This window comes from Leptodactylus fuscus, chromosome 1 (assembly GCF_031893055.1).
Source record: "Leptodactylus fuscus isolate aLepFus1 chromosome 1, aLepFus1.hap2, whole genome shotgun sequence".
Lineage (NCBI taxonomy): Eukaryota > Metazoa > Chordata > Amphibia > Anura > Leptodactylidae > Leptodactylus > Leptodactylus fuscus.
The window spans coordinates 271,218,053-271,290,141 of record NC_134265.1 but is presented as its reverse complement, the minus strand read 5'-3'; positions in this window follow the sequence as shown (position 1 = coordinate 271,290,141).

Here is a 72,089-nt window from a genome sequence, read left to right as displayed (position 1 = left end):
ATGTTACATACTTTGATATGGATATCTGAATACACAAAATCTACTAAAATTAAAAAATGTCCAGCTCCATAATACACATTATTCATAACTCAAATGTCACCTACATACACCTTCTGGACACTTTTCATTACTTCAGATTGAGGATTGGTATGCTGCTGGATTTAGGAATGGGGAGCCAGTGGTTGCTGGCAGTACGGCAGTCTCCTAGGGCACTCTCGGGCAGCGTCAACAAGACAGCAAAGACAAGAATAAAATATTAGCTATGTTAGAAAAGGAAAAGCATGAAATACAACATGCAGTACAAAACAGCACGTGCTAAGAAGCAGAGATGGTCATGAATCCTGATGAGCTATAGGTGACTCACAAACAATTGCTTATACAGTAAGTAGAATGCATTTTGTTTAAGGACTAGTATTAATAATAACAAGTGAAAAGTGCATATAAAATATATCCACTGTGAAAAATGATTATACTTTAGAAACTATACAGTATATATTAACAGACGCAGAAAATAACATTATAACATATTCATAGTTTCAAAGCTGGTGAGAAACAGATTTAAGACATATTGCATAACAAAAATGGAATTATTTTCTCATCCATAGTTATAATATGTTAAGAGTTTGTGCTTTCAAATTTTTATAAACAAAACTTTTATTAGAGCAGAATCTGCATGATGGGGAATAAGCGCAATATCGTGAAATAACAGAGCGGAAGCTCAATATTTCCTATGAGACTTGGAACTTCTTCTGACCCAATGGTCTGGTATTTAGTCTCACTCTTTATGTATCTGTGCATTCTCATCATGTAAGTTATGAAGAGGTGTAGATTTATAAAAAGGGAGAGGGGGGCTTTTCATATTTGTACAGTTTGAGCTGTAAAAAAAAATGTGATATTTTAGAACAACATTGCCCATAGTACTATATCCTATTAAGAGTTTCAACACCTCCAACTGTAGGCATTATTTAATAGGCTCTGCATCGCTGATTCTGAAGCAGTTCAAATTTATCCAGGCCATTTCTAAGTAATTAGTGCTGTTAGTTTAAGCATCCAGTATGCTAAGTAGGCTCACTGCTGTCAGGTGGGTGTTTCCTGTTTGTCTGCTCCATCCCAAATGGGCGCTCGTGTAAGAGGCCACAGGAAAATGGCCAACGGACATTAACAGCCAGCGCTTTTGGCTGTAGACGCAACCGATGAGTTGGCGAAGAGGCGATCCGGAGAAGAAGGCAAAGACGTTACTGGAGAGTTTCGGACAGCACAGGGGACGCCCCACTGCTGTTTGAGTACAGGGGAACGCCCCCTGTGTAGTCTGAAAACTCATTTACATATGGAAGAAAGAAGATATTTCTCAGAAACTGGGGTGTGGATCAGAAAAAGAAAGGTAAGTGAAGAATAGCCTTTCATAAGGCAAGGTACCCCTGCAATCTCATTCACAGGGATGTCAATCTCTACAGGAGGAAACCATCTCCTTCCAAAAAAACTTAGTGACTGCAGCAGCTAGGGGTAAAACGCCAGCAATCTGCTGATCTCCGATATTGGAAGTGTTGGTCACTAATAGGTTAATATTATATTAACTTCATTCACCTGTCCCATTTGAAAGTGGCTCATGAATTGTAAATGGTGCCGGTCCTCTGCTCTAAAGTAAATGGTTACATTTTGCCCGATAGATAGATGGATAGATAGATAGCAGGATAGATAGATAGATAGATAGATAGATAGATAGATAGATAGATAGATAGATAGATAGATAGATAGATAGCAGTGATATTATAATGGCTTTACAGTAATAAATATTTTTCATGTTTTCAGGGATGTATACACGGTATGTACATTAGTATTCTGTACTTTTCCACAGAGCAAGTGATCAGGGTAACTCACAAATAAGATTATCAGAAGTTTCTTTCCTAGTCAAGATCAAAGCTGTAACTACAAGTTAATACAGTAGAAAATGTAAATGTGCAATATTCTGTTTTAAGAGGATGAAGTTTGGCCTGGATTTGTACAAAAGACACATAAGCCACAAAGGAAGACAAGAAAAACTCAAAATGCTTCATTGCATTTTTTAAAAAGACGCTAAAAGCATTACAAACCTGTAAACCAGTAGAGAATTTTATAGAAGGAATTCTACAGATGATAAACAAAGTTTGATCTCTCGGTATATTATAGCTCCTCATTATTCGCCTTCTGAAAAATGATACAGCGGTCAACACTTTTCCATGGAGAAATCAATACAATTTTATTTTGTTAGGCAATAAGAGCTTTATGGGCAAATTTAACTTTTTCTTTATGTAGCACCTGTGTCTTAAGTTAGATATAATAGTATATACTCGAAATTGTCTCCGAGCTGAAGAAAATGTAAGAAAAGGAGAGAAAAATGTTATAGTCTGCGCACATAAGAGTCATTTCAACTTGTATTATACTTTGGAAGTATAACTATATTTGCAGTGTATAAAAGTTCAGCTTTAGAGAAGACATAAAATATAAGGATTATATCAATGACTTAAATTTATAAATGGGCAAACATGAGGAACATGCCTTAAAATGTATTAAAGGGGCATTCCAGCATGTTAAACTTAATATATATGGAGAGTATGTTACACAAAATAAAATAATTAACTATACAATAATAAAATATGTTTATTAGTTTTCCACTGCTAAGTCTAACAACATTAGGGAAAATTTTGATATTTCTGTTTGGTTGTCTAGGGTTCTGGAGTGTAGTCTATACAGGTGTCGAAGGATGACTATGTGTTACGGTTCTGAGTGTATAAATAAAAATTATATTTTTTCTTCCAACTACAGAACGGCCTGACTGCAGGACACTGCAGGAGGTCCACAGGCCCAGATGGGCGGCCGCGTGCCCGTACCAGGCAGCAGTATGTCTGAACAGGGAGTAGTAAGGTGTTTGTACCAGTTGACTTCACTGAGTAACAGCTTGCGCAGTTCAGTAGTAACAGCTTCAGTGTGAACAGGCTGCAATTAGGTTTACACCAGTTGACTTCACTGAGTAGCGGTATTGTGCAGTGTCAGTGTGAACAGGCTGCAATGGAGATTTACTCTAGTTAACCTCATTGGGTAAATGGTTTGTGCAGCTACTGTGTGAATAGGCTGCAAGGAGACTTACACCAGTTAACCTCACTGGGTAATTGGGCTTGTGCAGCTTCCATGTGAGTGTCTGCAGCAACGGCTGCCAGGGGTTAAACACCACCCCTGTCAGCAACACAAATGGCTCCACACAGCTTGGAGCTACAATACTAGTAGACAGTTACAGACAAGCTATCTAAGACCAAACCTGCTGGAAGCCCCACCGGCTGGTACAGAGTCCACTGCACCGAACCATAGTGTAGGGCTGCCAGTTCAGGACTTACAGGTCTATACTACCAGTGCCAGATGGCAGCTAAGGTAACCCCACACAGAGGCCTAGCCTAGCACCCTGCCTAGCTACTGGAAACAGCCTGGAGCTACTGTCCTAACCTTCTGTGTCTAGTGCTTTTTGGTGAAAGTGTGAGCACCGGGCGGGCGTCGCCTCACACCTTATAAAGGGAAGTCCACGCCCATCAGGGCCAGTGGCCATGACCTCATTGGTCATGCTCAGTAGGGCCACGATGGGACTTAACTTCTGAGCGACTCTGAAATTTCTGAGCATGCTCAGTAGGGAAAGACCTGGACTTATACTCCAGTCGCCTCACCGTCCGATGTCGAGGGCGACAGTTAGGTTGGCCCGCAGGTGGCGCTGTGCGCCTGAAGGCAAACCTGCGGGAACCCATCCTAACACTATGCACAGGCCATGCACATTTAATTCCTATGCTACACATCCCCAATGTTGCCCCATTCTTATATTTATATATACTCAGTGGCGTAAGTATCGCAGTAGCAGCCATAGCGGTTTCCCCATGGCCTGGGACCATTTTTTAAAAATAAATATTCCATTACCTGCTGGAGTAACCCCAACAAGTAACAGGCCTTATTTACTTACCAATCTCCGCTCCTGCCCACTAGCCCATATCAAGTTGCTGGGGACTTTTGCGGGCAGATGGGGAAGTAAATGTGGCTGAGAGCAGTAGCTAGAATCCTATCCACTTTGCAGTGTTTGTATGACGTTTATGCCATGTGAGGAACCTTCCTAAAGATTTCATGATTTATTTTATGATCAGTGGGAATCAAACATTTATGACCCCCATTACTCAAAGAAAATGGGGACCTATGGCAGTTTTCTGCACAGCAGATAGCATACAAGTGAATAAGGCTAGTTCAGTACATCAGGTCAATGGCAGAGTTGCCATAAAAACTATTAAATGGATTCTATCATTAGAATCCCTTTTTCTACAAAGACCACATCAGCATAGCCTTTAGAAAGGCTATTCTTCTCCTACCTTTATTATTCTGATCCATACCGTGTTCCTGAGAATTTTCTTCTTTATTCCTTATGTAAATGAGTCTTCAAAAAGCACAGGGGGCGTCCTCTGTGCTCACCAAAGATATTTTAGTGACACCTTTTTTCTCTTCTGCAGACACCTCTACCCTGCGCATCAGTCACATTATCAACCGGCAGAGCCAACTGCACATGTCAGACTGCTGGAGTAAGTGGGCACAGGAAAATGGCTGAATGGACATGCGCAAATATAATAATATGACGCAGAGTGGCAATGTTTTTAGTGGCAGCAACAACAGTACAGAAATGCAACATGGCCAGGTGCTAGTTCTACTCCATTTGTGCAGGCCTAGTTTCAACACCATGCAGGGCACATCCTGCTTCTCTAGATCCTCCTCTCTGGACTATTTCCACAATCTTCACCAGGGCAAGGTGTTGCCTTCTCCTCCCCCTTTGCTGCTTTGTGGCTTTGTAATTAATGAGCCTGGATCAGAGGAGCTACACAATGGAGAAGCTGCTTCACTGTTTCCTGCAGTAAGTATCCCACTGGATGGCTCCTCGCCAACTACATTTGGTCAGTGTTGCCAGTGACATGACACCATTATTGTTGCTGCCCTGCAATTAGGTCAAATAACACATTGGCCCTGTATGGCACTTAATCTGGTGGTTATCTGCTTTATTAACCTGTATGGTGGCTTAGAAGAAGTGCTCCAAGTGGCCAGAAAAGTTTCTGCGCATGTAAGTCATTCTTATGTCACAAAACACATCCTGCTCAATTTTTAGTGATAAAAACTAGAGATGAGCGAACAGTAAAATATTCGATATTCGTTATTCGTTTCGAATAGCCGCTCAATATTCGACTATTTGAACGAATATCGAACCCCATTATAGTCTATAGGGAAAAATGCTTTGTTTCAGGGGAAACCACAATTGGACTCAGGAGGGTCACCAAGTCTACTATGACACCTCAGGAAATGATGACAACACCTCTGCAATGCAACTGGGACAGCACGGGAAGCATGCCTGGGGGCATCTAACATGCCCAAGTCACAGTTTTACCCCACCATCACAGCCTATCAACTACACACTTTCCACACTCAAAAAAAACCACTATGAAAGTGGGAAAATTTATGGAAACCTTCTTTCCTCTGCAATTAGATGGACAGAAACATTACCAAGCACCCCTTTAAATCACGTTGCCCATGACAACCACAGATGGAATAGGCAATGGAAAATCCAACAGTACACACCCTTAACTGTCATTGTGGATGTGTGTGTGTGTGTGTGTGTGTGTGTGTGTGTGTGTGTGTGTGTGTGTGTGTGAGATGTGATAAGACCTTCCAAAATTCACTTTTCTGGCCCTTACCGTAAGCCCTTCCAAATTAAGGTAGAGGCCCTTAAGCTGAGCTACCAGCAGAGATTGAGGCCCTTTAGGTGACTTCAGCCCCTTACCAGCAGAGTTTTAGACCCTTTAATTTAGTTCAGCCTTGCACCAACAGAGTTTTTTGCCCTTTGGGTGAGTTGAGCCTTGCACCAGCAGAGTGTTAGCCCCTTTAAAATTCTTAGCCCCTATAACGGAGGTTCCAGAACCATCACTCTCATTGTGTTGGATTGCTGCAGTGGATTGGACTGAGGACCCAGACATTGACTTTGATTTGGATTAGGAAATTGATAACATTTTGGCATCAAGTCCTGAGGGTAACTTTTATTTAGAGGACCACAGAGGTGGATAATTGGCTGCAACCACTACTAACGGTAATGGTCCTCTAATATCGGACTCTATATTACCTATACAGGGTTCTGATCAGGTGTTAATAGTCCAAACAACATGCTCCAGTACTTCAGATGTAGACCAGAAACCACTTTCCCTTCCGACACCAGATTTAACCAAGCTTCATCATCATCATCATCATCATCATCATCATCATCATCCTGCTGAGATGGAGCCAGTAAAGGAAACCTTGCCTTCGAAGGCATGTTGTGGAGCTGTGACTGAGCCAAATCTAAACACATAGTCCTTTGGAACTGCACAAAATTCACCAGCAGTGTTTTTGGCCCTTAGGGTGAGTTGAGCCTTGCACCAGCACGTGTCCCATAACATCAGGCAGGCCCTAAGTTCTGCGCTAAGTTGCACAAAGTTCCACTTCACCACCGACGCATGGACAAGTGCATGCGGCCAGAGACACTACATCTCAATCACGGCACACTGGCTGAATGTAGTTGAGGTTGGGACCAGGTCGCAAACTATGGCGGCCTGCCTTGTCTTCCTGCCCAATATTCCTGGCAGGAGTGCTGAAACACCACCCTTCTCCTCCGCCATTAAATCGACCCCAGCTACAAGCCGGACATTCTGAAACACTGGCGTGGGGAGACGTCAGCAGGCCATGCTGAAGCTCATCAGTTTGGGGGACAGATAGCACAGTGCCTCTGAGGTTAAAGATGCCATCCTGAATGATATGGTAATGTGTTTTTCCCCGCTGCACCTGGGGCCAGGCAACCTCCAACACGGTCCATGCCTGGCCCACATTTTCAACTTATTGGTGCAACGGTTTTTTAAAAGATACCCCAATTTACACGAGCTACTGGTTAAAGTGTGGCACTTGTGCACCCTCTTTGGCAAGTCTACAGTAGCTGTTGCTAGCCTCAATACACTCCATCAATGCCTACATCTGCCTGAAGCACCGGCTGTTGTGCGAGGTCACCACATGCTGAAACACTAGATACCACATGTTGAGCAGGGTGTGTGAGCAGCAGAGACCTTTGATGGAGTTCCATCTCCAAAACCCAAGGGTTCATCATCATTAGCATGCGCTCATCACAATTCCTGATATGACAGCTACGTTAAGCAGGTTGAAAGGTCCAACGCAGACCAGGCCCAAGCACCAGGAACAGGTGTTACAATGGCTAGCAGATAATGCTTCCAGCTGCTTTTCCACCAGCCAGTCAGCCACTACCTGCAGTCGTCTTCATACCCAAGAGTCTGCTCCTCCCTCCTCCCAACATGGCCAATCGTTCCAACAGAGTCATCCCACCCGTGCCCCCTCCCATAATATATTTTTGGGTCCTTTTACTGTCTTTCCCTCTGTTGAACCACTTCCTGAATCGCAGGAACTACCAGACGACTTTGTGTGTCCTGATGCCCAAATACTGGAGCATCCACCATTTCCTACCAATTTTGTAGTTGTGGACCTGTAACCGGCGTTTCTGGGCCTCAGTGATGATGAGGAGACACAGTTGACTTCAGGGCAAGCTGTGGTTATGTGCGGTTTGCAGTAAGGGGAGAATGAGCAATTGGAAGAGGAGTTGGTGGACAATGAGGCCACCAACCCGACATGGACAGGGATGATGTCTAGGGGCGAAAGCAGTGTAGATGTGGAGGCAAGCTAAGCAGGAAAAAAGGTGGCTAGAGGCAGAGGCATGGACAGGGCTGATGTATAGGGGGAAAGCAGTGTAGATGTGGATGCAAGCGCAGCAGCAAAAAAGGTTTTCCGTGTACTAGCCACTCGTGCAAAACTCGCCCATGTTGGCAGACTTATGTGAGATCTCTCCATGTCTTTGAAGAGTCCACCAAGAGGGTCAGCTGTGACGGCGCACTCGTGAGTGTAACAATCCTGCTCCTGTGTGTGATGCAAGAATCCCTCCTCGCCATCAGGGATAACGCATTGTACGCTGAGGATTCAGGCATAGGAGCAGAACCATCCCAGAGGATAGTCAGTGCACACTTCTGTCCGCTTCACAGCATATACTGATGGAGGAAGAGGAGGATGACGAAGTGGCAGATGATCTGATTGTCACACAGGAAGCTAGCGGCACCTCCTGGCCAAACTACCACCACTGAGGGGCCTAGTGTCACCAGCAGGGCGCATGTTGTGGGAGTACCTGGCTGAACCCAGCCCTGTCCTCTCTGATCCCTCTGCACCCTACACTTATTGGGTCTCCAAGTTGGATTTGTGGCTGGACCTTGCACTATACGCCTTGAAGGTCCTTTCCTGTGCTGAAAGTGTCTTTAGTGTAGCCGGCGGCATCATCACGGATAAGCACAGTCGGCTGTCAGCTGACAGTGCTGACTGGCTGACTTTCATCAAAATGAACAGCCAATGGATAGACCCATCATTTACATGTCAGTTACATGACAAATTTAGTGCGGTTTGCACACTTTGCAAGTCTAAACTGAGTAAGGGCTCTGAAAAGGGCAACCTTACCACCTCTTGCATGTGCTGTCATTTGGAAGGCAAGCCCTGGGCTCAGTGGGAGAGATCAAACGCAGGACAATGCCCGGCGTTGCTGACACTGCCTCTTCCACGGTTTACAGTGCTGGTGCTGCAGTCCAGACCACCATCCTGGACACCTACACATCTGTCTTTGACACTTTGGGGAGTTCACCCCATCTGCCCTTTTTGCCTGCACCATCTTGCGCCTCTTCCCAGCCACTCCCCATCTCCCTGTTGTTTCATTGCAGGCAGAAGTACAGCGCAAGCCACCCACATGCCCAAGCCTTCAATGGCCTCATCTAAAAACTGCCCTGGAGATGTTAGCGTTTATGCTTCTGGATACCCAGGCTTTCTGTCACCAGATGGCAGCTGTGGCACCTCGCTATGCTGGGCCTAGCCGTTACTACTTCTCTTGGTGTGCAGTCCGGCCTTGCGCCTGCACGTGTCCCATAACAAAATTCATGTCAGGGGTTCTCTGAAAGCCTACTTCTGCACTGCAACCTTCGACACCAGCTATGAGCTGGAAACGTTGTAACACTGGCATGGGGAGATGTCAGCAGGCCGTGCTGAAGCTCATCAGCTTGGGGGACAGACAGCACACTGCCTCCAAGGTGAGGGATGCCATCCTGGATGGTCTGGCAATATGGTTTTCCCCGCTGCACCTGGGCCCAGGCATGTTTGCGTATGTGTTAATTGCTGGAACCTGGTAGCAGATCTGGAGCTTGCCAGACTCAAACACGGTCCACATATGGCCCACGTTTTCAACTTGTTGGTGCAAAGGTTCTTTGAAACCTACACCATTGTGAATGATATACTGGTCAAAGTGCGGCCATTTTCGTAAGTGAAAATTAGCCTCTGCTAGGCTGAAAACATTCAGAGCAGACTCCTGTCATCTTCGCACCATTGGCTGGTGGAGGAAGATGAGGGGGATGAAGTGGCATTTCATTTCACTGTCCCACATGATTCTTGAGGGTGAAGTTCAGTGCATCCCATTGCTTCAGCACGGATGGTGTGAAGGGGAGTGGAAAATGGAAGAAATGGAGAGTGACCCTTACAGTTGGGGCCAGCAAAGTCATGCCAAGTAACACACTGGCACACATGGCTGATTTCATGTTGGGTTGCTTTTCAAGAGACAAAGGCATAGTTCACATCATGGAGTGCAAAAAATACTGGATCGAACAAAAAATTTGATTGAGCTTATATAGCGTGACTGAATTCCTGTGTATCACACTGAGCTTTTGGGGGGTAGACCCTTAAAAATTGCATTGAGCTGATATAGCGTGACTGAATTGCTGTGTATCACACTTAGCTTTTGGGGGGTAGACCCTTAAAAATTGGATTGAGCTGATATAGCCTGATTGAATTGCTACGTCTCCCCTTAGCTTTGGGGGGTACAGCATTAAAATCAGGTTTGACCATACATGGCCTGACTGAATGGCTGTGTCTCCCACTTAGCATTGGGGGGTACAGTGGAGTAAAGCTGGATGTTGTGTATATGGACTGAATGAATTTCTGTGTATACCACATAGCTTTGGAGGGTACAGCATTAAAACAGGTTTGACCATACATGGCCTGACTGAACGGTTGTGTCTCCCACTTAGCATTGGGGGGTACAGCATATGGAAAGCTGCATGTTGCGTATCTAGACTGACTGAATTTGCTGTGTATACCACTTAGCTTTGGGGGGTACAGCCTTAAAAACAGGTTTGACCATACATGGCCAGATGAACAGCTGTCTCCCACTTAGCTTTGGGGGTACAGTATGTGGAAAGCTGGATGTTGCGTATAAAGACTGACTGAATTGCTGTGTATACCACTTAGCTTTGGGGGCACAGCATTAAAAACAGGTTTGACCATACATGTCCTGACTGAACGGCTGTGTTTTCCAGGTAGTTTTTGGGGGTACACACCGGGGATATCTGGATTAAGCGACCTTAGCCTGACTGAATTTCTGTGTCTCCCAGGTAGGTTTTGGGGTTACACACCGTGAAAGACTGGATTGAGCGTACATGGCCTGACTGTATTTCTGTGTATCCCACGTAGGTTTTGGGGGTACACACCGGGGATATCTGGATTGAGTGTACATAGCCTGACTGTATTTATGTGTATCCCACTTAGGTTTTGGGGGTAAACACCGTGGATACCTAATTGCCCTGGGTTGAGGGTATAGAACTGGACTGAATTGCTCTGTATCCCTGTTAGGTGTTTGGTGGGACACCGCCTGCAAAGCTGGGTTGAGAGTATAGAACTGGACTGAATTGCTCTGTATTCCTGTTTCGGGGGATACCCTGTGGAAAGCTCGACTCCTCTCCCTGCAGTATAGCTCTGAAAAGAGCTGTTGTTTTTCCTTCGTTTTTCCCTGCCTACTAGAAGCTAATCCTTTCTAGCCCTCAGCATCACATCTGTCCCTACGTCTACAAGCCGCAAAATGACACGAAGATGGCACTGACTATTCTTATAAATGAGAGGTCACATGTTTTCAGCAGCCAATGGGTTTTTAAAAATTTTTTCAATGCCTTCTTTGTCGTAGTTCCTGCCCCACCTCCTCTGCACAGTTATTGGTTCAAAAAACACACCAGGGAAGGTAGGAGGGGATACAAATTTTTACTGCGTATGCCGCGTGGTATTCAATTGGAAACGAATGCCTCGAACGGCCTGATACTCAATTGAATAGCTATTCGTGTTCACTCATCTCTAAAAAAAAAAAAAAAAAAAAAACAGAACACCTTTGCACTGCCTTATTTGCAACATTTCAACCCAGTGAAGCATCTGTGTGACCAGCAGAAGGCGCTGAATGCTTACCATGTCATTTAGGGAGACCACTGCAACTACCAGTTGCACACATACCCAGGTGACCTCTGAATGCTCCCTGTTCACCTCACTCAGCTGATGTTCCACCTCCTCTGCCAGTGCCCCAGTTATAAGTTTAAAGAGTAAAAACAGCATCAGCTGCCAGCACAGAATTTGCAACAAGATGAACCAGAATTTTTTCAGCTCGCAGTGCTAACCACAGCCACAACAGGCAACTGGCACTCACTGACTATATTAGCCATTACAGTCATACCCAGAGTGCATCTATATTCTAGAAGATCAGAACTGTGACCTCATGGAATTATAAACCAATAGGTTACAGCAGTGGAAGGAGCCTGGGTTTGCCATGGGAGTTTTATTTTGTCTCAAGCTTAATGATTGAGAAGGTGTTCCGTATTGCCAATGGTGTTGAAACACCTAGAACGATGAAACTGTCCACGGCGAGCATGGACAAAATTACTTTTGTCAAAATCAATCAAAGGTGCACCAGTGAGGGTTTTCACACACCTATGGCTGATGGCTCTTTATATTGGTACCATCAACTCTTTGTATCATGTTCCATTTACTGTACTGTTGATGCTGCCTGCAACTCCAAGACAGCTACCACCACTGCCACCACTCAGCCAGACATGTTCTGCAACCTGGTCCATCACATTCCACTATACCCCACTGTTGGTGCCACAGTGTTGGCATAAAAAACACAAACACCATTTTGATGTCACCTCTGCTCCCATAAGTGGTAAATTTTGGAACATTTTAAACATTTAAAATGGGTAAAAACTGTATATGGTTACACTTGGAGTCTGTGTTCACTGTTTTCACTCAATGTTGCTTTAGACATACATGTCACTTCCACTTTGATGTAACTTAGAGAGCTAGAAATTGGATAGAGCCCTGAAATTGCTATACGTTATGTTTTAAGCCAGTTTAAGTTGTGGTTTGTACCAAACGTGTTTGACTTGAAATGAATCGGGGACTCAAACCTGAAACTAAGCTAATTTTGAGAGGGTCCCTCATCTCTACTGGGTAGCCACATATAGACATGGCTTCAATAAACTATTGTCTTGAAAGATGGTCATCTCATGATAAATATATCTGGACATATTATGCCAATAAGATAGGTAAGGAAGGACACATTTATATGAAAAACAAAGTAATCTTCATGACAAGTGGGAAAAGACAGTGAATGTGAAATTTCTTGGAAGCCAATTTATAGCAATATTCTTCAGCTCCTGTGTTTGTGTTTTAAGTTGGACACCATATGCTAATATAATTGTTACCTGAGGCATACCCTAGTGTTGGTCTCCTTGCCTCTTTGGACTGCCATCAATATGAGGTGTGATTAAGACACAGGAGACATAGAGTCAGATGAACAGATGTTGCTCATGTAACAGTTTATTTAGGCAAATCTTGTAGTTGTATATAACATGGATGTGCAGTTTATTAGCGAGTATTCAGGCTCTCTACATTCACAGACAAGAATGCATCTGCTTCTCACACTCTTTTCCAACATCTTAGATATGGGGAAATCCCAGCTCCAAATCCTCTTCTCAGGCACTAAGTTGCTCCTTGATTTCCCCCACTATTGGAAGGACTTTTGGTTTGGACCATGGATACAGGTTTCCTTGCTGAGTCAATGAAGATATGTACAGCGACAACATTTTTTTATCTACGAGCTCCTGGGGCCCAATGTTGTGGAGGAAACGGTCTCAAGGTTCTGACATTCTTTCAATAACTGGAGAACATATCTGAACTCTTCTCCAGCTAACTGCCAACTACAATAATTGCAGAAACATTAAAAATCTGCATTGCCGATTCTCTCTTGTCTTTCTTGACTATTGCAATTCCTTACTAATTGGGCTTCATTTTACTAAACTCTCCCCTCTGCAATCTGCCTTGAATACAGCCGCCAGACTCTTTTTTTCTATCAAACCAATGCACAGATACATCTACCTTGTTCCAGTCACTGCACGGGTTGCTCATCCACCACAGAATCCAATATTAGATTATCACACTCCTTCCATCCATAGTGTTGCACCTCCCTACATCTTCTCCCTCGCCACTGTCTACCACCCTATCAGTCCTCTCCATTCTGCCGATAACTTTAGATCAGTCTTTCTCAAAGTGGCCAATAATGCTACCTTGTGGGCACTGGAGACCTACAGGGGGCGGTAAAGGGTCCAGAGAAAAGTGGGGGGTGTTGAAGCGCTTTAGGAGGGCGATGGCTGATTTTTGTTTTTCTAATATTTTAAACTAAAATCAAAACCTACCTACTAAACTACATTGATTTTTTTGTTCTTATTCCTGCCCTGTTTGATTTTAAAAATAAATAATTTATCATGGCTTTCATAGGTAGCCCATGAGCAATCAAGTTATAACAAGTTTTTGTTAAACAACGCAATTTGTGCATAATATATTAAATGACAGGACTGTCGATACTTGTACTAACTTGCTCAGATGTAAGTTCTAACTTGCTTAAAATGTAAGTTTGAACTCAGAAACAGGACTCATATGGTACGCTATAATTAAATTATAGAAATGATTGCGATTGTGATTTTTAAGATTATGATTTTAAGTTAAAAAATAAAAACAATAAACAACAATAATAATTGATTCTCAAAGTGGGTGGTAGATAAAATAAGTTTGAGAACCTCTGCTTTAGACTAGTATCCTCTATGATCTGAACATCCCACTTCCATCTCCAAGGCTTTTCTCAAGCTGCACCGGCGCTCTGAAATGCTCTCCTTTGAACAAACAGATTTTTTTATGCAGGATTATCACATAACCTGATCCCATTGTTCTGCACCTTTGCACACTAGCTAACATTTTCTGAACTATCCTTCTTACTCCATTCCTCCGAACATGACCCCTCCATCTAGAGGTCACCCTGAACTCAAAGTACTTAGTATCTGTTTATTCACAGATACTGGCAGGTGACTAACTCACACAGCCTCAGTTATTTGGACATATCTATTAATAAATGGTTGGACCTTTGTACCAAATAAGCCCTCTTACCTCTTGTATCTCCTTATTTCCTCATAGAGTGTAAGATCTCCCGAGCAGCGCCCTCACTCCTATTGTTTGATATGTTAATTTTTGTCACATCGTTATGTCGAAAACTGCCTGTTCTTGTACCCTCTGATTTGTAAAGTTCTGCGGAGATGTTGGCGCTAAATAAATAAAATTATTATTTAATTATTATTAATGTTTCTTTAATTGCACCCTCAGTTTTGTAAAAAAAAAAAAAAAAAAAAGTTTAATAAAACACTATTAAGTTTTGTTTTTTACTTAAACTTCAGTAACGAGAGGAAGTCACTGAGATGCATTTGTATAAACTGGGGCATCATATGGCATATTTTGGAATCATGTACTGTATAGCAGTATTGTATTTACTATGATCCCCGTAGATACATAGGTTAATGAAGCTTATAAATCATAAGTTATGCTTGTCACAATGTGACAATGATTATCACACAGAGCTGGCACTTCAATTAAAATTGCAGATGTAGAAAAGAAAATAAGTATAAAGAATTACCATATGAAATACAGTAGATGTTAATACAATGTACTTTTTTCTTTCTTCCATATGTATCAGACTATGTTAATTAATATGGTTTTTATGAAAGGTCATCTTGAAGGATTAATATCAATAGAAGAGACTCTAAATTATTTCCAAACTATTTGTTGCAATCACTGAACAGTCCTCAGATGACTTATAACGGGACTTGTTTATACTCGCAGCATATCAAAAGATATCAAAAGATGTTTCTCTTTCCTTATTGATCACTCTCAGCAAGTAGACAGGAAAGAAAGAAACACATAAGATAGGATTCAGGGGTCTCTAATAAAGAAATTTAGACTTTAAAAGAACCTGTATTTCCACATAAAGTATCAGTTTTAGAGAATATTTGTATGACCCTTTAAATAATAATTCATGTCCACCAGGTTACTAACTTGCTCTCTCCTCACTGTTGTTAGGCCTCTCCATATCCTTCCTTCAGTCTGGTTGTATCTACCCAAAGGATGCATGCACCTAGAGCCAGTGTCACCACCGTGCAAACCCAGGCAAGTGGCGGGACACCTACTCGGCTTCTGGGTGCTAACTGCCTCACATCAGTGACCTCATTGAAGAGGGATAAAGATAGCCGGGAGTCACAACGGAGTCCAGGAAAGGTTACATAGTTACATAGTAGATGAGGTTGGATAAAGACATCAGTCCATAAAGGCCAACCTATAACCCTACAATCCCCTGCAGTGTTGATCCAGAGGAAGGCAAAAAAAACAAAAACATACATGCTCTACAGTGGCCCTCACACAGTATTATATGCTCCACAGTTGCCCCCACACAGTATTATGTGCTCACTAGGGCCCCAAAACAGTATTATGTGTGCCACAGTGGCCCCCAAACAGTATTACGTGCTCCACTGTGGAACCCACATAATATTACATGCTCTACTCTGGCCCCCCGTCAGTATTACATGTTCTAATTTAACCCCCAAACAATATTACGTGCTCTGCATAGTATTATGTGCTCACAGTGGCACCCACACAGTATTATATGCTCATAGTGGCCCACACACAGTATTAAGTGCTCACCAGCAGCCTTCACACAGTATTATGTGCTCACAGTGCCCACTCCCCCAGAGTCTGAACCCTCATAACTCTCATAACCCCATCTTGCTCACACACAGCCTGCACCCCCATATCACTCTCTTGCTCACACTTGTTCTCTTCTCTCCTGTTTACCTTCCATTAGTCTCCTCTCCCACCAGCTTCTTTTTGCTGTATAACACCACACTCCCTGTACAATCCAGAATAGCTGTGCCCACACATTAGTCTGATCACATGGTCATGATGTCATCAAAGGTCCTTTAGCCCACTAGAATTTAGCATCCTCTGCAGGAAGTGCCCCTGAGCAGGCTCGGTCTCAGTTACATCCCATATGACCACGATTGTTATGCCACTGACAATGGGACAGGTGAAATGCTGTACTGCTTATTCTGGACATTGAAAAAAATGGCTAGTTGCCCCTCTGGACAAGTGGATAGGAGTACAATTGGACAGATAAACCAGTATACTGCTTATTCTGGACAAATGTCGTACATTTTTTAATCCCATGCAGTGGCTTTAACTCAAGTAAAGGGCAAAGTAATGTGCCTTCCACCAGTTTGCCCTCTGCTGCCTTTATTCATATTCAGCCTTACAAAACGCATGGTGTTGTCTGTTCCAACCTGTAAGGAGAGACAGTCTAATAACGTCTTCTCTCATGTATCAATTATGCAGAAATATTGAAAGTGTTCTGACTTTCAGGATAAGAGTTGTTCCTTTGCAACTATGCATTTTATCTACATTCCTCCAGAGAGTTTGTTACTCATAACTTTGTTGACTTTACTTCATCATATCTGTGCTCGGAATACCAACAACGTAATTTCATTTCATTTTTTTCTTTTTGCAATTCCTCAATGGAAAATCATTCACTTAATATTATCGCGCATTTAAGGTTTATATGTGAAGAGGCTAAAGAGTGGTAGAAGCTTTTAAAATGAAGCAATTAACAGAAAAATCTTACAAATGTCAATGAGCTTCATCATTAAAAGTAATCTTTTAACATCTATTTTATGGGAGCGGTATGGCACCGGAAAGATTTAAGCTTTTTTAACTGTATAGATACCAATGATATTTCAAAGGAATTTTATCACTATTGTTCGCTAGACAGAGGTATTTAAAGAGAATAGTAGCCACTGAGGAATACACGAGGCTGACAAACAGGGATTGTACTAAAGGGATCAATTGATACAAGATGAAAGAATTTGCTAAAGGGATCAATATGCAGATGATCTGATATAGAATGTGGTGTTTGAAGTCAGGTCTAACTAGAACAGACAGACCTTATATACACAAAACAGAAAGATGGTAGGTCTGTCTTCTTGCCTCGTTCGAGACATTAAAAGCTGATTTTAAATGGTGAATGAAAATGGATAGAAATAGGCACTACATGGTTTATTGTTGGCTCAGACTCCAACGCAGTAGGCGGTAACAGGTGCAGCAAACTTAAAGGGTTTCAGCCCATGAGAACAATATATTTACTTCTTAAATGTGGTACAGAACTTGGCCGGATCTGAGAAGGTTTCCCAATAGTGAAGTTAAACTCAATGAACCAATATTTTGAGTCCTATAAGGCTATAACATTTAGTGTTTAGAGCAATGAATATCAACACCATAGTGGCCCTTTATTTCTAGCAATAACAACACAACGTGATCCTAAACTTGTAAGCAGGAATAATTCCGCTTAAACTTTCCCTTTCAGAAGTGTTCTCATGTAAGTTACCTTTACCAGCCTTCATGTTTTGTGCCTTTAGAACATTTGAGTAATTGTATCCTTCCAAAGAATCCGTAATTAGCATTTAATTAGAGAATTTCTTGTGATTTGCTGTTAATGCTGAAAGAATGGAATGGGATTTTCCAGCTTTTCTAGTAAATACCAGAAATGATTGATCAGATTCTTATTTGGGGTATTTGAAGGCCAATTCAACATCTTGAACTTATCGTGGAACAATGTTTGCAGTAAGTCAGCGTGAATTATCCTGCTGAAGGAGACCATTGCTTTTAGGGAATATTGTTGAAGTGAAGAGTTGCATGTGGTCTGTTACAATGTTTCGGTAGGTGGTACGTATGGTATGAAAATAACATCCACATGAATGCCAGGATTCAAGGTTTCCCAGCAGAACATTGCCCAGAATATCACAGTGTGTTAGGATTGGGTCCCGCAGGTTGCTATCATAGCGCACAGCGCCACCTGCGGGTCAGTCTAACCATCCAGCTTTCACCTTACTGAGCATGCTCAGACATATTGGAGCTGCTCACAAGCTAAGTGCCATTTCTCCCCTACTGAGCATGAGCGGTGAGGTAAGGCCACTGCCCCTATTGGGCGGGGACTTCCCTTTAAATAGTGTGAGCCGATGCCCGCCAGGGGCTCACACTTTGTCTAAACTTTCCTCAAAGTCCACGGAGTGAATGACAGTAGTCAGGGATAGGCTCCAGTATTCAGGCAGGTTGTCAGACTAGGCCTCTCTGTGGGGTTTCTCTGCTTCAATCTGGGTGCTGTTAGGACCTGTAAACCCTGAACTGCTAGATCTACACCAGGGCTAGGAGCAGTAGACGCCATTCCAGCTTGTAGATCTGCAGCAGGTATGGTCTCTGAGATAGTATATGTGTACTGTCTGACTTCATGTATGGCTCCCAGCTGTGTGCGGGAGCATGTGTGTGTGATGTCTCCAAGCTGTGTGCCGGAGCATGCAACCCCCCTGGGGACTCCAAGCTGTGTGCAGTGAGCTAAACTGGCAGGATTTTAGTTACACCTTGTTCACATGGAGTGTCGCACAGTACACACTGTTCACATTGAGTTCAGGCTGCAGTGTCTTGCAGTAGTTCACATTTAGTCCAGGCTGCAGTGTCTTGCAGTAGTTCACATTGATTTTCACGCTGCAGTGTCTTTGCAGTAGTTTACACTGAGTTCAGACATACAGCCGCCCATCATTTGGCCTGTGGACCTCGCTGTAGTGTTCTACAGCTATCAGGTTCTGTAGTTTAAAAAAAAAATATTTACTTATATACACAGAACTGTAACACAGTGTTTCAGTTGCCTGGCTTTACTGTAGACTGATGCCATCTCTTCTCTAGACAAGTGAAAGCATGATGCATTAAACTAGTCCATTATACCACTATCCAGTCCATTTTTAGCAATAGACAGGGGAACTTTGATCAATCTGTGATACAAAGCCCAATACATAGCAAGCTGCAATCCAATAGATGATTATGTAGATAATCTGTTTTCCCTTAGTCCCAACAGTGGCACAATACGGGGTATTTTCTGCCCCTGTGTGCTGGTAGGACAGGCGGAATTTTTAATCAGCTTGACCCTATAAGAGGGCACAGAGACCATCCCCCCGCGTGTAAGTACAAGAGTATAATATACATACAATTTTCAAATAACAATATTGCAAAACATAGGGAGGGAAGCCTTGTGCCGCTGTTGGGACTAAGGGAAAACAGATTATCTACATAATCATCCATTCCTTGTCGTCCCACCAGTGGCACAATATGTGGAGATAACAAGTAATCTCAACTGAGCTTAACACCGCTCGGCCAAAGGCAGTGGCTTCGGTAGCACGCATACATATCCTGTAATGCTTAATAAAAGTAGAGTCTGAGGACCAGGCGGCCACAGCACAGATCTATTCTAGAGGCAACGCTCTCTTCTCGGTCTATGAGGTCACTACTGACCTCATAGAATGCACTTTCAGGAAGGCAGGTGGAGAAAGACCTTGGGATGAAAATGAGATCTTGATAGCCTCTTTTACCCATCTGGATATAGTGGGTTTAGAGGCTTTAAGGACTTTTTGCCTTCCTATGAAATTGATGAGGTTTTCTGACCTCCTGAAAGACCGAGTGCGCTCTAGGTACAGTGGGGCAAAAAAGTATTTAGTCAGTCACCAATAGTGCAAGTTCCACCACTTAAAAAGATGAGAGGCGTCTGTAATTTACATCATAGGTAGACCTCAACTATGAGAGACGAAATGAGAAAACAAATCCAGAAAATCACATTGTCTGATTTTGTAAGAATTTATTTGCAAATTATGGTGGAAAATAAGTATTTGGTCAGTAACAAAATTTCATCTCAATACTTCGTTATATATCCTTTGATGGCAATGACAGAGGTCAAACGTTTTCTGTAAGTCTTCACAAGGTTGGCACACACTGTTGTTGGTATGTTGGCCCATTCCTCCATGCAGATCTCCTCTAGAGCAGTGATGTTTTGGGGCTGTCGCTTGGCAACACGGACTTTCAACTCCCTCCAAAGGTTTTCTATAGGGTTGAGATCTGGAGACTGGCTAGGCCACTCCAGGACCTTGAAATGCTTCTTACAAAGCCACTCCTTCGTTGCCCTGGCGGTGTGCTTTGGATCATTGTCATGTTGAAAGACCCAGCCACGTTTCATCTTCAATGCCCTTGCTGATGGAAGGAGGTTTGCACTCAAAATCTCATGATACATGGCCCCATTCATTCTTTCATGTACCCGGATCAGTCGTCCTGGCCCCTTTGCAGAGAAACAGCCCCAAAGCATGATGTTTCCACCCCCATGCTTTACAGTAGGTATGGTGTTTGATGGATGCAACTCAGTATTCTTTTTCCTCCAAACACGAAAAGTTGTATTTCTACCAAACAGTTCCAGTTTGGTTTCATCAGACCATAGGACATTCTCCCAATACTCTTCTGGATCATCCAAATGCTCTCTAGCAAACTTCAGACGGGCCCGGACATGTACTGGCTTAAGCAGTGGGACACGTCTGGCACTGCAGGATCTGAGTCCCTGGCGGCGTAGTGTGTTACTGATGGTAGGCTTTGTTACATTGGTCCCAGCTCTCTGCAGTTCATTCACTAGGTTCCCCCGCGTGGTTCTGGGATTTTTGCTCACCGTTCTTGTGATCATTTTGACCCCACGGGGTGAGATTTTGCGTGGAGCCCCAGATCGAGGGAGATTATCAGTGGTTGCCTGGTTGCTGGTTGCCTATTGCAGATTCAGTCTTCCCAGCTTGGTGCAGGGCTACAATTTTGTTTCTGGTGTCCTTTGACAGCTCTTTGGTCTTCACCATAGTGGAGTTTGGCGTCTGACTGTTTGAGGGTGTGCACAGGTGTCTTTTTATACTGATAACAAGTTTAAACAGGTGCCATTACTACAGGTAATGAGTGGAGGAAAGAGGAGACTCTTAAAGAAGAAGTTACAGGTCTGTGAGAGCCAGAAGTCTTGATTGTTTGTAGGTGACCAAATACTTATTTTCCACCATAATTTGCAAATAAATTCTTACAAAATCAGACAATGTGATTTTCTGGATTTGTTTTCTCATTTTGTCTCTCATAGTTGAGGTCTACCTATGATGTAAATTACAGACGCTTCTCATCTTTTTAAGTGGTGGAACTTGCACTATTGGTGACTGACTAAATACTTTTTTGCCCCACTGTAGATCCTCAGACATCTAGACAGATCCAAAGTATGGAATCTGATTTCTTCGGGCGAAGAAGGAGACAGATAAAACACAGGCAAAGTAACCAGCTGTTCCATGTTGGAAATGAAAGGCACCTTGGGCCTAAATACAGGAAGATACCTGAGCTGGACTCTATCCTTGAAGAAAATGGTATAATGGAGAGGAGAATGCCTGTAACTCACCTACTCTCTTGGTAGATATTACAGCCAGAAGAAAAAACGTTTTATAGGTGAGGAAATTCAGAGGCTCAAACAGTTCTTCACATAATGCTGCCAGGACCATACTGAGGTCCCATTTGTGGACAGGAGCAGTGACTGCTGGTCTCAACCTCCCGGCGCCTTTTAGAGAGGTGCTTATCAAAGAGTATTGAGATAAATGCCTCCCCAGATAGGTGGACAAAGCGGCTACATGTACCTTCAGGGTAGCAGCAGAGAGCCCTTTGTCTAGCTCGTCCTGAAGAAATTTCAGGATCACCAAAACTTAGGGATCAGAGGAGTCCAGCTCATGTTCCCGGCAACAGGAATGAAATATATTACCGATTCTGCGGTAATTTCTGTTAGTTGATTCCGCATGGGCACATACAAGAGTCGATCAGGATGGCTCTTGATAGTCCGCTATTCTTTAATAGGGACTGGTCAACTTCCAGGCTGTCGGGTTCAATCTCCTCAAATCCTGGCAGCTCAGCTGTCCTTGGTTAACCAGGTCTGGAAGGAGGGGAAGCCTCCAGTAAACACCTTGACTCATCCTCAATAGATGGGCAAACCAAGTCCTTTTTGGCCAGAATGGGATTATGGCAATTCCCAAGACTTGGTCCTGTGTTATCTTCATCAATACCCTTTGTATGATGGGAACTGGAGGGAATATGTATACCAGTCTGAACCTCCATGGGATGGACAGAGCCTCCACTGCCAAGGGATTGTCCTCCTAGTAAAGAGAGCAGAAGGTTTCCACCTTGGCGTTGAGTCGGGTTGCCATAAAATCGACCTGGATAGAGAGACAATTCTCCTGATATGGTAATACCCCGACTCAACTGATCTGCTACTATGTTCAGGGAGCCCTTGATGTGAACAGCGGATAAGTGGGACAGGTTCTTCTCTGCCCACATGAAGATCAAGTTCCCCACTCTCAGGAGGGCTGGAGATCTGGTACCTCCTTTCTTGTTGATGTATATCACTGCAGTCATGTTGTCCGACCGCACTTTGACCACCTTCTCTTTGAGGAGAGGGGAGAAGTGACACAAGGCAAGGTACACTACCAGGAGCTCTTTCAGATTGGAGGTTACCTCCTCCGGTCTTCTCCAACGACCCTGTATAGTTCTGTCATCCAGATGGGCTCCCTATCCCCACTGGGATGCATCTGTAGTCAGCAAGGTCCACTCTGGTGGAACCATTGACCTTCCGTCTTTCAGGTGTATCCACCATCTGAGGGAAAGACGGCTACTGGGAGAAAGGCAAATTCTCTTGTGCAGCCCCTGTTCCAGGCGCTCAACACTTCCATCTGGACAGGACACAAATGCCATAAAGCCCAAGGGACCGCCCTGGCTGAGGATGCCATCAGGCCGAGGACCCTCATGGCAGTCCGGATGGTAACATGCCAGGTTTTGAGGAGAAAATGGGCGGCCGCCTCTATCTTCAACTTCCTTGGGCCGGTGAGAGAGATCTGCATGTTCTGAAAATCCAGAATGAATCCCAGGAAATTTTTCTGGGTGGATGGCACTATTTCTGATTTCTCCGAATTGATTAGCCATCCTAACTCCTGAAGGAAGGATATGGAAATCTGAAGATGACGTTGGAGAATTGAAATAGACTGTGCTTTTATGAGCCAGTCGTCCAAATAGGGAACTACTGTATGAACAGGCCTTTTAATCTGAGGGCGGCGGCAACGGGGACGACCACCTTAGTGAAGACAAAGAGGGCTGAAGAGATGCCAAAAGGGAGTGTGGTGAACTGGAAATGCTCTCTGTGGCCAGACATCTGGATGGTGATCCTTAGATATCTTCTGTGTGGAGAATAGATAGGGATGTGTAGATAGGCATCCTTCAGATCCAGGGTTATCATTACCTTGTCCTGTTGAAGGAAGGCCGTTACAGAGTCTACCGATTGCACCCGAAAAGGTCTTCTTTTTATGAATCAGTTGAGGAATCTTAAATCTATTTTCATCCTCCAATCTTCTGAAGGTTTGGGGACCAGGAAGACTGGGGAGTAAAGATTAGCGAACGGCATTCAATCAAATTGGTATTCGATCGAATATAAGTCTGCTCAAGATATTCGATTCCAATCGAATATCATGCGGAAAACACACTAAAAATTTGATGTATTGGCAGGGTTAGCTAGGAATTAGCTTTATTTAGGTAGGAATGTTACTCAAACAGCTCTTTGCGGCTCTATCTCATGGTAGCCCATTATATGCTAGTCGGGATCCCTGTCAGCTTGCGTTATACTGGAGCTGACTTTTTCTCATAGGAATGCATTGACCAGCATTGATTGGCTGAATGTCATACAATGTATGGCATTCGGCCAATCAACGCTGGTTCTGCTTGAGGAGGTGGAGTCTAAGATCGGTCCACAGCAGTCTCCATTGGGGTCCAATCTCAGATGTAGCAGAGTTGACACAGCTCTGCTACACCTGAGATGCAGCAGAGCTGGCTGTGCCCTGAGCTCTGCTACACCTCTGCGCACAGTACTGCTACATCTCAGGTGTAGCAGAGCTCAGTGCACGGCCAGCTCTGCTGCAACTCAGGTGTAGCAGAGTTCAGCGCACGGCCAGCTCTGCTGCATCTCAGGTGTAGCACAGCTCAGTGCACGGCCAGCTCTGCTGCATCTCAGGTGTAGCGGAGCTCAGCGCACGGCCAGCTCTGCTGCATCTCAGATGTAGCAAAGCTCAGCGCATGGCCAGCTCTGCTGCATCTTAGGTGTAGCAGAGCTCAGCGCACGGCCAGCTCTGTTGCATCTCAGGTATAGCAGAGCTCAGTGCACGGCCAGCTCTGCTGAATCTCAGGTGTAGCAGAGCTCAGCGCATGGCCAGCTCTGCTGCATCTCAGGTGTAGCAGAGCTCAGCACACGGCCATCTCTGCTGCATCTCAGGTGTAGCAGAGCTGTGTCAACTCTGTTATACCTGAGATCGGACCACAATGGAGACTGCTGTGGACCTTAGACTTCGCCTCCTCACAGACGAGCCTCTGGCAGAACCATTGTTGATTGGCCGAATGCTGTACTCTGTATGGCATTTGGCCAATCAACACTGGTCAATGCATTCCTATGGGAAAAAGTCAGCTCCCACTCAGCTCCCATTTAACTCTTATTATCACATTATTAGTGGCGTAATACAGGGAATTGGGCATGTTAGATGCCCCCAGGCATGCTTCCCCTGCTGTCCCAGTTGCATTTCAGAGGTGTTGTCCTCATTTGCTGAGGTGTCATAGTGAACTTGGTGACTCTCTTGAGTCGAAGAGTGGTTTCCCCTGAAACTAACCTTTTTTCCCCATAGACTATAATGGGGTTCGATATTTGTTTGAATAGTCGAATATTGAGGGGCTATTTGAAACGAATATCGAATATTGAATATTTCACTGTTCGCTCATCTCTACTGGGGAGTAGACCCCTTGACCTACTTCTGAAGAGGGAACCCTTTCCAGGGCCCCTTTTGAGATGTACTCCAGGATGGCTGTCTCCAAGATGTTCTGTTGGACAGGAGGTAAAACACGAGTTGACACGAACTGGTCGTGGGGAGGCTGATCGAGTTCTATGGCATAGCCATGACCTACTACCCGCAAAACCCAGGGATCTTCTATAAGCTGTTTCCACATGGTGACAAAGTGGGAAAGTCGACCTCCCACTGGTCGTTCGTCCACAGAGAGCGGCGCACCTTCAAAAGGCTGGCTTCTTCTTTGGCTCCACCCTAGATAGTCTCAGTCCCGAGCCTCTAGAGCGGAATCTGGGTCGTCTTTGAGGCTGAGATCTTGAATAAGTGACCCCTAGTAGGGGGAGGTCTTCTACCTCTAGAGGTCTGAGGCAGAGACTTGCCTTTGTCTTCGGCCAACCCCTCCATAAGGTCATCTAGACCATGACCAAAAACTTTCCCGGGTTGAAAGGGGAGGGCACAAAGCCTAAGCCATAGAGGTCTTCTTGCGGTGGTCGTCTGGGCCATGGTCTTTGAAGACAGTTTAAGCTGTTGTCTTGACACTTCTTCCAGGAAGTCAGAGGCCAAATGGATGGAGTTCATGGAGGCTAAGATGTAGTCTCTACTGAATCGATGTCATGCTCTAACTGAGCTAAGCAGGAGTGAAGGAATTCAGAGACTTCAGCCGATGAAATGGCTACTGCCGCTTGAGCTGACGCTGTAGAGTAAGCCTTTAATAAGATGGAGTCAACTCTTCTATCCAACAGGTCCTGCAGATTGGACCCATCTTCCATGGGGATGACCTTACGCTGGGATAATTTTGGTACCGCAAGTTCTACCTTTGGAGGAGGTCCCCAACGATCGAGCTGAGCAGAGTCGATGGGAAACATATTCTTGTATACTCTGGAAGTGACATACGCTTTCTCCGGGAATTTAAATTCTTGTTCCATGATCTTAATCAGAGCAAGGTCTGCATGGAAGGCCCATACGCCCTCCTGAGGTGGACACGGAGGCTTTCCCTTCTACATTCTGGTCCCTTGACCGGAGGAACTTCAGCAGTTTGGTTGTTTTATCCCAATAAAATATGGGTCTGCTGGAACTACTCGATTGTTCATCCTCTGATGGACAGGAGTCATCCTCAACATGCAATCTATCCATGGAGGGTAAGGATAAAGCGCGCATCTTTTAAAGAATCCTCCTAAACAAAAAGAGAGGATGCTTACCAGAAGTGAGGAAACCAACTTTCCGCTTATATTCTGAATCCATACTCACTATAAACTCCTTTACCCACAACACTACCTCTCTTGAGGAGGGTTCCTCTGGATGAGGGCCTCTACAGGACCGGCAACGTGCCCACTCAGTCTAGGAAACATAGGGTTTTCAGAATCCCAACTGGGAAAAAAACATACTATGGATACATAATTCTATAATCCTTACCATCAGGTAGGGGAATATCACATTCCAAACATGCAAAATGTCTCCTTTTGGAAGAGATTTTTCTTCTCCCATGATCGCCCGGAGGAGTGGTGGAAGATGCCATGGCGGCAGGCGCTTACAGCAGACCGCAACAAAAGCTCACCTAAGAGCCAAAAATATTGGGTAATACAGAGGAGTTACATTAGGCTAAATATAAAAAGCCTTACCAGGGCGCCTTTGATGTTTGCAAGAAGAGGTTCAGCAAGAAACCATTCAGCGTAGAACACCTAGAAGTCCAGGAATGTAGGGATCTAGGGATCCAGGGAGCCCCACTAGTGTAATCCATGAAGGCAAAGCAGTTCAGTTTAGCCTTTCCTTATATAGTTACTTCAATGCAGAGGGCCTATGTGGGACCTGCCCCCAAACTCACAACCTGAAGAAACTGCTGCATTAGCAGCCAGCAAGGATGGATGGGGGGGGCTCCCCAGTACTTCCCCCCACCCCACGATTAGAAGGATTGCAGCTCACTATAGCAAGATAAAAGCCTTAAACAGGCTCCGGCCGCAATTTCCACGAACCAGAAACTGAGGCCGCACCGGAAGTGTGTGGCCGGCAATACAGTCTCTCCTGGAACTCGGCGATCTTCAAAGAGTTCCGATCGGCTTCAATGCCTGCCCTCCACCGTAGAAAGGCTGCTGGATTGCGGATACAAGGCGGTGAGTGACGCAAGGCATTGGAGCAGCCGGCTCCTGAGCAGAGAGAGAGAGATGGGAGGAGGAGTGGGAGGATGGAGCAGACGGCCTCCATAATGAGGCCTAAATAACCTGACCCTTTCTTTCTTTGCAGGAAGAAGAAAGGGGGGAGATCGAAGCTTGAAGATCATTGAAGATCTGCAGTGGAAGAAAAAAAGAAGAAAGGGACAACTTCAGGAGCAGGTAAGATACCAGTCCTGATCCTTAAAGGAGGACATAGAGTCTTCTCTACCTTTCCACACTCAAGACAGAAAAAAAATCATGTGGGGGGGATAGTCTCTGTGCCCTCTTATAGGCTCAAGCCATGTGTATTTGATTTGGCTGATTAAAAATTCTGCCTGTCCTACCAGCACACAGGGGCAGAAAATACCCCATATTGTGCCGCTGGTGGGATGACAGGGAATGCAAGTTCCGACACCTATTAAGGTCAGCTTTAACCCCTTTATGCCACAGCCAATTTTCATTTTTTCATTCCCCCCCCCCCTACATAGCAAGAGTGATAATTTTTTACATTTCCTGTTTACAGAGTCACATGATGGCTTATTGTTTGCAAAACTAATTGTACTTTACAATATCACCATTCATTATCCTGTACAATGTACTAGGAACCCGGAAACATTTTTTATGGCATTCATTACTGTATGTGGTAAAAATGACATGTTACCTGTATTCTGCGTGTCAGTACGATCACTGCGAACTCAAATTCATATAGAATTTGTAATGTTTTGATTCCTTTCAAAAAAATGTAAAACTTTGCAAAATAGAAAAAAAAATTGCATCACCGTATTGTGACACCTGTAACTTTTTTATATTTATGTGTACGGACCTGGGTAAAGTATCTTTTTTTGTGGAACAAAATGGTGTTTTTATTGATACCATTTTGGGGAAGGTCTGATGGTTTGATCACTTTTTATTTCTGTTTTTGATAGGCAGTAAAAAGATGAAAACACAGCCATTTGGTCATTTTGATTTTTTTTTTTCCCCAGCTACGCTGTTCACTGTATGGGTTAGATATTTTTGAGCACGGGGATCCCTAAAGTTTTTATGTTTATTATTGGTTATTTATTTTTAGATGTGATGTAGGGAAAGGAGGGTGATTTAAACTTTTTTAAAACAGTTTTTTTTTGTATACTTTAAAAAAACTTTTTTATTTTTTTATTTTACTTTTATTTTCATACTCCCTAGGGACCTTAAACCCTAGGTGGTCTGATCACTCACACTATCAATTCACTTCTATTACATGCCGCCTTTGATGTAATAACAAGCTTGGCAGACCTCTATATGCTTCAGTGGTCACGTGGATGGTGAACATTTAATTGGTGAGTAGACTTCTTTCTTTATTTCACAGTATCCTAACTTTGGACAGTTCTTTGAAAATGTTGAACAGCCGCTTTTACAGTTTTATTGATATGACCTAAAATAGCTCTTGACTGGGAACAAACCAAACAAGTAAGTCTTCACTCCCCTTATGCACCAATATGCCTTTATTCCTTATGACCCCATCATTGCTTGAATTATTGTCTTCTCAGACCACTACCTTCCTCATATAATATAACTGATAAAGCTACATAAAGACATGAACATTTTGTCGATCCACACTTCCTTCCAACATAGAAACCAAACAGTGGATAAAACCAAAATGTAAACCTGTTTCATTGCTAGTTTTTTACCCATAACATTTTCAGAGCCTATGTAAGTGCAATAAGACTGATAACTATTAGAGATGGGCGAACAGTAAAATGTTCGAGGTTCGATATTCGTTTCGAGTAGCCCCTCAATATTCGACTACTCAAATCGAATATCGAACCCTATTATAGTCTATGGGGGGAAAATGCTCGTTTCAGGGGTAGACAACGTTCGATCAAATTATACTTACCAAGTCCACGAGTGAGGGTCGGGCTGGATCCTCCGAGAAGTCTTCTCCTTGCAGCGTCCCCGCGGCGTCTTCCGGCTCTTCATTCACTCTGCCAGGCATCGGGCCTGGGCAGAGCCGACTGCGCATGCCCGCACTACAAGCGTTCATGCGCAGTCGGATCTGCCCAGGCCCGATGCCTGGCAGAGTGAATGAAGAGCCGGAAGACACCGCGGGGAAGCTGCACGGAGAAGACTTCTAAAGGTAGGAGAAGAACCAGCGTTGATTGGCTGACTGTATAGCATTCGGCCAATCAATGCTGATTCTGCATCGAACTTTTACATTCGAATAGACAGTGGTACTCGATCGAGTATGAGTATTTCGAATATCGTAGTATTCGATCGAATACCTACTCGATCGAGTACTACTCGCTGATCTCTAATAACTATGTACAGTGCCTACAAGTAGTATTCAACCCCCTGCCAATTTAGCAGGTTTGATAAGATGCAAATAAGTTAGAGCCTTCAAACTTCAAACAAGAGCAGGATTTATTAACAGATGCATAAATCTTACAAACCAAAAAGTTATGTTGCTCAGTTAAATTTTAATAAATTTTAAACATAAAAGTGTGGGTCAATTATTATTCAACCCATAGGTGTAATATTTTGTGGAATAACCCTTGTTTGCAATTACAGCTAATAATCGTCTTTTATAAGACCTGATCAGGCCGGCACAGGTCTCTGGAGTTATCTTGGCCCACTCCTCCATGCAGATCTTCTCCAAGTTATCTAGGTTCTTTGGGTGTCTCATGTGGACTTTAATCTTGAGCTCCTTCCACAAGTTTTCAATTGGGTTAAGGTCAGGAGACTGACTAGGCCACTGCAACACCTTGATTTTTTCCCTCTTGAACCAGGCCTTGGTTTTCTTGGCTGTGTGCTTTGGGTCGTTGTCTTGTTGGAAGATGAAATGACGACCCATCTTAAGATCCTTGATGGAGGAGCGGAGGTTCTTGGCCAAAATCTCCAGGTAGGCCGTGCTATCCATCTTCCCATGGATGCGGACCAGATGGACAGGCCCCTTGGCTGAGAAGCAGCCCCACAGCATGATGCTGCCCCCACCATGCTTGACTGTAGGGATGGTATTCTTGGGGTCGTATGCAGTGCCATCCAGTCTCCAAACGTCACGTGTGTGGTTGGCACCAAAGATCTCGATCTTGGTCTCATCAGACCAGAGAACCTTGAACCAGTCTGTCTCAGAGTCCTCCAAGTGATCATGAGCAAACTGTAGACAAGCCTTGACATGACGCTTTGAAAGTAAAGGTACCTTACGGGCTCGTCTGGAACGGAGACCATTGCGGTGGAGTACGTTACTTATGGTATTGACTGAAACCAATGTCCCCACTGCCATGAGATCTTCCCGGAGCTCCTTCCTTGTTGTCCTTGAGTTAGCCTTGACTCTTCGGTCAAGCCTGGCCTCGGCACGGGAGGAAACTTTCAAAGGCTGTCCAGGCCGTGGAAGGCTAACAGTAGTTCCATAAGCCTGCCACTTCCGGATGATGCTCCCAACAGTGGAGACAGGTAGGCCCAACTCCTTGGAAAGGGTTTTGTACCCCTTGCCAGCCTTGTGACCCTCCACGATCTTGTCTCTGATGGCCTTGGAATGCTCCTTTGTCTTTCCCATGTTGACCATGTATGAGTGCTGTTCACAAGTTTGGGGAGGGTCTTAAATAGTCAGAAAAGGCTGGAAAAAGAGATAATTAATGCAAACATGTGAAGTTCATTGTTCTTTGTGCCTGAACTACTTCTTAATACTTTAGGGGAACCAAACAGAATTCTGGTGGTTTGAGGGGTTGAATAATAAATGACCCTCTGAATAAACTTTTCACAATTTAAAAAAAAATTAAACAAAGAAATAACATTCTTTTTTGCTGCAGTGCATTTCACACTTCCAGGCTGATCTACAGTCCAAATGTCACAATGCCAAGTTAATTCCGAATGTGTAAACCTGCTAAATCTGCAGGGGGTTGAATACTACTTGTAGGCACTGTAGTTTTAAAAGATACAATAAAAATTCCCTCTAGGTTGCATATGTATTGCCCCGAATGAGAATATTACTTCAAATTGGAATAGCCTTATGGGAAGAAGACAAAATTAAGAATAACCATTGTGTGACCATGAGCGCCAATATATGATACTTAATAACCATTATGTAACTATATGTGACCATAAACTCAAGTATAAAATGGGCTATGAAGCAAGTTGAAACAATAAAACAGCAGGAGAATTATACTTATTGTTGTAATTACCCTTTAATACATAATATTTAGAGATACTGAATGATTTCAACAATTTTTAGAAGACGTCTACAAAATTTTGCCAATCAACTTTATCTGAAAATGCAGCACTTGGCCTCCAATGCAATTGTGTGCAAGTTTTGGCTGAAAAAGAACAGGTTTCTCTGACATTGTAATTTTAATATTATATCCGCAAAACATATCCTCTTATTTTGTAAAACCTTTTGGAAAATGCAATCCTCTGTGCATTATTATCATGTTTCTTGTGATTTCTTTGTGGTATTGAATTCTGTGCTAACCCAGAAGCTGGTAATGTCCACAATCTTTATAAGCTTGCTTCAATCTGCAGCTGTATTATTATTCTCATATATCAGATAATATCAAAAGGGATGACTCCTTATTTGTTCCAAATGCGCCTGGAGTTAATGGCACAGTTAAGTAATTTTCTAGCAGCCTATAATTTTACAAATGATAAAAGATTTTCTTTGACAGCTCTGCAATGCCTTCATTATGCTGTCAATGTAACTTGTATATGAGTGCATGCAAGTCTGTCTCTAGCAGACAGAGAATAAGGAATGTTATTGATAAAAGAAAAAGATAAGGGCAATGAGAAGATAGTTAAGAAAACAATGGTGTTAACATTTGAAATTAATAAGTTACACGTCTTTTCTCTGTCTCTCTCTAGAAATCTATGCGCTGACTTTTTGTCATTTGGAAGGTCTGGCTTTGAAGCTGAAATTATTACATCTTATTATGTTAACCTTTAATCTCAAAGTTAAAACTATGGAAAGAGGAGCAAAGAATCGACCATTACAAATTTTTCATACAGAGATGTATAACTGCTACAACATTTTCCTCAGTGCCTATGAAGTATTATCCCTAAGTACTAATGATTAAAGGAGTTCTCCAGCTCAAGCCATTTATTGATGCATGTACCCTACATGCTCACACTTTCCTGTGTACTCTTGGGTGTTTACTTTGCAATTTGCTCTGTACATTTACTCAATGGTAATATTACTCTTTTCGCTTATAGTCAGTTCATCCATGGTTGAATAATGTATAGAACCCTATTCCCTGTAGGCAGTGTGGGGAAGTTAGCTCGGTAGAAGCAGTGGTGCAGACCCAAACAGTCAGGACAGGGACACAAAATATGCAATGTTAGAGTTAAGTCCTCCATCTTTGTATTTTGGCAGCCATCTTGTAATCTTTCACATATAAACTGTATAAGTATGTATTTTTCTGCTTAAGTCAAGGAGGCCCTTTGTTAGACTTTAAGGAATGTGATAATGAACGTTAATGCATAGGTTGCTAATCATTATCTCTCAAGGGCCTCATTTTGAGAAGATGCAGCTGACTTTGTATATCTCTTACCTCCTTTACATGATGTATGGACACATAACCAACAAAAGTATTAATCTTATGGTATCTGGGCACTTTGTCATATTTTATGGTATATGAAGGTCACTTAGAGTGTATAGACACAGGGTCTATGGAACGTGTCATCTTATCACTTTTGCCATGATATATACATATAGATAGTCTGGGATGTTAGCTCACACATAAGTATTTGAATCCTTCTTTGTTTCATGAGAAAGTCCATCCCAGTTCTGAAAATTATAATGAGATGCAGATTATATCAGGCCTCAGCCAATAGTCATGTGCCAGGCTTGTCTTATATCTCTACAACCAATCATGTTATATACTAATTAGAATAGCCAAGCCAGCTCTTTGTCTGTAATGTATTTAAACTACCTTTTTCTTATAATAAAATCAGAACTCTTTTGATACACTACCGTCTTGTGTTTAATCAGTTCTCCAGGCTTAAAGTAAATGGCTGCAGTCCATCTAGGCCTGTTAATTAATTATCTAATTTGGAACTCTGCAACATACTCTTATGAGGACACTTTAATGTCCCCAACAGCAACAAACTGGTTTATTTAGTAAAAAAAAAAAAAAAAAGGAAAATAAATAAACCTTGACTTCAGGCAGAAAATTAGCAAAGCAAAATACAGCCTTAACTTCAGGCAAAAACAAAATAAAAACCTGCTCGTCTGAGCAACTAACTAAACAGAACTGATAACCTAACTATACGTGTGGCTTACTTCCAGTCACATGAACAAAACAGGTGCAATGTTGTCTCACCGGACTCGTGGTTACAGGACAGAACCATACACCTCCTTTCACCTCAGGGAACTGCACTGCAATGCAGAAGCTGCAGCCTTTTCTGGCCCAGTAATAAGCCAAGGATCTACACCTGGGCTGAGGCCTACTCCAGATCCACCCTGGACCACACATATATCAGAAACCTGGGGCTGATATATCTCGACTCCAGGACTCTGCCTGTCACCTTCTCACAGCTGGTATGCTCCATGTAAATGATCTAGTTGCCACAATACACAGAGAAAAAAACAACCAAACATTGCAATTTCGCCTACTGTACAGCAATAACATTGGTAAAAGACAAGGCACACCATTTTTCTGCATTTCAGGAAGGACTGTAAAAATGTTGAGGCCACATTATAATATGGTTAGATGAGTATATTGCAACAAATAATCAAAGAAATGCAGTATAAGTCCTCAAGAGGAACCTGCATAGGTGTGAAGATCTAGTTAGTTTGTTCTACTGCATTTGAAGAAAAACCCTTTAATTGCACCTTGATGCAGGAGCCTAAAGTGTCATCAAAATTGCCAAGGTGGTTGTTATACATGCTATTTGATAAGTTTGGAGCATACTCCTAGATGGATTTTTATCTTCCAAAGACACTTTGCACCAATATTTTGCACCACAGTAATGACACACACCATTAATAAATCTGGTACCTTTTATTACTCCACAAATCCATGTCCCCTTTTCTACACTGATTTGAAAATTGTCCATAGGGAGAAAAATTGCCCAAAAAAACGTATCTGATACACAATATATAAGACTACATTCACATTTGTGTAGGTAGTTCAGTTAGGAGCTTTAGTCTGTGATCTAGATGAAACATACCATATGCTGCAATTTTTTTAGTCTGTCAAAATGCAAAATGATCACCATCGTAAAAGAAACCTGCATATGTCAGGATATCCGTAGCTACTTTTTAATGCAATTTGAGCCACATTTCTGGTGTTTTGACTGATAAAACTCATTTGCTACTTCTTTACAATGTATCCCAATTATATGTAAATTATAGTGTATAGAATGTATAGAACCCTATTCCTTGTAGGCAGTGTGGGGAAGTTATATATATATATATATATATATATATAATATATATATATATATATATATATATATATATATATAATCTCATGTAGGAATGCATTTACCAACAACCAGGGGAATGAATGCATAATGGAACTGGTATAGCAGCACTTGATATCGCAGTGCATCATCATAGAAAGCAAGACTTGAACATACCACATCTTACAAGCTCTGTAGTCAAAGAACATTACAGAACACAAGTGAGATGTCATCAGCTGAACTTGACAGTTCCTGACCTATCTGCAGTCCCTGTCAGCAAGCCTCGACAGTTCTCTATTCTCTCAAGCAGTACAACCACTCTTTAGAGCAAGTAGTCATTAAGAGGCGAGAGCATCAACTGATATGCCAGTCCTCTGACTGCACACAACTAAGTTGCCCCTTCCTTATAGTTCTTTTAGACTAAGTACTAAGTGAGAAAATTCCCACATAAAGGAAATAAAACATAAGAGGGAAATACAGACGCTGAATTTTATTGTATCATAAAACAATTGACAGTATGTCTACAACAAACGAAATTCTAGTGATAGCAAAGAACTCTTGACAGAAAGAAACCATGATCTATATCTGTAATATATTACTAGTCTAACCTTTTCTCTTGAATATTAATATAATGGGTTGATATGATGAAATGCAAGACAGTAATATAAGTGACAGGTAGAAGAAATCCCATACTGTTTAGTCATTTAGAAATATGTTTTCTTGATTTCCGCCTGTACCTGTCATATAGTTGTTATGCTGAGGTCACACTACTCTCCAATTTATTGCCTACAATCATCTGTAGTTTTAGACTTTTTGATCCTCGCTGACAAATCTTGGCATAACCTTTGGACCTTCATGTTCAAGCTAATGTTAAAAGCTTAAATAGGTTGTCCAGAATAAAATGGTATCCCTACACTAATCTAAACACCTACCCCCTTGTCTACTTTCTAAATGACATACGTTATCAAAAATGTATAGTTACCCATATCATTGGGGCAGTCAAATTGCAGAATCCCAGCAGTAGTTGCTAAACGTTTTGTGTTTCTCATTGATACCTGCAGGTTGTCTTGTCTGTCTTGTCTTCTGTATGTCTATGGTAAATACGTCTGCCATTTTTTCTGTGTAAATGCACTTTACTCCAATTTAATAAATGCTGCAGTACCTCATGACCGATCACAGGCAACCGGGCGAGGTTGAAGAAAAGGTTTATATTCTCTGGTAGCTGTTGCCAAGGTTAGCCCAGAATTAGCTCAAGTTCAGTGTCTAGATCCAAGTCTAGGTGATCCAGCTGCAGAGAGCAGTATTCATATAGTATTGTATACTCCCTGCTGAATAGCACAACAGGAGAACTCATCCTAGAAACTAAACAACCAAGCTAACTTATTCCACGTATATCTGGAGTCAGTCTCAGAGTTATTGAGAGAACTTGAGGTGTCACCGATCGACATCTGTGCCATTAGGAGCTACAGAGGTACCCGATAGGAGTATTCCCTATCAGGACTCATAGCCCCACTAAAGTCCCCTATCTGCTGAGTAAGGGCTCGTTCACACGTGGGGCGGTGGGGCGGGTTTTGACACCGAGAGAGTCGCGGTGAGCCGCGTCACTCTCGGTTCAAAACCCGCCTGCCACGACCATTGCGGTCGCGGCTTTCCCCTCCGTAACTGGCTCAAATGAATGAGCTGACAACGGAGGGTGCTGCCGCTAGGCGGAAGCCATGGCTCAGCGCGCCGCAGCTTCCGCCTGAAGAAAGGGCAGCTCGCTTCTTTTTTTCCACTATCGGCAGCTGCCGATAGCGGAAAAAAGAAAGCTAGTGGTCTCCATAGACCACCATTGAAAGGGGCGGATTATGACGTGGATTCCGCTGTCAAAATCCGCCCCTTTAGCCCCGTGTGAACTAGCCCTTAGGGAGTGGTACGAGAGGAGGAGAGGAGAAAAGTATGGCTAGTACTGCAGAGTCTTTATTACCCTTTGGCTGGTCTCTTAAAGTCTTAGATATTGTCTATTGAACTGTATGTTGTTATCCATCTTGCAAGGCTGCTGCTGAATCTGTTGGCGCTGTTGAATAAAAAGTTATTTGGTTTACCCCTTCAATCCTGGACTCCTGAGTCATTGCCTGCATCACCATCAGGGCCGCTCTTAAACAACACCACATCGGCTCAGTACTGAGAGGTCCCCTCAACAACAAGGAGCACCCTGGGGGAGAACAAGGACTCTACCATATCCAACAGGTAGAACTGCAGGACCTCTAAACGGTTGCATGGCCCCGGAGAGGGTTCAGAATGTGTGAGTACCATACCAGGCCTAGAAGGCGACACAGCCCGTGTCGTCTTGATCCGCACTCTCTGATCTCCTCCACCGGGTTGCTGCATTATGACTGCGTTTCCAGAAATGGAACATCACCAATACTTTCCCTCCCCTCCACCTCATCATATTTACGTGTCTTCCTCTCTAGACTTCCCCTCTAGACTTCCATTCTGAAATGGCTCCTTCTCTTCTTTGGCTTGTTCGCAGGCTGGATTGCACTCCATGTCTACAGGCATCAGAGGCACCTCTGGCCTTTGCACATGCCAAGAGAGGTACCATCTCTACTGTACAAGCGTGGGAGGCACCTCTGGTCTGAACACGAGCCGTCAGATTCAATGCAGAGGACCCAGAAGGAAAGTCTGGAGAGGAAGACACTCAAGTATGATGGGGTGGAGGAGTGGGATGCCAGTAGCTCCCAGAGAAACCCAGAAAGCACTCAAAACACTGCTAAACATATTTGGGTCCATTTATTAACCCATTACTTGCACTAACAGATTGTTTAATTTTTTTTATTTATTTTTTTGCCCAGAAAACTCCTTTAAAAACAGTATCTCTGATTTAGTAAATTATTCCACTAAGATAAAACTTTTATTCAAACTCCTGGCTAGAATATTGGGATATTTCTTTTTTTACTTATATAGAAGTCTATGGACCTGGTTGGAGAGAGGAATAGGCTCCTGCAAAAGACAAATAGCTACTACTGCTACACTGTGAGTGGGAAAGAGCTATTCTGTCACTGTTTTATCTTCAAGATAACACTCCACTACTGTAAGGAATTGGGCTTGGCAACAAGTCAATTTACAGCCTTCCTTTCCATAGACTTCTGTGTGTGAGCTGAGTACAGAGACACACTCAATATATACGTTGTCTATAAGGAAGAGGAGAGAAGCTTAATAAGTGGAGAAGGAAGCAAGTTTCTTTAATAAGGTATATTATAATGTTTCTTATATTCATTTGTGCTATTCATTTATGAAACAATGTTTTATATTTGGAGTTATGCTTTAAATCATTGGAATGGTTTGAAACAATATTTCAGCTCTTTTATAAAGGATTTAGATTGACATCATTGGCTTTTTGTGATAGGCTGAGGTTTGTGGGTTTGGGGATTCACAATGGCATATACTAGGGAGATGATAATATAGCATGTGAACAGTTTTGGTTGAGGGCTAGATAGGAATTCTTGAGTACCGTACCTAGTACAAGTTTAAGATGTTGACATAGTTAATACGTTTTGGTTTGTTTTCATAGCCAAAGCCAAGAATGAATCCTAAAGGAAAGAAAAATAAATTAAGACAGTTCACATCCAGATATTGCCATTGTTTTGTTTCACCGCAAATTCTGCAACTGCAAAAACTGAAACCACTAAGAAAATCCATTGTAAATCAATGACATAATAGCCATATGTCGAAAGCATCCCGTAAAATCCATATGGAATCCTAGTTTTGTTCAAAGACACATACAACTGTGTTGTATGTTCTAGATGACAGTTCTCTTTATAAAGAAGAACAATGCTAATGGAGGTTGATCAATGCATTCTCTTTCTGCTATAACTTTGGTTCTTATTACTGACTGGGAAATAGTTAAGTTTGGAAATCGCATCATCCATGGCTCCAAATATATATAAATTGTTGCGAGAATCCTTTACCATGTGACCAATTAAGGTATATTGGTGTCCAATATTTTAGATTCTCCCACTCAGGTATATTTTAAAGGAATTGTCCAGTTTAAGACCAATATAGAGATACAAATATTACTGTTTGTATAATGAAACGTTCTACAATTTTCACATAGTCACAGCACAATAGTTATAGTCATAGCACAATTATCATAATCTACATACTAACAAGATGTTCTCCTGACCATGGAGTGATTTTTATCTACTAGAAATGAATAGAATGAATGACAACAGGCAGAGTTGTAGAAAATTGGGAGGAACTGATAGAGAGAGTATGTTGGAAAACTGTGGAACGTTTCATTATAGAAACAATAATATTTGTCTCTTAATATTGGTCTGAAACTGTACAAACATGATAAACTATAAAAAATGTTTTCTCACTATATGGTAATACGCGTCAAAAAGTTTTGAAGTCAATATACACGAGGAGGACTTTTAATCAACAATTTTATGCCGTTTTTCCCTGTTGTAATGTTGTTATTTTGGATATCAATGACATGAATGATCCTCTTAGGCCTGGTTCACATCTGCACTCGGTATTCCATTCAGGGAGTCCGCTTGGGGACACCCAAACAGAATACCAAATGCATTGACAAGCAGTGAGCAATGAAAGCACACGAACCCTATAGACAATAATGAGGTTCCCCAAGTGGACTCCCCGAAAGGAATACCGAACACAGATGTGAACCAGGCCTCAGATATCTATGGCAATATACAATACAACTTTTGCTTCTCTTCTTATATAGAGCGGAAACATACTGTAGGTGACCAGGAACACAATTTTGTGCTGATGTCTGAGACTGGGTCTTTAACCATTTTCGGACTGTCCATAGACTATTTACGTCCAGATAGTGGTTGTCTTGTTCTGACAGGAAGTGCCAATACGTCCTGTCAGAATACAGCAGCTGCATGGAGATCATGCAGCTGCTGACACTGGGAGCCATATGTAACTTCAGACGGAGCTCCCATAGAGAAGACAAGGAAGGTTTATTCCCTTCCCTGCCTTCTCAATCGCTGCATATACATGTATATGTATACACAGCCATGCGCGCCGCCATGATGGGGCTGCCCTCTGACCCGGCGGTCATGTGATCTGCTCACATGAGCTCAGTATCTTGCAAGACCTGCTGGGTCCTACAGGACCCAGATGAGCTCTGTAAGGTGTGTATACAGCGTGCAAGAGGTTGTATTCCTCCTGCAACTGGGGCTAAATGTACCAGCCCCAGTTATAGGAGAAATCAGCCTCCTTAACAAAGAAAAAAGTGAGCAGAAGCCCCCAAAAGGTCTGTTATCACCTTATGGGGACACAATCTGAAAAAAAATATACAAAAATTAATAAAGTTTTTAAAAAATTTAAATAAAATAATTTCAAAAATTAAGTAAAATAATACGCCAATAAAAAGCCATTATTAAAGGTTATAGCCCCACCCCTGACACCATACAAAATAAAAATTACCGTAACGAAGAGGAAATACTATTTTATAAAGTTTTTTCAATTTCCCTCCTATTTTGTTTATATTTTCCTGGATATAGAAAAAATTAAAACACTTTTGAAAATAAAAACAACATAAAAATAAAGCCCTATGTGTCCCCGAAAAAAGACGCAAAAATTAATTGAATGAGACGTGTGAGAAAAATGTTACAGCCCTCTAAACCGCACATACAAAATAAACCAAAAATGTGTCTGGTCCTGGACCACAAATTGGCCCGGTACTGAAGTGGTTAAGATGGAAACAATTTATTTTTTAATAGGAAAAATGACCAGGTGGTGTCTCAAAAGTAAAAAACAAAAAAAAGTGTCTATTAAATATTATAGTTTTATTTAATATATTCATGCAGAATTCATAATATATTTAAATTGTCATAGAAAGTGTCCAAGACTCATTGAATTTCATTTTTCTAATTTAAGTCAAGAATGAGAAGAAAAACAATTTGGTTCGTGTCTCCCACAGCAGAAAGGCTAGGGGCATCCAAGGATAAAGGTGAAACGCTACATTTTCATTGTCTGTTGGATATATGGAGAAATGAGTTGTTAAACCCAAGTAATTTCCCTTCAGTGCTGATTTCATTGTCTTTTCATTATTTTCCTTCTTCCGGTGAATAATTTTGTTTTTATGTAAAGGATGGCTTCGTTGCAAAGCATACGTTGAATATTTCTTATGGCGCTGTAACACTTCATAAACATCTTCCAAATCCAGTTTTGCTGCTGTTCGCTGAATCACTGTGGAATAAACAGAGAGAGGGTCTCAATTTGCTTTTTCAGCAATAAGTTACTGGATACAACTCTAAGGGATTTGAAGACAATGAGTTCTCATAAGTGGGCAGACGATCGCTGAGTCTGCTTTATGATTAAATTGCTGGTAAAAGTGTATGATCAATGAAGTAGTTGATATCAGAAATCTGTCTGAAGTCGCTATTGTGATTCACTTTTGTAAGATAAGTCTAGAATTTACATTAGTAATTGCTACTTAGCATAGCATCCCTTCACTTCAGTTACTAGGCTGTTGCTTAAACTTGGAGAGATTTAGCTTTCCATGAATTTGGAGATGCTTTATGCTCTCTAGGACCCCAGATAAGACCATGGGGTACCTGGACTTCAAATAAACTGTTTAGCTTAAAACAGATTTGGAATAACGGTATCACTTAGATATCAGGTATTAATAATACAAACATTATATCGCACTTAGGAGTTCTCACATTATTCCGAGCCTGACTGCACATGAACCCTGTCTTAAGTGATCAGGAAAACGTAAAAGCTAAACCTTTGTGGCATTTGGAGTGAAGACTGTCTTGCAGCGATGGAGATTGTGTTAACAGTGTAAATAATTAGGTCAAGAAACATTCATGTTGCAAACAATACACACAGAATGACAGACAGCTCTTTCAGTACACATCAAAAAATAGCATACAGTATTCTAGTGGCTCATTTATAAAAAGGGTCAATTTGACATTGTCTCTGTATATATGTAAAAATAAAATCAGGTTTTATTCACAATAATGATTCTGGTATACATATCCGTAGGTAAATCTCTCAGCATATCAGTACTATTCTTATTGGGATTGTTACTGCTCTTTCTAGACATATGTAGTTTATTCTCCATGGTCGCCCAAAAAGAAAAACTTGGTCACCATCGCCCAATGAGCTTAATAAAGGTTTTTGTAGAGAAAGCCAGATTGGTATCTACTGTCAGTATCGACTATTACAATAGGAAAACTGATGATAATCAAACATAATAATAATAATAATAATAATAATAATAATAATAATAATAATAATAATAGTGAATAGATTGACCAGGTTAATCTACACTGTGTTCCAAATTATTATGTAAATTATATTTTTCTTACATTTTCAATGCAAATTACATTCAGTATAATGTTCAAATCTTCAATGGTTAGGGTATAATTCACATTATAATGGACATATTTCCCAATGATAACATATTTCTTTTACTAATTACAAAATTAAAATTCTCTATTCCAAATTATTATGCACAACAGAGTTTCTCAACATTTTATGGGTTGTAATGAACGGTAAATGGGGTTTAAAGGGGTTTCCCATCTCCCTGTTTCAGCTTTGCCTGCTGTCTCTCCTTCTCCCACCCCACCCCCAGCTTGCTGAGCAGGATACTATGAAGTATCAAAATACTTATGATTACTAGCCTCCCATCCTTATAGATCTTTTCATACTTTCAGGGATCCTAAAGGGGCCTACCAGCTCTCTCCCCATGATTTCAGTACAAAGCATGACTCTGCCACCTCCTACCTGACTTCACAGACTTGTTGGAACATGGTGGTCAATCACTAACCATCCATTACTCCAACTATCTGGACCATCCAGGGTTGCATGGCACTCATCACTAAACATGACTGTTTCAAAATTAGCTTTAAGTCTGGGCCCACTGAAACTGTTTCTGTTTGTGCTTCAAAAGAACGAACGTCACACTCGGATTGTGCTGAGAATTGTTGGTTATTTATTCACACATGTAGAGTAAATAAATAAGCAAGAATTCTTAGCACAATCTGTTCATTCTTTTGAAGTACATCAAGGGTTGGGACCCTACGCTCACACATCAAGTGTCTCGGACTGCATCCCTCTTAAACCTGTTTATGTTTGTGAGCACTGTTTAGGGGTTGTCAAATAGTAGGTTTATGCACAACTACTAGGACCCAAGAGGCACCAGTAGCTTCAATGATTATCTAATCACTTGTATACTGCTTTTTCAAATAAAAGAACATTTTCCATCCATACAAGTTGCTGACAGACCAGATTGTTTTTTTCTATTGCAAACCCTTTTGCCTGGAGAGGGGTTTCTGCCGTGCAATTTGTGGCAAGAGGGGTGGGGGGCATTAACGTGTCCCAGACCTTGGAGAGTGTTCCCCTGGTGGTTGTGGACCGGATGGCAGTTGTTAGCCTCATGGGGGAAATCTCTTCTCTGCCGCCCGCAAGGGTTTTCGGAAACATTTCCATCATATTCTGCACCAGTTGCTTTTGCCAATCCAATTTTTGTTTTGTTTTTTTTTCTTCTACCCTACCAGAACAAAGGACCAGATTTTTTACTTATACCGGGGGTCGAGGATTGCAAAAATCCAATATTGTTTGCTCTCCATGATGTGAAGTATGCCTTTGTCTCTTGAAAAGCAACCGAACATGAAGTCAGCCATGTGTGCCAGTGTGTTACTTGGCATGACTTCGCTGCCCCCAACTGTAAGGGTCACTCTCCATTTCCTCCATTTTACACTCCTCTTCACACCATCGGTGTTGAAGCAATGGGATATACTGAACTTCACCTTCAAGCCATGGGTGGGACAGTGTCATGAAATGCCACTTCATCCCCCTCGTCTTCCTCCGTCAGCCAATGGTGCAAAGATGACAGGAGTGTGCTCTGAATGTTTTCAGCCTAGCAGAGGCTACTTTTCACTTAGGAAAATGGCCGCTCTTTCACCAGTATATCAGGCACAATGGTGTAGGTTTCAAAGAACCATTGCACCAACTAGTTGAAAACGTGGACCATGTGTGGACCGTGTTTGAGTCTGGCAAGCTCCAGATACCTGCTACCAGATTCTCATTGCCATTATCACATACACAAACATGCCTGGTCCCAGGTGCGGCGGCGAAAACCACATTGCCATCGCATCGAGGATGGCATTCCTAACCTCAAGGGAAGTGTATTTTCTATCAGCCAAGCTGAGGAGCTTCAGCACGACCTGCTGTTGTCTCCACACCCCAGTGCTGAAGCACGTACAGGTTGCAGGTGTGGTTGAGGTTGCAGAAGAGTAGGCTTTCAGTCAACCCCTGTCATGAATTTTGGGCTGGGAGAGGAGATAGGCCACCCCAGTTTGCACCCCGGGCCCATCCTCAACTACACCCCTGACTGCAGGCGCTTGCCCATGTGTCGGTGGTCAAGTGGAACTTACAGTAAAGCGCGGCACTCAGGGCCCGACTTATGTTAGGGGACACGTGGTGGCGCTAGGCGGGGACGGCACACCAACAGAGGTAGTGACGGCTAGGGGCATCATAGCGAGGTGCCGCACCTGCCAGCAGGTCACAGAAGGCCTGAGTCTCCACAAGCCGGGACGGCTACATCTCCTGGGCCAGCAGTTTTAAGATGAGGCCGTTGAAGCCTTGGGCATGTGGGTGGGTTGCACTGTACTTCTGCCTGCAATGAAAGGCCTGGGAGATGGGCAGTTACTGGGAAGAAACGCATGATGGTGCAGGCAAAAGGAGCAGTGGCAGGAAAAGGGGAGGATGAGGATGAACTCCCCAAAGTGTCAGAGGCGGAGGTGACCTGGCTGGTGATCTGGACTGCAGCGCCAGCACTGGCATCACTGAGGACGGGTTGCTGGTCCACAACCACAAAATTGCCAGGAAATGGCAGAGGCTCCAGTGTTTGTGCATCAGGACACACAAAGTGGCGTGGTAGCTCCTGGGATTGGTGAAGTGGTTGGACAGAGTGAGGGACAGATAAAGGACCTGAAAACATCTCCTGGGAGGGGGGAAATGTGGGATGACTGTCCTGGGAAGATTGGGCATGTTGGGAGGAAGGTGGACCAGACTCTTGGCAAGGAAGAGGATTTGAGGTAGTAGCTGACTGGCTGGTGGATAAGGAGCTGTAAGTATTATCCTCTAGCCATTGTAACACCTGTTCCTGGTGCTCGGGCCTGGTTAGTGTGGTACCCTGCTTAAAGCAGCTATCAAGTCAGGGATTGTGATGAGCGCATGCTAATGTTTCTTTAGCTTAAAATTTGGGTTTCTATCCATACTATTGGGGAGGAAAGAAGGTTTCCAGGTATTTTTTAACTTTCCATAGAGGTTGTTTTGAGTGTGGAAAGTGTGTAGTTGTTAGGCTGTGATAGTGGGATAATACGGACTTTGGCATGTTAGATGCCCCCAGGCATGATTCCCCTGTTGTCCCAGTTGCATTGCAGAGCTGTTGGCATTATTTGCTGAGATGTCATAGTGGACTTGGTGACCTTCCAGAGTCGAATATTGGTTTCCCCCTAAACAAATATTTTTTCCCCATAGACTATAATGTGGTTTGAGATTAGTTCGAACAGTCGAGTTTTGAGGGGCTACTCGAATCGAATATCGAACTTTGAACATTTAATTGTTCGCTCATCTCTCTATATATAGATCTATCTATCTATCTATCTATCTATCTATCTATCTTTATATATACACCTTTGATTTACTGATGAAATTTCTCTCTTTTGATGTCTGATTCATAAATCCTAGCTAATACAATATGTAATAAAACATTACAACTATACATTATATCCAGTATTTTGGCTTCAATGTATAATTACAATATGATATAATGAACCTGAGGATTACAGCCAAAGGAGTGAAATTAAGTAGTTTTCATGAGTATTATTATTTTCTCTGCCAATTTTCAACCATTTTGATTCCTCAAAGCATAAAGTTCCATCTCCGTGTGCTGTATATTGGTTAGCGACAGTGGTATTAGAATGGATCCCACTAACATTTCATCTTCATCAGTTTATTTTCTTTCATTTTGATGAGCATTTTTTATTCATGAAAGAGCTACTGTACCTTGGCATAAAAAGACACTGCCTCATCGTGACCCTGCCCCTCTAGCTACAGTTTTATTAGAAAATGTATTTGCAGCCTTCCTTTCTAACATACATCTTCTATGAGTTAGGGTACACCAGGGATTACTGCAAGGACCAATTCTCTTTCTGTTTATTTGTACCTGGAAACACAATCTATATGGTTAGTTATTAGTGGCACTTATGTTCTCATCCCTCTACTTGTTTCTATTGCTAACATTTCCACAGCTTTTGCAAGCACTTCTAACCACATATTCGGCACCTCCTGAAATAGTTAAACCTTTATACACAAACTTGAGCTGTAATAAGGTACAGGTAATATGGCAACAATGATAGGTTCCATGGTCTATTTTGTAATCCTATCAGTAAGTAACAGGTATAATAGCAGGTTCTCTGAGCATCACGGATGATGGGAGCAACACACTTGGAACATTTGTCTTTTTACTAAAGCAATTGCACAAAATAAGTTATGGCCAAGAAGTACAGGTCCTGGCACATTTACACATTTAGCAAAGTTTAAGTGATACTAGTTCATACTGAATACTTACTGCAATGGTTTTCCAGAAGTGTTTCAATACTTGCTTCCTCTATGCTTCAATTTGTGATGAACCTTGGGTTTCTGGTCCAGTTCCAACCCTGGATCATATGATCCGAACGGTACCCTGCACCTCTGCCTCCTGCCTCCTATCCAGTGATTATTGCTACTTACTTGTACCATGGGGGCTAGCAGCCTAGCTCATTATAATAGTAAAGCTAGCCCCCATAGTACAAGTAACTAGCCGCGAATACTAGTGGTGCATGGGAAAAGCTCAGTTCAGATAAGGGATATGTATAACAAAGTCCATAATAAAATAATGTTCAAACTTTAACCATTCTGTACATTTTATGGAGATGATCTCCATCACGCCTTACAATTATAGTATCTACTAGAGATGAGCGAACACTATTCGATCGAGTAGATGTTCGATTGAATATCAGGCTGTTCGAGGTATTCGATTCTGATCGAATACCACGAGGCAAACGCAGTAAAATTTCATATCCCTCCCACCTTCCCTGGCGCGTTTTTTGCACCAATAACTGTGCAGGGGAGGTGGGACAGGAACTACGACAACGGAGGCAGTGCAAAAAAATTTAATAAACCCATTGGCTGCCAAAAACATGTGACCTCCCATTTATAAGAACAGCCGCCGGCATATTCGCCATTTTTGCGGTCAGAGATAGGAAGAGAGACATAGCTGCAGAGGGCTAGATAGGGTTTAGCTTCTAGTAGGCAGGGATAACACCGAAGAACAACAACAGCTCTTCTCAGAGTTATATACAACAGGGACAGGAGTCCAGCTTTCCACGGACGGTGGAAAACAGGGATACAGAACAGTTAACTCTTGCCATATACGTTCCAACCAGCTTTTAGGGGTGTCTGCACACAAAATAGCCCGATTCCACAGCAGATTTTTTGGCGGGTTTCCCCCACACACACACAAATTAGCAGGAATACAGAGCAGTTACTTCTTGCTATATACGTGACAAATAGCTTTTATTTTGGGGGGCCACAACAAAATAGCAGCAATCCACAGCAGTTACTTCTTGTTATATATGTGACAAACAGCTTTTATATTGGGGGGTCACAACAAAATAGCAGGAATACAGAGCACTTACTTCTTGCTATATACATGACAAACAGATTTTGGGGGGGTTTTCCATCCCCACAAATTGCAGGAATACCGGGCAGTTACTTCTTGCTATATACGTGCAAACCAGCTTTTCAGGTTGTGTAACTCCAAAACAGGGATACAGAGCAATTAGGTCTGGCTATGTACGCTCAATCCAGATATCCAGGTTGTGTACCCCAAAACCTAGGTGGGAGACACCGAAATTCAGTCAGGCTATGTACGCTCAATCCAGATATCCAGGGTGTGTACCCCCAAAACCTAGGTGGGAGACACCAAAATTCAGTCAGGCTATGGCCGCTCAATCCAGATATCCAGGGTGTGTACCCCCAAAACCTAGGTGGGAGACACCAAAATTCAGTCAGGCTATGGCCGCTCAATCCAGTTTTTCACAGTGTGTAACCTCAAAACCTAGGTGGGAGACACAGAAATTCAGTCAGGCTATGTCCACTCAATCCAGTTGTTCACGGTGTGTAACCCCAAAACCTAGGTGGGAGAGACACTCAATGCCCAAACAGATGGCCTAATGACAAGGAAACCACCAGAAGACCACAGACCACCGGATCCAAACCCCACCATAAAAACACACGATTTTTATACAAGTCTTCAGGTCGTGACATTGAATTGTCCTTCATTAAAGTTTCCTTAAAGTTTCCTTATACTTTAGGAAAGAAACTTGTGAGGGTGAAAGGTTGAGATATCACATCAAACAATCCTTAACTGTACTTGTGTGACTGGGAAGAAAGCCACCAGTTTCCATTGAGAATAGGTAGACATGAGTATCAAATATATTGTTTAGTATTTGGCTCAGTCACAGCTCCAGAACATGCCTTTGAAGGCAAGGTTTCCTTTGGTGGCTCCATCTCAGCAGGATGATGATGATGATGATGATGATGATGATGATGATGATGATGATGATGATGCTTTGTTAAATCTGGTGTTGGAAGGGTAGTACTGGAGCATGTTGTTTGGATTATTAACACTGATCAGAACCCTGTAGAGGTAATGTAGAGTCCGATATTAGAGGACCATTACCGGTAGTAGTGGTTGCAGCCAATTCTCCACCTTTGCGGTCCTCTAAATAAAAGTTACTCAAAGACTTGATGCCAAAATGTTATCAATTTCACATTCAAAATCAAGATCAATGTCTGGGTCCTCACTCCAATCCACTGCATCAATCCCACACAATGAGAGTGATGTTTCTGGAACCACCGTTTTAGGGGTTAAGAATTTTAGAGGGGCTAACATTCTGCTGGTGTTATTTTCGGGTCCTTTTACTGTCTCTCTCTCTCTCTGTTGAACCACTTCCCAAATCGCAGGAGCTACCAGACGACTTTGTGTGTCCTGATGCCCAAATACTGGAGCATCTGCCATTTCCTACCAATTTTGTGGTTGTGAACCCGCAACCAGCGTTTCTGGGCCTCAGTGATGATGACGAGACACAGTTGCCATCAGGGTAAGCTGTGGTTATGTGCGGTTTGCAGTAAGGGGAGAGTGAGCAATTGGAAGAGGAGTTGGTGGACGATGAGGCCACCGACCCGACATGGACAGGGGTGATGTCTAGCGGGGAAAGCAGTGTAGATGTGGAGGCAAGCTAAGCAGGAATAAAGGTGGCTAGAGGCAGAGGCATGGACAGGGGTGATGTCTAGGGGTGAAAGCAGTGTAGATGTGGAGGCAAGCTAAGCAGGAAAAAAAGTGGCTAGAGGCAGAAGCATGGACAGGGGTGATGTCTAGGTGGGAAAGCAGTGTAGATGTGGATTCAAGTGCAGCAGCAATAAAGGGGGCTAGAAGCAGAGGCATGTCCTGAGGCAGCAAGGCCAAAGATTTTCCGTGTACTACCCACTCGCGCAAAACTCCCCCATGTTGGCAGACTTATTCCTCCAAAAGGCTAACAACTGCCATCCGGTCTACACCCACCAGGGGCACACTGTCCAAGGTCTGGGCACACATTAATTGCAACCCCTGGCCATACTACCTCCACTGAAAGGCCTAGTGTCACCAGGAGGGACAAGTATAGGCACATATTGTGGGAGTACCTGGCCGACCCCAGCCCTGTCCTCTCCGATCCCTCTGCGCCCTACACTTATTGGGTCTCCAAGTTGGATTTGTGGCTGGAACTTGCGCTATACGCCTTGGAGGTCCTTTCCTGCCCTGACGCCAGCGTGCTATTGGAAAGTGTCTTCAATGCAGCCGGTGACATCATCACAGATGACAGTGCTGACCGGCTATTATGCTTCTGTGTATATATTTGAAAATAATAATTTTTAACGTGACAGAACCGCTAGACTGTAAGACACTGCAGTGAGGTCCACAGGCCCCCTGAGGGGCAGCCGTGTGCCTGAAAGGCTAACCACCAGTTAACTGCACTGGCAGTGGTGTTAGTATGGTTACAATCTGAACAGACTGCAAACAAACTCTCACCAAATAACCTCACTGGGAGAGTGCACCTGTGTAAGGCTGCTGGCAGAAGCTGAATGAATCCTTGCAACAGACCTCTGCTAAATCACAGCAGAGGAATAGGCACTAGTAAAAGTTTCACCCTGCTACACAGGAAAGGCTGCCAGGGGTTAAACGCCACTCCTGGTCAGTAACATAAAGGGCTCCCTAAACGCTAGGAGCTACAATGTAAGTAGACAGTTAAATAGGCTTTATAGATTCCCACTGGCAAAGCCAAGGAATCCTAATTAGATCCCTAGACTGCTCCTGCCTTTCACTGGAACCTAGCCCTGACCTCCTGTCTCAAAATATTATAGTCAAAGTGTGACCAGCAGCTTAGAATGCATATGCATTCACATCGCCATACAATTAGAGAACGAAGAATGGACCTTCCCATGTCAAAACATTTCTGTAATGAGGATCATAATATCACTGATGACATAAAAATTTTGGTTTTAAGAGGGAATTTTAAATCAAAGAAAGAGCGACGGATTTATGAGTATAAACTTATGACCCTGCTTCAAACACTGGAGAAGGGGTTAAATCTGTCACATGGGTTTATGGCATCCTACAAAAATCACTGACCTGAGACCCTGTGAACTGATAAGAACCTGAGAACCTGGAATTGTTTACATTGTTTCTACCAATAACTAATACCCCCCCCCCCTTCCTCCTAGAATTCTCTCCCTATGTGTCCTTTTGTACATAAATATGCATCCTTCAGAAATTGTTTTTAAATTTACTTGAGAAAGGAGCCAAGAGTTCCGAAACGTAATCTGTCATCATTATTATTTAGCCATTAAAAAGGTATCAACTACTGAAGACTATCAAGTTTTTTGTTTTTTTATATTTCCTACACACTGGCTAAAACGGTACAAAAACAAACATTTTCCTTATGACAAATTTGGTGCAGTTTGCACACTTTGCAAATCTAAACTGAGTAGGGGCTATGAAAAGAGCAACCTTACCACCTTTTGCGTGCGCTGTCATTTGGAAGGCAAGCCCTGGGCTCAGTGGGAGAGAGCAAACACAGAACAATTGTCGCCCGTCACTGCCGACTCTGCCTCTTTCACTGTTTACAGTGCTGGTCCTGCAGTCCAGACCACCAGCCTGGACACCTACACATCTGTCTCTGACACTTTGGGGAGTTAACCTCATCCGCCCTTTTTGCCTGCACCATCATGCACCTCTTCCCAGCAACTCCCCATCTCCCAGGCGTTTCATTGCAGGCAGAAGTACAGCGCAAGCCACCCACATGCCCAAGCCTTCAATGGCCTCATCTTAAAACTGCTGGCCCTGGAGATGTTGGCGTTTATGCTTCTGGATACTCAGACCTTCTGTCACCAGATGGCAGCTGGGGCACCTCCCTATGCTGGGCCTAGTTGCTACTACTTCTATTGGTGTGCTGTCCCCGCCTTACACCTGCACGTGTCCCATAATATCAGTCGGGCCCAGAGTTCCGCTCTTTGCTGCAAGTTCCATTTGACCACAGACGCATTGACAAGCTCCTGCAATCAGGGATGCTGTTTCTCTTTAATGACAGTCTGGCTGAATGTACTGGAGTCTGGGCCCCAGGTGCAAACTGGAGTGGCCTATCTCCTCTCCCAGCCCAAAATTCATGGCAGGGGTTCTCTGAAAGCCTACTCCTGCGCTGCAACCTCCACCAACCTCCTACAAGCTGGAAACGCTGTAGCACTGGCATGGGGAGATGTCAGCAGGCTGTGCTGAAGCTCATCAGCTTGGGGGACAGTCAGCACAGTGCCTCCGAGGTGAGGGATTTCATCCTGGATGATATGGTAATATGGTTTTTCCCGCTGCACCTGGGCCCAGGCATGTTTGCATATGTGATAATGGCCAGAACCTGGTAGCAGATCTGGATTGATCAAAAATTGGATTGAGCTTATATAGTGTGACTGAATTGCTGTGTATCACACTTAGCTTTTGGGGGGTAGACCCCGAAAAATTGGATTGAGCTTATGTAGCGTGACTGAATTGCTGTGTATCACACTTAGCTTTTGGGGGATAGACCCTTAAAAATTGGATTGAGCTGATATAGCCTGATTGAATTGCTATGTCTCCCACTTAGCTTCGGGGGGTACAGCATTAAAAACAGGTTTGACCATACATGGCCTGACTGAATGAACGGTTGTCTCCTACTTAGCTTCGGGGGGTACAGCATTAAAAACAGGTTTGATCATACATGGCCTGACTGAATGAACGGCTGTCTCCCACTTAGCTTCAGGGGGTACACCCTTAAAAATCGGATTGAGTTGATATAGCCTGATTGAATTGTGTCTCCCACTTAGCTTTGGGGGGTAGACCCTTAAAAATTGGATTCAGCGTACATAGCCTGACTGAATTTCGGTGTCTCCCACCTAGGTTTTGGGGTACACACCGTGAAAAATTGGATTGAGCATACATAGCCTGACTGAATTTCTGTGTATACCACCTATGTTTTGGGGGTACACACCCTGGATATCTGGATTGAGCGTTCATAGCCTGACTGAATTTCGGTGCCTCCCACCTAGGTTTTGGGGGTACACACCCTGGATATCTGGATTGAGCGTACATAGCCTGACTGAATTTCAGTGTCTCCCACCTAGGTTTTGGGGGTACACACCCTGGATATCTGAATTGAGCGTACATAGCCAGACCTAATTGCTCTGTATCCCTGTTTTGGGGGGACACTGCCTGCAAAGCTGGGTTGAGCGTGTACAACTGGACTGAATTGCTCTGTATCCCTGTTAGGTGTTTGGGGGGACACCGCCTGTAAAGCTGGATTGAGCGTATATAGCTGGACTGAATTTTTCTGTATCCCTGTTTTGAGGTTACACACTGGCTGAAAAGCTGGGTTGAGCATATATAGCTGGACTGAATTTTTCTGTATCCCTGTTTGGGGTTACACACTGCCTGAAAAGCACTGAATTTTTCTGTATCCCTGTTTTGGGGTTACACACTGCCTGCAAATCTGGGTTGAGCGTATATCGCTGGACTGAATTGCTCTGTCTTCCTGTTATGTGTTTGTGAGGACACTGCCTGTAAAGCTGGGTTGAGCGTATATTGCTGGACTGAATTGCTCTGTATCCCTGATTTGGGGAGACACCCCGTTTAAAGCTCGACTCCTCTCCCTGCAGTATATAACTCTGAAAAGAGCTGTTGTTGTTCTTCTTGAGTTTCCCTGCCTATCTGAAGCTAATCCCTATCTAGCCCTCAGCAGCACGTCTGTGCCCATGTCTAAAAGCCGGAAAATGAATCGAAGATGGCGGCCGATGTTCTTATAAATCAGAGGTCACATGTTTTCGTCAGCCAATGGGTTTTTTCAATTTTTTTTCAATGCCTTCATTGTCATAGCTCCTGTCCCACCTCCCCTGCACAGTTATTGGTGCAAAAAATGTGCCAGGGAAGGTGGGTGGGGATACAAATTTTTACTGCGTATGCCACGTGGTATTGGATTGGAAACGAATACCTTGAACGGCTTGTATTCGATCAAATACCTATTTGATCGAACAGTGTTCGCTCATCTCTAATGAGAAGCCACATTCTTATACATTTCACCAGTATGCAAATGGACATTTGTTGTATACTGGAAAAACTGCAGTGAAAAACTGCATGCAGCTGTTAAGATGCATTGATTGAAAAAATCAACTGAACTGCAATAAAAATCCAACAGAACTGCAACGTGTGAACCCAGCCTTAATATGTGTTACATGGCACTAGGGCTGCCATTTCTGACACTGATATCCTCACATCATCACCCAACTTGGCAATTTTGTTTGGATGAACAGAAACGTTCCTTTTCTTGGAGCCCCTTCCACCCCGCTATCTATATTTGCCTAGCTCCTTGCCTGGTCTTCCTGATGTCCTGCCAGCTCTCCAACCTCCATATCTAACCCACAGACTGACTCAATGAGCAGCATGCTCCGCTAAAGATGTCAAATGCCGTCATTATTGCATTCTGCTTTTCCAGATCTTTAATTCTAACTTCTAGATGGACAACATGCTTACATCTGAAACAGCAGTATTCGCCATGGGACTCTTGCTCCATTTGTACTTACACATACAGTAACAGACTGTGCACTGAAATGAATGTCCAATCTTGCTATTCATTCTCCAAATAACAATAAACAGTAAATAAATAAAGTTAGTGTCAGGTATATATTAACTCCTGCTTTTAACCCCACTTAGTTGTCAGCCTCTTAGTGAAGCAAGAACAAACAGTGGTTGTCTCAAGACCTAATCAATATACAACCAATAGTCTCACATTTGTATACCAGACACCTAAAAAACCTTAGAAGATATAAAAAAAAAAGCAGCCATCACAACAATGTTTACAAAAATATACTAAATAATTGTATTCACAAATAAATGGAATCCATGAAACAACAATCACATTGGAAGAAAACCTGATCCTTAAGCCCAGGATTCACAGAATGCCTCCAGGAATAATGATACAACAATCCTCTATTTCAAAGAATACATGATAGAGATAATATCACATATGATATAATGCATGTAAATAAATTGCATATGTAAACCAAATTCACATAGAAATGTATAGATGATATGTGTATGGAATACAGCTCCTTCTAAAACAGATATAATAATACTGTGGTATGTCTATAAATGTATAATAGGTTCATAGTAGATGATAATAAAAGTGTATATATCTAAACACTAGAAAGTAATAGGGTCTCAACAGTCAAAATCAGACCACCCAATGCTACAAATTAAAGCTGTACAAAGCAGGGAAATGTCCAAGTACCCAATCCTAGTAAATATTTGAAGACATGTTGAAGACAAGTAAACCCAGTGTACAAAAACGCCTAAACGTGCATTCACTGTTGACCAGCTTCGTCAGGAGGTAAATGTCAACAGACACAATGGGGTATATTTACAATAAGTCTCTTATTTATCCCATCTGTAATTGATAAACCCGTATTGGCGCAGCCACACCATGATGTTCATCAAGACATGTGCCTGACTCACTGGCTCAGCACCAATACATCCCATCATCACATATTAATGTGATGGTGTGAGCCTCACCCCCAAGACTGACTGGGCATTGCCACATGCCCGAGAGACAGCAAATGTGTGCTGTGCCCTAGTGTTAAAGGGGTATTCCCACGTCGCATACTCACCAGTCTTCACTGCTGTAAAATCTTCTTTCTTCCTGGTTTCTTGCATCATTTGGTGGGCGGGGTTGCACATGCAACCTGCCATTTAGCTCCACCCCCAAATTAGCGTGTAGCTCTGCCCACTGCATAGCGTGATCCTATGGGGCGGCTGAAGGGCCTGTGATGTCATCAAAGGTCCTTAAACACTATATGCACAATATTGGACTATGAAGTACAGGCAGGAGCAACTCTATTCTGTGTTACATACAGAGACTGCCTGTCTTTGCCATAATGAACACAATTGATAACTGGGAGAACAGAAGACGTTCAGAAATGAAAGCAGCTCCTCTCCCCTATCTGAGAGCAGGAAGCTAGGTCACGTGGTGTAGACACAGGAATAGCTAGAAACACAGGCTCGCTCCCTGCACTTAGCCCCTCCTCCCTCCCCCCTGAGAGCAGGCAGATACATCACTTGACTTTTGAGCAATGAATTGAATAAAGCAAGATAGTGGACAAACAAAGCAGTTTTGCTGAAGCAATGTATTTAGGAAAAGTCTTACATCCACATTAACAAGCAGTATAGATAGGATCCTTGTGATGGGACAACCCCTTTAACCGGTCAAATGGCAATAAGATACATGGATATAGTTAGTAAAACTGCAACGTAGTGGAATACACAGAAGATGATAGCCTGTCATATTGAGACTATCATACTCAGAAACAATCAAATGGAAGATTAGACTAGTAAATGTATAAATTATTCCACAGATCAATATACCATCTTTCCATACTATTAACTGTGAATTAATGCCTAAATTTACATAAACTGCCATGAAAATAAGAAACTAAATGATAAAAATAAAATTACAAAAATAAAAGTAAAAAATGATAGTAGAAAATATTTTTTAAAAATCTGAAATAAAATGTAAGTGCAATAAATAAATCAATATTGTTAAAGTATGGGCTCATTCAATCTTGACCTATCAGGTTTTTCTCCTAATGTGGTTATGTTTTTGGTTTTTTTTTGCATGCTATTTATTTGAGAATACAATTATGTAATATATTTTGGTAAACATTTTTGTGATAGCTATGTTTTTCAGATGTGTTGTCTTAAGACTTGCCTTATGAACCAAATAAGAGGTGCATAGTTGACTGATGCTTATCCAACTTCTAAACAATGGCTGAATTAACTTCATTTTTAATTTTCAAGTTATCCAAGACAGAACTCTTTTGTCAATTTTGTCAGTACAATTTTCACGTAGCGGTCTCTTTCCCGAGAATGAAAGAGATTTTGCAGAAATACAGCATCTGCATCCATTCTTTTGAGTAATATAATATTTAGCCTTGAATTAAAAAGGCAACAATTAGCATGCAAACCCCTCTTCCATATCCCTCAAAATTTTGAAGGATCCATGGCAGACACAGCTTCCGATGGAGCAGCATAGGAGGACAAATTGCAAAAGAAGTATTACAACAGGAAACACACCACCAAGTAATTGGAATTTGGTGTGGAAACTGCCTGGCACTCACTCACTGTGATAATCCCTGCATCCCAAAGCCATCTATCCTCTTACCTTCCAGCCAGGAAATGCAGCATCGACCCTTTGGATTTCCTCCTATAGTGACCTGAAATGGAGGGAGAAGGAACAAGAGAGAATGCTCATGCCTAATGAGAGTATTCCACTAATGGAACTGCTATGCCTGACCCAAAGCTGGTAGTCAATTTTTGTCCAGGGCCACCTAAACAGGCAACCTTATGCTACAGAATAGAGAAGGCTGATCCACAGCAAAGGACAGGCTTTGACAGAATGTACAGGTGGCCCTCAAAGTCCAAGACCAATCGGGTAGCAGAGGAGTGGGGTAAAGCGCGCACAAACCAGCTGGACAAATTCTTCCAGAACCTTTATTGACAAGGCACTACGCGTTTTGGGCACTAGCCCTTTCTCAAGTGCATATAGGTCTGTTTAAATTATCTGCAGCGTATGACATGTCAGACGCTGCAGACGATTTAAACAAACCTATATGCACTTGAGAAAGGGCTAGTGCCCGAAACGCGTAGTGCCTTGTCAATAAGGATTCTGGAAGAATTTATGTCCAGCTGGTTTGTGTGCGCCTTACCCCACTCCTCTGCTACCCGATTGGTCTTGGACTTTGAGGGCCACCTGTACATTTAATTTTTTGCGAGCCTTGGCTGTCACAAGGGGACTAGCTGCTGCCACCACGCTTTAATTTTGTGTGCTAATAGTGTTGTGATTTGTCATATCACAACACAACAAGGTAAGGGGCTTTAATTTATGCCTATTGCCTCATCTTATCGGGAATACTACACTATTGGCGCTCGGTGTCTCTCTCTTTTCTTTTTTCAGGCTTTGACAGAAGACAGCCATCATCTCCAAGAGACAGGGGACAACTAGGACAGGTATGTAGAGGGGCAATTTTAAAACATCCCTAGTTGTTTTTTTTTTCCCGGGGCGAGAATAATCTACTGATTGTGAAGGTTTGGGGGACATAAGGATTCTTGTTAATGCATACTATTGGGTCTGCAGGCATTTTGAAAGAAAGGATGTGGGTTTAATAAAGTTTATCTTGTATTTTAAATGTAAGATCTGCTACAGTATACAGTAATATATTCACCAGACTGAAACTTGCAGAGTCTGTTAAGTGTTACCATGAAGTAAAATTGAAGGGGATTTTAGAATATTCACTTGCACTCATTAATATAACATGGACAAATTAATTAGTCAGGTTAATGATTTGGTATGAACCCAGGTTATACAAGGGAATTAATCGAGAAGATAATTTATGAAGATTCTCTCATCTCTGTTGCTTAGCTCCTCTTCTCAGTGTCATCCATATTTGGGATAGTGGGATACAATCTAGAGTAAGTGACCAGATAGATGTCATTTGTGTTTTCCTGAATGTTTGTTATTCAGGAGAATGCAATGGAATAAATATAGAATAAAGAAGCACACGTTCATACAATTTATTTTGGCCATATGTCACCAACCCCATTTATTTTGGCCATATGTTACCAACCCCAATATATAACCTTACATTGTTTGTGTGTCTACAGCTAGAGATGAGCAAGTCAATTTGTAATGAATCAATCTACAAATGATATTTCCAAAAGTTTTGATTTTTAATTAAACTGAAACCTTAGTTGAACTAAAATGGACACCTCAACATGTATTGTGCAGTTAAAACACAGAGGGCAAGGAGGATCCCATGGGCTCTGTGACATAAAATGGCTTCTGGCATCACTTGACTTCACCTGACATCCCATCAACTCAGCCTCAAAGATAATCATGAGTGGTAGTTAGAGAGATTATAGTGCTGATGTCACATACAGTCCTATGAAAAAGTTTGGGCACCCCTATTAATCTTAATCATTTTTTGTTCTAAATATTTTGGTGTTTGCAACAGCCATTTCAGTTTGATATATCTAATAACTGATGGACACAGTAATATTTCAGGATTGAAATGAGGTTTATTGTACTAACAGAAAATGTGCAATATGCATTAAACCAAAATTTGACCGGTGCAAAAGTATGGGCACCCTTATCATTTTATTGATTTGAATTCCCCTAACTACTTTTTACTGACTTACTGAAACACAAAATTGGTTTTGTAACCTCAGTGAGCTTTGAACTTCATAGCCAGATGTATCCAATGATAAGAAAAGGTATTTAAGGTGGCCAATTGCAAGTTGATCTCCTATTTGAATCTCCTCTGAAGAGTGGCATCATGGGCTACTCAAAACAACTCTCAAATGATCTGAAAACAAAGATTGTTCAACATAGTTGTTCAGGGGAAGGATACAAAAAGTTGTCTCAGAGATTTAACCTGTCAGTTTCCACTGTGAGGAACATAGTAAGGAAATGGAAGACCACAGGGACAGTTCTTGTTAAGCCCAGAAGTGGCAGGCCAAGAAAAATATCAGAAAGGCAGAGAAGAAGAATGGTGAGAACAGTCAAGGACAATCCACAGACCACCTCCAAAGAGCTGCAGCATCATCTTGCTGCAGATGGTGTCACTGTGCATCGGTCAACTATACAGCGCACTTTGCACAAGGAGAAGCTGTATGGGAGAGTGATGAGAAAGAAGCCGTTTCTGCACGTACGCCACAAATAGAGTTGCCTGAGGTATGAAAAAGCACATTTGGACAAGGCAGCTTCATTTTGGAAACAAAAATTGAGTTGTTTGGTTATAAAAAAAAAGGCGTTATGCATGGCGTCCAAAAAGAAACAGCATTCCAAGAAAAACACATGCTACCCACTGTAAAATTTGGTGGAGGTTCCATCATGCTTTGGGGCTGTGTGGCCAATGCCGGCATCGGGAATCTTGTTAAAGTTGAGAGTCGCATGGATTCCACTCAGTATCAGCAGATTCTTGAGAATAATGTTCAAGAATCAGTGACGAAGTTGAAGTTACGCCGGGGATGGATATTTCAGCAAGACAATGATCCAAAACACCGCTCCAAATCCTCAGGCATTCATGCAGAGGAACAATTACAATGTTCTGGAATGGCCATCCCAGTCCCCAGACCTGAATATCATTGAACATCTGTGGGATGATTTGAAGCGGGCTGTCCATGCTCGGCGACCATCTAACTTAACTGAACTTGAATTGTTTGTCCAAAATACCTTTATCCAGGATCCAGGAACTGATTAAAAGCTACAGGAAGCGACTAGAGGCTGTTATCTTTGCAAAAGGAGGATGTACTAAATATTAATGTCACTTTTCTGTTGAGGTGCCCATACTTTTGCACCGGTCAAATTTTGGTTTAATGCATATTGCACATTTTCTGTTAGTACAATAAACCTCATTTCAATCCTGAAATATTACTGTGTCCATCAGTTATTAGATATATCAAACTGAAATGGCTGTTATAAACACCAAAATATTTAGAACTAAAAATGATTAAGATTAATAGGGGTGCCCAAACTTTTTCATAGGACTGTATACAATATAAGATGTAAGCTTAGGGAAAGTTGTGTTATCACCGTCACTGCATTATCCAACGCAATTGCTGTAATTTGCTTCTGGTAATACCACTGCAAGATTGCAATAGAACTAAAGAATTATAGGAAGAGAACTAGTGAAGCACAGTTTATTTAGATGTAATCAATGTGAGATAGATAGATAGATAGATAGATAGATAGATAGATAGATAGATAGATAGATAGATAGATTGATTGATAGATAGATAAAAAAAAATCATAGCAGTAGGTGGATGGAGAATTTCTGCACTGTGATGTGGTCTGTGTGAATGCAGTTTTCACATACACTGGACAGTTCAACCTTTCATTGCCCATAATCTCCTTTTGTTAAGTCTTTTCTGCAATAGAGCAGACAGACATGCCCTACTATACATCTACCACCACTGCTGCCACTCAACAGGGTATGTCCTGCAGCCTGGTCCATCGCACTCTAATATTCTAAACTGTTGGTGCCACAGTGTTGGCATCAATAAAAGCTAAATTATATTGAAACAAAGATCCCCATGTAAAAAAAAAAAAAAAAAAAAAACAACAACAAAAAAAACATACATGCCATTGTTTCTTTCACATCTTCTCCAAAACAAAAAGGCATTTTTTCTTCTTCATCACTTTTCAACCAGACACATATCCCCAAATATTTTTTAAAATAACAAGCTTGTTGCACTTACAAGCCCCCAAAACAGGCTATTTTTTATATAAAACCATTGCTTTTTGCAATATATCCACCATTTTTGGGCATTTGGGCATTATTGTTGTCCTGATTCATTCTCGCCTTGACTACTGTAACTCCCTTCTATTCTTATTCTTATTCTTATGGTAGAGTTGGAAGGGACCTCAAGGGCCATCGGGTCCAACCCCCTGCGAGTGCAGGTTTTCCTAAATCATCCCAGCTATATGTTTATCCAGATTCCGCTTGAAGATTTCCATTGATGGAGCGCCCACCACCTCCCTTGGCAGCCTATTCCACTCTCTCACTACCCTCACTGTCAGAAAGTTTTTCCTAATGTCTAATCTGTATCTCTTTCCCTTTAGTTTCATCCCATTGCTTCTTGTACTTCCTTGTGCTAATGAGAATAGGGTAGATCCCTCTGCACTGTGACTACCTTTCAGATATTTGTAGACTGCTATTAAATCTCCCCTCAGCCTTCTCTTCTGCAAACTAAACAATCCCAGTTCTTTTAGCCGCTCCTCATAGGACATGGTTTGCAGACCTTCCACCATTTTGGTTGCTCTTCTCTGGACTTGCTCCAATATATCGATGTCTTTCTTGAATTGAGGCGCCCAGAACTGTACACAGTATTCCAGGTGTGGTCTGACCAGGGAAGAGTACAGCGGAATAATGACCTCTCTTGATCTAGATTCAATGCTTGTCTTAATACATCCCAGAATTTTATTAGCCTTTTTTGCAGCAGCACCGCACTGTTGGCTCATGTTGAATTTGTGATCTACTATTATGCCGAAGTCCTTTTCCCCTATGCTATCACTTAGTTCTATTCCTCCCATACTATATATGTTTTTTACATTTCTGTTACCCAGATGTAGAACTTTGCATTTGTCCCTGTTAAATACCATTTTGTTCGCCTCAGCCCATTGTTCCAGTGTGTCTAAGTCCTTTTGAATACACTCTCTCTCCTCTCTAGTGTTGGCTATTCCTCCTATCTATGTATCATCTGCAAATTTTATGAGTTCCCCAATAATTCCATCGTCCAGATCATTTATAAAGATATTAAAAAGTACTGGGCCCAGAACAGAGCCCTGCGGCACCCCGCTTTTGACTTTCTTCCAGTTCGATGTGTAGCCATTTAGTATTACTCGTTGTGCCCGATCATTAAGCCATTAAGATCATTAAGTTGTGAATCCACCTAACTGATTTTTTGTCAAAGCCATACTTAATCATTTTTTCAATAAAAAGGTTATGTGATACTTTATCAAATGCCTTACTGAAGTCAAGATATACTATGTCCACGGCATTCCCTTGGTCCAACCATTCAGTGATTTTGTTGTAGAAGGAAATCAGGTTAGTCTGACAAGATTTATTGGTCATAAAGCCGTGCTGGCTCTGGTTAATTAATGCCTTCCCATCCAGGTACCGAAGTAAATGTTCCTTGACAATTTGCTCAAAGATTTTTCCTGCTATCGAGGTCAGACTTACCGGCCTGTAATTTCCTGGATCGTCCCTTTTCCCCTTTTTGTAGATGGGGACAACATTTGCCCTTTTCCAATCTAAAGGGACCACTCCTGTTTCCCATGACTTACCGAAATCTAATCAGTCTTCCCCTTACTAAACTCTCCCCTCTACAATCTATTCTGAATGCAGCGGCCAGGCTCATCTATCAGTCTAGACGCTACAGCAATGCCTCAGGTCTGTGTCAGTCACTACACTGGTTAGGGGATAACTATACACATTAGGGAGAGTGTGTGCCTACATAGGCGTACGGAGACTTACAAGTCATTCCTGCTCTGCTAGGGATTCTGGGTAAAAAATATGCAAATCTATTCTCCAGGATGTAATTAGGAGAACAGTGCCTCTGTATGCTGCCAAACTAGTATCCCTAAGCTATGCTGACGAGGTCCAAAAGACCAAAACAGCGCTGTCCATAGCTGGGAATCTGTTTCTTTTGGAATAGAAATACTAGTTTGGCAATAAACTCCGCATCATGTCAGTAGGCTTATTAACTGAGTCATGCATGATGTTAAGGGGCTGCCCCTAGAGGGCAGCATACAGAGGCACTGTTCTCCTAATTACATCATGGAGAATAGATTGCATATTTTTTTACCCAGAATCCCTAGCGGAGCAGGAATGACTTGTAAGTCTCCGTACGCCTGTGTAGGCATACACTCTCCCTAATGTGTATGATTATCCCCTGAACCTGGTCTATAGTCTCTCACTCTGCAAACTATTATCCCCGTGCTATGCTGACGAGGTCCAAAAGACCGAAATAGCACTGCCCATAGCTGGAAATCTGTTCCTTTGGTTATAGAAATACTAGTTTGACAATAAACCCTACGTCATGTCAGTAGGCTTATTAACTGAGTCATGCATGATGCCCTAGAGGGCAGCATACAGAGACACTGTTCTCCTAATTACATCCTGGAAAATAGATTTGCATATTTTTTACATTTATATGTCCAGGCAGAATCTGCACAATAAAGGACACTGACTGGTGATGACTCATTCAGATTTATTTATGTATAATAAAAGTAACCTCTATCACAAAAATAGCTGGACCACTGTAAAAGCAATGCTACCTCTGTTGCAGCCCCTGCTACCTCTTGTGTCACCCCCTCTACCTCATAGATTGTAAGCTCTTGCGAGCAGGGCCCTCAGTCCCATTGCATGAATTGACTATTCCTATGTAATGTTTCTTTTTTTTGTCTGTACTTGAACCCTATAATGTGTAAAGTGCTGCGGAATATGTTGCTGTTATATAAATAAAATGTATTATTATTATTAAATAAAAGCAAGTTGTAGCACAGTATATGGTGAAACTAGAAGTTTGTATCCACTGCCAACTATTTTCCCCAAACATGTCACTTTTAGTTTGACATAACTTTGGCTATGCTTGTCTAAAGAAGCTATAAATTGTCTAAATAGAATCCTTGGAGCCTTGACATACACTATTTTTAAGCCAATTTAAGCTCTTGTTTCCTGACAAACTTATTCAACCCGAAACCAAACACTGACCCGTATAATAGGAACGATTTTGTGCATGGCGGTTATTTGGGTTTAGTTATTATAAAAATCACAAGGTTCTACCTGCAGTTCCAAAACATATCTGAATTGGAACTGCTATTATTATACTCTGAGGTCTCATCAGACTCATGTCAAGGACTGTTGAGGCCTACGGCCTCTGGCCAAGGATAAGGGATGGACACAGAGAATCTCCTGCAACCTTTTGAACAGTTGTGCAGAAGCAGTAGTGTTGTAGCCCCTAAGGGAAGACAATATATCAGCCGCCCAGCAGCCATATACAGCCCTAGGACAGAGAAAAAAAGCTGTCATCCCCATTGAGAAGGCAGAGTTGGGGTTTTCAGAACCTTTGAGACAAGACCCATTCAACTTCGGGTATCTGGGATCCTGGGACTTTAATTCAGCCCCCATAACCATAGTAGAGACTTTCTTTTACTGAAGTGGAGAAAAGTCTCTATATACCATCTCATACAGGTATCCCTCATTCCAAGTCTGGGACCAGTCGGCACAGTGGAAATCCATTACTACAATTCCGATTGGGAACCAGCATGTGTTTACAGGGCCCTTTCGAACAACAACTCACAGGTTAAGAAAGAATCCCTCTCCAACTGGAAGCACCCTGGGGAAACTACCAACTCCATCAGATATATTGTAGTCCCCCTTAGTTACATTCTCACCTAGGAAGTGGGTTGGAGGAGTTCAGTTGAATGCCTGACCTACTGTTGACAACTTTTACCATCCTCCAGTTGCCTCCATTGGGCATATAATTGGGCCATTATTGGCATATAAAAGCAGTGCCCTCAGTAGTTACTGTTTATGGTTCTACAATATTATCTATTGCTCAAACAGAACCTTTCAGTTTAAAAGCCATTCAGGAGACCTTTAAAAAGTAACCAGTACCTATTTCTACAGTCTAAGATCAGCACTGAAGAAGGGAAGTTGGAATGAAAAGATCCAGTCTCACGCTTTCATGATATCTTGGATGTCTGTTTGGCATAGGTTTGATTGGTTAGGCTATGACTAAGGAACAGACAGTTCTGAAACGCGTAGGCGTTTTTTAATCTTTATTTTTGTTTTTTTTCACTTTTCCTTGATATCTTTATATGTTTTATTTATATATGGAATAAAAGTTATCTTTTATATAAACATCGAAGAGTTGCCAACCCGTCTCTATGCTACAATTGGATACTATTTCTACCTTCTGAGTCCGAAGGAGGAATTTGTGCACCCTGAAGTTTCCTAGGATCTAAATGGAATGAATGGTGAGCTCCAACACACATTTTTTTCTACTTATACTTGATTGGTTATAACTGAAGCTACATAAGAGATGTATATGAGCCATGCTGCGGCCCCTCTAGATCACGAGTATATTTCCAGATGATAAAGTAGGTTTGGCTTATGATTAATACTGTTCTCGGTAGGTCCAATAATGTTTGCATACTAGAAGTAGGTTTCACAATAATTTGTCCACAGTTATTTGCAAGACGATTGTACAAAAGTGATCACAATGATATTTAGTTGACTTTTGCTACATGTGCAAGGTCACTTTACATGGGTCTTTAGGAAATAACGCACAGATGAGCATTTACCTTCAATTAAAGCTCACATATGATACAAAGTGTTGGCTTCTTACCTGCTTTTAATGCTTTTACTCAAGCATTACAGGATTCAGCTATGTATGAGAATTATCTGTATAGAGTTATTATATGCCATTTGCAGGTAGTCTGCGTGTCTGTGACAGCCATTGCGTGCGACATAGTAAATGTGAAAAAATGAGTAATATTTTTAGATACTGTACATTTGTGATTATATAGTTATGTTCTAATAGAGATGTCTAACGGTAAGATTCAGCAAGCAGCAGGTGGCTAATAACACAATTAAATTTCTGAGCTGTCTAAAAATAGAAAATCCATGAAATGCATGTAGCAGTGGAAAGCTGTTAAGAAAGCCACTATATGTGGAGCAAATGCAACATCAATTGAAGAAGCTTCGGAAGATCAAGTAATGATTCTGTGTATCTGCCTAGTTCAGTGATAAAAGGACAGACACTGCTAGGGGTTTCTGATATTGATTAAAACCATAGGTGTACAATTAAAGGCTTTTCCTACACTACATGAAGGAGTACATCATTCAGAACAGTGTACTAAAAATCTACAGAAAGATACATTTATGAATGTAGATCTGCCTTATGGGTTTCCTTACATGAGCATGCCCATAAAGCTCAGTGCAAGGACACACTGCAAAGCACAAAAACAGAGAATGCTTATTGCTAAATATTTCTAAAAGAATACACATTTCAGCCTAGCCCCTGACCCAACCAGCTAACCCTTGCCCATACAGATACCTGCAAAAATATCCTATCTTATAGAAAGCAGGGAGATTCTACGTACAGCATTCCCCCACTACAGTGGCCACCCCAAATACCAGGTATTACGTCGCTGCACATTCATTTGATATGACGCCGATTGATTTTTTTTTTTTTTTTTTTTACTTATGAAAATACTGTAATAGCCAAGTGACTGAAGTCAGAGCCAGTGAAAGTATAAAATAAAGTCATTACCGGAAAAGTGGAATGTTTAGCCCTAAGTGAGTAGTTGTGACAGTGGTAACGGTTAACTGTCTTAGGCTGGGTTCACACAATGTATTTTGGCTCATAATTTGACACGTAGACACCACGTGAGCTTTTGCGGGCCGTATACGCTCCCATTGATTTCAATGTGAGCCGGGACAGTATACGCGGTGCTATTTTGTGGCCGCCGCAAAATCACGGTCACAAAATAGCGCCACGTATATGGTCCCGACTCTCATTGAAATCAATGGGAGCGTATACGGCCCGCAAAAGCTCCCGCGGTGTCTAAGTGCCAAATTACGAGCCAAAATACATTGTGTGAACCCAGCCTTATACAATTTGGCTTGTCTTGAGAGGCTTCAGTTTGCACAGGCTAAGGGACTGACATTTGTCATCCTTTATCCCCTATATAAGGATGTGGTTTTCACTGCCACAATCTATAGGTTACACCTACAGAGTACTTACTGTCCAGAGGACCAGACAGGTGAACACAAAAGGAGTCAGGGCTAGTCCAATATTAAACCCATAGTACCCAGGGGTATAACTTGAGGGTGTGATCACAGCTGGGTTCAAATGCCTTAGAAGGATCATACAATGTTTCTTCCTAATATCAGGAGACCAACACTATAAAATATAGATTATATTTTGGAAGGGGGGTCTAGTAGAGATTTTGCATCGGAGCTAAGTAGCTTCGTATTGCTTCATAGTACCACTAAAAGTTCTAAAATCAACAGGCAAGAAAGGTTGGGAAAAAGCGCTAGCAGAAGCAGAGGCTAAAGTCAGAAAGAGAAGTCAGGATCATACAAGAGTCAAGATCACAGAAAACAATCCAGGTATCACAGAGATACAGCACCAAAAGTGACACATACTAAGGGCAAAAATAAATGATGTACTGGATCCAATAGCCGTCTTCATTTCTCACACTACCAATTACTGGATGCGGATATAGTTTTATTTAGTCTCAGGGACCATGGTGCCTTCTCTTCACATTACTGGCAATGTGTTTTTGTTGTTACCGGATGACACTTATCCTCTATCCACAAGTCAGGGGATAAGTGTCGATTTGTGCTCCCCTATCACACAGCGATCATGAGAGACCAAAGGTCCCCCTAAAGCCTCGTTGTGAATGGAGCTCCAGGGTTAGATCTAGTATTAAGTAGTTTAGTAATATTATTTAATATTTTAGTACTATTTTTGGAGGATAATTCCAGAATTGGATTTAGTAATACAGGAAAGGAGTAATAAAGCCAGACTTGGCAATGTACTAGCAGCAGAGTCAAACTCAGAAACCAGGAACCAGCAACCAGACTTTGGACAAAACCAGGAGGCATCAGGAGTACTGAATAGGAGGAAAGAACCAGTACATTTTAGGGACAGTATCAAATAGCAGGCTGTGATCACAGGTTGGTAGCATGCCAGAGGTTTTTTGTCATGAATCCTCAAGAACTGACTGTTGCATGAGGTTGCATAGCACTATATTGTAGCAAAGTAAGGGCTAAGGATTGTTTAGCTGTTGCAGTGTATGGACATGAAGGACATAAATCAGTCCATTAAATTCAATAGCATCCTGCTAGGAAAGTGGATAGCAACACAGCACTTTGTAAAAGACATTGTATAATACTACCTTCAGCTAAATACTGCCAGGGTTGCAGTAGACTCATAGAAATCAGCTATTTGGTGCGGAGGTTTGCTTCATATATGGTGTTGAGAAAACCTTTTTCACAGTTAAAGGGATTTTCAAAGCTAAAAATATTGATGATCTATCCTTAGGTTAGCTGATATATATATCAGATAGGTGGGGGTCTGACACCCAAGATCCTTACTGAACAGATGCTCTGGGCAGCTGATAAACAGGGAATGGAACAGAAAGCGGAGAGCTCTGTTATCTGTTTAGTGACAAGACCAGGCTTAGATTCTATTCGCTTGAATAACTTGGTTTGATCACTACATGGAGAACAAAGCTGTTTGCTTCCTGCTCCATTCTCTGTGTATCAGCTTCTGAGGATGGCTGATTGGTAGGGGTGACATGTATCAGAATCCCACCAATCTCATATGGATAGTTCATCTATATTTTTAACCCTGGAAACCCCTTTAAATAACTAGTTATTAGTGGATATTCTGAACAGGTTCATTGATTGGGTTCCGTTGTTAGTCAAGCTGTCTCCTGGTAATAAATCCTTGACAGAACTCTCTGGTTCCATTACTGACAAAAAATAATAATTTTCTTCTCAGTTCCCCTGTCCCTATACAGAACTGTCCAGTATTGTACAAGCTTTGTCTTCATTCTTCTCTCCAGAATCCAAAGTCTTTTTGTATCTCCCTACTAAAATCTCTGATTCTCTGCTGTTTCTCTAGGCCTTTGGTTACCACTAGAGATGAGCGAACAGTAAAATGTTTGAGATTCGATATTCGTTTCTAGTAGCCCCTCAATATTCGACTACTCGAATCGAATATCGAACCTTATTATTGTCTATGGGGATAAAATGCTCGTTTCAGGGGTAGGCAACGTTCGATCAAATTATACTTACCAAGTCCACGAGTGAGGGTCGGGCTGGATCCTCCGAGAAGTCTTCTCCGTGCAGCGTCCCCGTGGCATCTTCCGCCTCTGAATTCACTCTGCCAGGCATCTCGCCTGGGCAGAGCCGACTGCGCATGTCCGCACTACAAGCAGACATGCGCAGTTGGCGCTGCCCAGGCCTGATGCCAGGCAGAGTGAATGAAGAGCTGGAAGATGCCGTGGGGAAGCTGCACGGAGAAGACTTCTAAAGGTAGGAGAAGAACCAGCGTTGATTGGGTGACTGTATAGCATTCGGCCAATCAATGTTGGTTCTGCATCAAACTTTTCCATTCAAATAGCGAGTGGTACTCGATCGAGTACGAGTACTTCAAATACCGTAGTATTCGATCGAATACCTACTCGATCGAATACTACTCGCTCGTCTCTAGTTACCACATCTGCAACATGTTTGTTAGGTCTGAAGTTATATTTAATGATAAGGATATTCTGGACTGTAAAACAGTGGAAAAATACTCCTTTACTTAGTAGATTGGAAGGGTATTATTGGTCATGAAGATCGGTCATGGGTGACTCCAGAAATATCAACGCTGCAACCTTCCTGAAGAAGTTCCATCTCTATAAAGGTTCTAACAAGTGTGGGAATAAGAGGGACACTGCAATGCTGGGGCTGCACTGCCACGGGAATCCTGTCTCTCCTAACAGCAGCATCTCCCAGCTTACCTCTCTAAACATGTCCTGCACTCCCAACTCCTCCCAACTCCTGGTATTCTACTCACTCCTCCCCGTTGCTTTTCCTTCCTGTATCGGTATTTGCGCCAGCATTCTCAACCTATTAAAGGGCCAGTGCATTCACCAATTATTGTGACCCTCACTGAACCCATTGATTCTGCCCAATATAAGTGTGCTCGGCCCCCTGCTTGGCACTTCGGCAATAAGGTTCTAGTGTGCTAGACTTGCTGAAATGTGTACCTATTATCTGACCTTTCCTGACTTGTGTATTGACCCTGGACTTGCTTCTGACCACAGGGGTTAAATAGTTAATACTGCTTAGACAACAACCTTATAGGTTTGGTAGTGCAGTAGATGCACAACCTGATAACTTTGATATTGTATGACAAGGCCCTGCAGAATATTACCAATTGTTAGGCTAAAAATACAGAGGAGAATTGATCAAGATTTCCTCAGTCAGGGCAACAAGTGGCTCAGTGCTTAGCACTGCAGCCTTGTAGCGCTGGAGTCCTGGGTTTGAATCCCGCCAGAAACATCCGCAAGGAGTTTTTATGTTCTCCCCGTGTTTGTGTGGATTTTCTCCCATTCTACAAAGACTTACTGATAGGAGATAAAAAATTTACATTGTGATCCTTATATGGGGCTCACAATCTACATATAAAAAAAAGAACTCCTCAGTCAGACACTTATAATTAATGTTATGGATAGGTGATTAACACTTTTTATGGCTTAACCCCATTAACTTAGCAGTAACCTGAGAAAGCCTATGCTAACAAATGAAGAACATAAAAATCCCATTCGGATGTTGTCCAAAGTTGGGTTGAAACCCAGAGGCAACAGATAAGCCGCTGTGCTACCCTATAAATACAATAGTATATATAGGGCGATTTGCTATATACTGTATATATATATATATATATATATATATATATATATATACTGTATATATATATATATATATATATATATATATATATGTGTAGCAAATTGTTAAATCATTTTGCATAAGCCACATATCTAAAAGCAAATGTTAGCATCCATCAGTCAATCTACAAATCAAATATGTTACGCTTATTGTGATAATCACAGTCTCTTATGTGTAACGAATGCAGAAAGCAAATGAGAATATCAGTTGAAAATTGTGATAATGGAAATATGTGGGTGGTTATCTGTTCTTTTAGACAATTTTAGAACACAAAAATCTGTTTCTACTGTAACATATTGTTTGGGATACAGTGCATCAACATAGTTCCAGTGATTTTTTGACAGTTCTGACTAGTGAGAAACATAAGCCTGTCAGTTAAGACTGACTTCTCGAAACCCTGTTGCTTTAGATTCAGTATTTTGCAGTAACAGCAGTTTAATCAAGTACCGTACATTATAGAAATGAATTTCCATAGAAGTAGGATTGCAGTCATGGCTGCAGATACAAGATCATTTAAAATATAAATTTTATTTAATCTTTAGATTTTCTTCTTGTCGTATTGAATTGCATTTCATTATTGTCTACGTATTTAACAGTAAGTATGTTTTTGATATTAAAAAAATAAAGAATACTAAATATTGTAAAGTAAAGGAAGTCTTTTTTATAATTTTACAATTTTCTGCTGTGAATAAATTAATTAAAAAAAAATCAAAAGAGTCGTATGCGCCGCGCTAGTTTGCGGCCGTGATGTTGCGGCCGCAACATCACGGCCGCAAACTAGCGTGGCGCATACTATCCCCGCTCCCATTGAAATCAATGGGAGCGTGTACGGCCCGCAAAGGCTCCCGTGGAGTACACGTGCCACATCACGCGGCACGTTACACCGTGTGAACCCTCCCTTAGTCTTTATTTTTTTTATAAATTCTTTATTTATGGAAACCGAGTTGAACAGAAGAGAGAAGAAAAAGCAGATCAAAACAATGAGCAATTGTACAACATAGCAAAAGGGGCCAGGTCACAAGCTGGGCCCAGCAAACAAAACCCATAAAATACAACACATGAGCCGGCTCTCTCCAGAACCAACAAACCAGGAGAGGTGCCAACAACTTTCTAGCAAGGGGAGGGGCAGGAGAAAGAGGAAGGGGGAGGAGAGAGAGAAAAGGACCAAGAAGAAGGAGAGAGAAAAGAAGCAAGCAACTGCCAGCGAAAAAAAAAAGGGGGGGACCCGCCAGGAACACAGGGCCCTGTCTTACCCATCACATCTCTGTATGGCCCAGAGCCCTGGAAAAGGATCCAGGGAGTCCAGGCCTTCAGGAAAGCCTCATGAGCATCACGGAGGGATGCCGTGAGATCCTCCATGGATTGAATGTCTTCTACCTTACGGACCCAATGGCGAAGAGACGGGGGGTTGGGGGACTTCCACAGGGCCGGGATGCAGGCCCTAGCAGCATTTATCAGATGTCAGATCGCAGATTTACGATAAGCCTTGCAGGGAATCCCAGACAGATGGAGGAGAAAACACTCTGGTGTATTAGGAAGAGAAGTTTGAAAAATCTGGGTCGTCAGGCGGTGGACACCGTCCCAAAAATCCCGCAAAGCCGAGCAGCTCCAGAAGATGTGAAGGAGTGTCCCCTCCTCCAAACCACAGCGTCAACAGGAGGGAGAGGTAGATGGAAAAAACTTGTGTAACGGAAGGGACATGGTACCATCTAGTTAGGATCTTGTATCCCGCCTCTTGGTATTTGCACGCCATGGAGCTCTTATGAGCAAGTTCCAAGATCCTAGAGCAGTCCAC